We start from the raw sequence: 72089 nt of genomic DNA, 5'->3' as shown, positions 1-72089 counted from the left end.
TAGGCACCTGGGATGACTCTGTGCTGCAGCTCGACCTCGGAGTGGAGGCTGCCTGTCAAGAAAGGAGGGCAGAGGTCTGATTTTAGCAGTTCCAAGGTTACACCAAGAACGATTTTTACTACCATATGCAAGTAAGTGGAGTTTACTTTTATTGTATCAGAACATACAGGTGTTTCAAGCATATTCTCAGCAAGAGTCTTGTGTTGTGATAGATAAGCTTCTCTGGGAAGCTCCATGAGCAGCCAAGACTGCAAAGAACTTTTGTTTTGTCATAAAGGTCAGGCCACGGGAAGGAGGGAAATCTGGAATGAACACACGGTGCATGTTCTGCCCGGAGAAGGGTGGGAATACACTTGTTTACATCCTCTCTCCCCAGCTTCCTTTCTGAACAGTAAGCAGCATGCCTCGGAGGCCGTCTCTTGGACTTTTTCGTTAGGGATTTTGCTCTCTGGCAAGAGGGCAGTCATTTAAAAGCCATTTGTTTGTTTTTGTTTTTTTTTTATTTACGTGATTCAAATCTATCACTGGACTATGCACAAGAATTTAGGAAGCAGGAATCCCTGAAATGGGCTTGAAAACCAGAGAGAAATGGTATTAAATGGAATAGTTTTGTTTTTATTACAGAAGCAAAATTCTGCCATTCAGCAGCAATGCAAGTACTTTGCGTTGCAGATGTTGCTTGCACCCTCTACTCAGAATTCTGTCTTTCCCTCCCTCCAGCAATTCCCTTCCCTTGCAGTTTGTGTTATTTAAATATTTCTAGTGCAGTTTGTGTTATCTAAACATTGTAGCACTTTTAGAACAGACCAAAACAACACTCTAATGTTGTACCTGCCTTATTTTGGTTACATATCACTTCTACGTGGTATTTTGTGCATGGTACGTTTTCTATTGTTCTGTATTTGCTGTTCTATCGACTGCCTCGGCTTGCAGATATGCTTCACTACCCATTGATTGTATCTAATGTTTTCCCTGTCCTTTTCCAATGTTGCGATTTTTCCACTTCATACTCTTCTTCTCCATTTACTTGATTCTTGTCTTCAGACCTTACGTCCTTCCTGATATTATCAGATTACGTTTCTACTGAAGGATAGGAGCTGTCAGGGCCTTATAGATTATCTCACTACTTTAAAAAAAAAAAAAAAAGAAACAAAACAAAACTGGGATCTGCTTGTAGTTCTAGCTCAGTTCTTGTGCCTATATATCAGTCATGGATCAACAAAGTCACCTGTGAAGAGATAGTAATCTTTTTTTTTTTTTCCTTTAAATTCAAACCTTCCTGTCAAGTTCCTCCAGAGTTTCCATCTCTGACATTGTCTCTAGCTCCATTGCTTGCTATGACTCCTGACTCCTTCTGTACACATTTATAACAATTAAAACACAGCATTTTTTTCCTGAAACATAAATTTGCTTACATGCCAAGGTAAATAACCTTTAAGACTATATGTAACAATGCCATCTGGTGACTCCTGCCATAACAAGCTTTTTCCTCTGCCTTTGTGTCCCGCTGCTTCCTCCCTCCCTTTACCATCCATGTCATTGCTCATTTCCCTAACTCTTCTCCTTGCCTTTCCTCCTCCTCAATCCCAGCATTTATAAGAGTTGTAATATCTCCTTTACTGTAATGTCTCCTTTTTGCTCGTAGTATCTTTCTCTGTTGATGACCTTCCACCACCACAGTATAGGTTCAGTGCTAGGTCTTCCCTCTCATTTTAGTCTGGAGTGCTTTCTACATTTGAAACTTCCCCAAATTTTTGTACTCACTGTTCATCTCTAATGTAGACATGCTATGTATCACTTTTTCACCCTGTCTACCAACCAGACAAACCTGTATATTGTCTTTTATTTCTGTTTATAACAGAAACCACTTTCTACTGCTTCTACTTTTCTACCATTCATGTTCTCTGGAGTCCAATGCAGAAGATGCCTCGTTACTCCTTTCCCTCCTTCTTACTACAATTTAGGCACTATTCTGATTTTTTTTTTTTAATTTAAAAATTTAATGAGTAAATTTTCCTGCTCTAGTCTTTCCTTTGTCTTTGGCCCTTTCATATTAATGAAAGCTTTTTTCCCAGGAATGCTGATTACAGACAGTGTGTCATGGTTCTACAATGGGAGATGGAATCCTGGTGGGCAGCAAAGCTCAAAAGACCTTAGGAGCTGTAGCCATTGGATATGAACCCCTCAAGGTATGCCGACATTTTGGAATGTACTAATGAGAGGACTTAAAATAGGAACAAGGAAATGCTATTGGTGCAATACTGCAGACAGTGCTTCATCAACTTCTCAAAACTTATATTTAACCAGAAAGAGTTGAAAAGAGCGATATTTATATATATATACACATATGAAAGATGTTTACAATGGAGGATTTACATCTCTTGCTTCCCTAATTAAAAAAAAAAAAGTCGCTTCATTTTGTCTTATGAGGACCTACTATAGAAGAGATTTCTAGCAATAGATGACTGGAAAAAAATTGACGAGTTCAGACTACAAAAGTAAAACAAAGTTCTATTCATGAGGAAAAGCAGCCAATGGAATAACTTAAGTTGGGGACTTGAAGGCATTTATTATCACTTCTAAAAATATAGAACTGGGAATTCAGACCTGTTGTGCTGAGGGTGTATTCCTGCCTGAAGTCGTTTGATCTATATGGTCCACTCTAGCCCTGAACAGTTGTCCTTGAACTAAGGGCCATGATGTGGTCGTGGCATGTGTAGATAGAAGCTGCAACTCAGTGGAAATTCAATTGCAGAAATGGATCTTGCAAGCAGAAGTTTAAAAGAAATCTGAATGTGAGACTATGAGTGAAGTCTTTCATTTAAAAATTTTGGATGTGAGAGAACTCACTTCCCAGGATTTCTCTGTACTCTGTGGTGTTCTTTCTGCCTCAGTAACTGTTTTTCCCCAATGACATCCTGAGTGAATCTGCCTGTTGCTGTCTTCTAAAGACCGTGCCAGATAGTACTTCTGCCTCAGCACCTTTGTTCTTCTTTCCTATTCCCGTCTTTCCTATTCATGTGATTCAACTCTATAGTGCTTCTTTTGAAACAGGCTTCTCCAAGTCTTTGACATCTTCTGTTTTTCCTTTCATTCAAGCTCTTTACTCAATATACCATCCATTACTTCTGTCACCTTAACAAGGTGAAATGGGTGGGCACAAAACCTAGTTTCTCCCACCTTTCCTTCAAAAGCTTTCTGGATGAGATCCTCAGCTGGAGAAAGTCATTGTAGTTTGAAAGCTGTAATTGCAGAGCTGTAATAAATGTTAGCACTAAAGATGTAATGATTCCCTCACCCAGTCCTCCATTTCCCACCCCTTTGCCTCCATGCCTGAAAACACTGCCATCCTTTTCTGCTCAGTGCTGAACTTCCCTTTCCCTTGTTGGAAGAGAAATGCAGTGGAAGCAGTCTACAACAATATTAAAGAGGAGAAAGTGAAACTTTCAAAGAAAGGAAAAGGAAAAAAATGCAAATTAACTCAAAGGAGGTTTATAAAAAAGTGGACCTAGTCAACTACATATGAAAGAAGTGTGGAGAAGTCAGATGAATGGGCAGCAGCAAATATTGTAAGATGTAAACTTGCATTCTAAAAATCTCCCTCTCTTAAAAGAGTTTCCTCAAAGCTGTGATTTATTTCTAAAACGGGTCAGCACAATTATGACACTGGGGATAATACCAGTCCCCATGTTCCTGTGGAGAACACATATCTTTAGTTCTAGTTCCATATAGCACTCCTTAGTATGTATAGTCCTTTACTTAGTACCTACACAACTGTCTCAAAAGCTTGCAACTTCCTAGGAGCAAGTCTGTTCTCTCTCTGCGTAGAGTAGCTGAATGCCTTACATGGCAGCAGGTTGCCAACAAGATTAAATATTTTTATGATGTGCAGAGCAGACCAGCTTTTTTTCATTTTGCATGAAGATTCATTTTTATACTTTAGATGGTATCCTATGATCACAGCTCATTCATAATATGCAGCTCTGGTCATGCAAGCATCTTTTTTTTTTTTTCCCCCCACACTGTTCCAAATCATCACAATGGTGGTGAAATAGAACTCCTTGTGAAGGATGACCACCCACCCGCTTCGCAGAATGATAACAATTTGGTTGTGCTTGGCTTTGTTTTGCAATTTGACTCAACTGCTCTGCATCGTAACTGCTTAAAAAGCATAAAAGACAAGAGGATATTACAAGTATCTAATGTTATACATCACATTTGTATGCATACCAGGGTATAAATATGCGGGACATGTGCCTGGACTATTAATCAAATTCTTTATTAAGCTTTTGAAACAGTATGAATCTATGAATAATGCATTATTTCATAGCATACTGTTCACCTTATTTAAAAACACGGAGCTCCATGATTAAACATCTATGGTTTTTGTCCCCTATATGTAGAATTTTGGGGGTGGTTTTCACAGGAGATTTATTGGAGCATCTGAAACAATTCTAATAAGCAGCGAGCCATTGAATCTGCCACTTCATGAATAGAGCTGGTAGTAAAGCATCCACACAGCTGCAGGATCTATCTACAGCAATAATTTTAGATCAAGTGTTTTGTATTTGCTTACAAAGCACCCTCTGCTGTTTGAGCTGCTACATGCTTTGTAGATAAAGCTGCTTTTTTGGAAAGATCAAAAACCTTTTTGTGGGGCCATGTAAGAGGCACAAAAATATCCAGAGACAATCTTGCACCTATAATACATGTTGCGTGACTTGCATTTTGAAGTGTCATGGGGTTAGGACACATGTAGTCACATCAGTCGCTTGTTTTCTTATCAAGTAAGAACAAAGCTGAAATACAGCTAACAATAAGGGTAACAAATTCAGTACATGGGACAAAAGCTTCCATTGCTGGATGGAGCAGAGGAATGGAATGGAATCTCCCCCATTGCAAACATATTTTGCTCTCTTGAAACTTGTATTTCACATGAGAGGACAATATTGAGTGGGCATCAACTGCTTAATATAAGCATTATTTCATGGTTATGGCTTGAGGATTTAAGTTTTGGATGGATCTTTCATTGAATTAGGAGTATGGAGGAGGGCTAAAAGAAAGGTTTTTCTGTACCTTGTAAAGAGACATAAATGCTGGTATGCATGGCTTTTTCAAAGCCCCTGTGAAGCATTGTGCAGTGCACCGTGCTTCATTTGTGTACCTATTCCTGTGACTGCCATGAGAAGTCAGTGGGACCCTGCACTAGAGCACAGATGCCAAATGAGAACAATAAACAAGTCATTTTACACATAAGAGGTCATAGTTTGATTAGTCCGTTTACACTGGCTGAGAATGCAGTGCAAAGTCAAGCTGAGGGTTTTTCTGAAAATTGAAAGGATAAGTCTGAAGAAGCTGGGAGGGGGCCATCTCCTATGGCTGGGTAACATGTAGGGAAGGAATCAGATCTGCCCTGAAGACGGTGACTATCCAGTATGTATTGAATGTCACTGCAATGAAAGGAAAAAAACATTTACTTGATTTAAAAAATAACTTACTCTCTATGTTGACTTCAAGGGCACTTGTAATACATGTTGATATTCCTTGGTGTGATTGAGCATGTCTAATTAATAGAGCTGCTTGGGAATTTTGCTAAGAAAAATCACTTCAAAAGAAAAAGCAATTTCTGCAGAAATTGTAATTTTCCATGAGAGAAATGAAAGAATCAAAACAAAATACATTGTTGAAGGCTATTGAAAATCAAAGCACTTCAGTTCCTTGAACTGAACACAAATATAATTTCAGTTTATCTCAGATACTGGGAGGCACTACGGCAAATACTTTGCTAAGATTTTACTGTTTAAATTTGATTTGTGATTTTTGGTTACCAGAATTCTACTGAGACAGGTAATCTTAATGCTGAACAGCTATCTCAGAAAGAGGACCTTATTATGGTGCTTTATGTTGGACACCCAAAACCACAAATGATTCTTGACAATTTGGGCCAACGCATATTAAAGATTGGGTTGTTAGAAATACTCAGTACTGATCTAGCTCTGCTCCCATTGACGTCATTGGGAACAAGTCAATTTGACTTCAATCAGAACAAAGTCAAGCTGATGCTGAGTTGTTTTGAGATCTCCACCCTATATGTTCTGCATTGCATTAATTAATTATTGCTCAAGTTGCATCTTAATTTAATAATGTCTCCCAAAACATGATGAGCTTTGCTGTATTTCCTTCTTTACCCTGTCAGTTTACCAGCAATGTGGAAAGATAATGATGTCTCAGTAACATAATTTTCCATATTTTTCCCCTAGAATTCACTTTTGTGCAACACAGTTTCAGCTGTGTATGTGAGAAACCTTGAAATAACCTTTTGTATACCTACTTTAGTCTACAGGTGTCTCCCTGCAGGTCACTTTCTGTGTATTTTGAGCAACCTGAATAATCACATAATTTGGATGTTAACAGTACTGTGTTCCTAATTCAAGCAGTGTTCTATACATAGAATAAGTCAGCAAGGAGGAGCAAGATAAAGAAAAAGTTCCAGAGGACAATATCTACAGAGACTGTCTTAGCAATGCACATCTGTTTGCTTAAAAAAATTCAAATACAAAAACAACAACAAAAAAACCCAACAAACCACCACACACAACCAGTTACCAGGGATACCTGTATCAGTTTTGTGTGGTGGGTGCACTTTTTTTATACTTAGCATCGTTTTCAGTAGATGTCTCTCTCTTTCAAGTGGTAAAATGGACCCCTTATCCTCCTTTGCACACCAATCTGGAGAAGTCGAGTTTTTAAAACCTGTTCTGTTTATGGTACAGGTGCTGGGACTTGGTCATTTGTATTATTGTTAACTCGGGTCCTTGTACAGTTTTGGCCCAGGCCGACTTGCACTCAGCCAGACAACTCCCAGGCAGGACTCAGGAGCCAAAAACTGCCAAAGAGAAGTACGGGTGTCATCTGCCAATTCAGGAGGCTAAGAGAGCTGAAAGTCTGGCTGGGGACTGTGTGTGGCAGCTGGACTCAGGGACAGAGCACGGCCTGCAACTGCTGAGTTACCTAGTGCAGATGTAGACTAAGATATGCAAATTGTTGTAAGAATGGAAAGTGTAATGTAGTCTGCGTGGGAGACAGTGTTACACAGCCTTGTGAAAGGCTCTGGGTTGTAATAAATTTTTGTGGTGAAAAAGGAACACATCATCATTGCCACAAAAGAGAGCAATGTATGTGACAATCGCAGCATTGCATAGGTTGGAAGGGAGGGACCCTGGAGGGACCCCCAGTCCCACCTCCTGCTCGTACCAAATCCAGTACAGCAGGATGCTCAGGTATCAGAGCTCTGGCTCTGTCTTTCCTATGTGCTCCCAATAGACTGTTGCAGACAGCCACAAGATGCCTCTTGGCCATCTCTTCTTAAGCCCGAGCAAACCCAGTTCCCTCTGCTGCTCCTCATACTCTGTGTGCTCCAGCTTGGTGGTCTTTCACTGGCCTTGCTCCACCGTGGCAACACTTTCCTTTTGCTGAGGAGCTGCAAACAGGACACAACATCCAGATGTGGTCTCTCAAGTGCTAGAGGGGCAAGATAACTACCTGGCAGTTGTGGACTACGCTTGCTGATGCAGCCCAGGATGTAGATGGCTGCCTTTGCTGCAAGGGCGTCCTGCTGACTCCTGCTTAGCTTGCTGATGACCAGGACTCCCAGATCTTTTTCTGCAAAGCTGCTTTCTAGCTTTCCATGACTTTCCCAGGGACAAAAGTGAGGCTGATTTCAAACAAGAATAAAAAGGCCTGGGACATAAGAATCAGAGCTTGTACTGGTGACAGTAAAATCTACATTCCCTAGTGTCTGCAAAAGCCACTAGTTTCCCCCAGTCATTTGGGTGTCAGTGATCCTATTTCATTGGGATACCCAGTACACAGAAATACCATGCCTGTGAGCTGGCAAATTATAATACACAAAATCTCTCTGATATATGACCAACCATCTTACCATTCTTTCCCTTCACTCAAGCAGTCCTTGAATGAATGAGGTGAATCATCCCTGTGCTACAACATATGGAGCAATTCTCAGAGCAAGCGTTCATTGATGTGGTCCATCATTCATAAAGCTTCCCAGTAGAGAAGACGCTTGGTCAGTGAAATCAAAATTGATGATCTGTGTTCTGCAGCAGAGTTTAGATTGATCTCAGCCCCAGCATAATCAAATTACCATTGCAGTGGGTTTAAAATGGGTAGAATAGAGCCTAGTATAATATGGCTTTTCTTGTACGCTTCAGGCTATTGATCATGCTGGAGCAAAGTGAGGAGAAGATTGGTGTAAAATGGTAGTAAATCAGAATAGCAGCATTTTCCATGAGCTTTGTTCTGACATAAGTAATAGCACAGGATTCTCTACAACTAAAGCTGGATTCCCTACATTTTATTTATTAAGGTAGAAACATTGACAGAGGAACAGATCTTCCAGTTTCTCACAAAATTAAAGAATTAAATCCTTATAAAAAGGTTTTAAGAAAAAGATGATGATTGCGTGTGGGGAAAGTCTAATCTTGAAACTGCATGAATATTGATATATTGTGGCCTAAACATCAGCTTTTTTTCCTCTTCTCACAAAAAAGAAACCCAAACTTCCATCACAAAGTTTTTTATCCCCCCATCTTGAAGACGCTTTGTTTGCTTTGTATCTCCCTGGGAACAGCTGGTTTCTCTGGGACACCCAACTAAAAATAATGCTGAGAAGACTTTTTATTTCAGGGATAATAGTATGTAGGCTTCCTGAATTTTACATTGCTGTCTTATGAAAGGATGAATTAAATTCCTCAGGACTGTGGATGTTTGGACTATGGGAAAGCTTGGTAAGCCTAGCTAGAATATAGTAAACTCTAATCACAACCCACAGCCCTAACCACAACCCACAGAAAGCAGCTTCTCTGCCATAAGGCCAAATTTTGAGTACCTTATTTAGATCATAGTTGGACTAAATCCCATTTTCTTCACTAAATTTTACCAGCTTAAGGGCATCAGGATTTATACCCTTAATTTGAAGGAGACTTTGTCAATAAAATGGACAAGAAAATCCTCAAAAGTTTTTCCCTACGCTCTATGACCCTCAACTGACAAAATGAATCTTAAATTCACATCAGTATACCCTAAACATATAGTAAAATTTTTATCTGACTCTATAAGCAATCACATTTGATTCCCAAGATAAAGGGCTGGCTGTTGCATAGGTTGGATGCGAAGGACATCATTTTGCCTTTGCACAAGAACCAGAAATAACCTCAGGCTGGATCAGCAGGCGATAGGGTGGCAGCACAGTCACCAAACGAGGGCAGATATGCCTAAAATTGCTGACTGTTGATGCCACCATGAGAAAAGAGGCTTTAGATCTACAATGACACTTGTAAGGATCTTTAAAAGAGGGAAGATGCTGGAGGGACTGAAACGTCTTTTTGCAGTTCTCAGACACCTCAGAGAAGAGAAGACGGAGGGCCCTTCCCCAGGCAGGGTCATCACCAGCTGGCACAGCTGTTCAGAGATGGAGGGACAGCGTGGTGCTCCCATCCAAAAGGCGGTGTCCTGCCCAGCTGTCATGCTCTTGCTGTTAATTAGCTATGTAAAAAGAAGGTCATTCTGAGGTATTTCTACTTTCGTTTCCACTATTCGTTATCTAACAGCTGAGGGAGGGAGAGGGAGAGATTCTGGTCTTAAGCATGCTATGGTATAAAAAGCTGCCAAAAGACATCATGGTTACACTGAGTTTGATTGAGCAGTCCAAAATATTTGCAGTTCAGCATTGCCAATTAAAAATACTTGCCAATTATCAGCTGCTTGTAGTGGGGAAAATGTTCATTAGCTTACAAATCAAATTGTGTGTTATATCCAAATAAGTTTTTGTTAACAGCTTAGAAGCAAGGGATTATCTTCCCTACCTTTGAGATAGTTTGCTTAAAACACTATTAATGACAATAAGACACCATGATGATCTGCAAATAATGGATATGCAGCAAGTAGAAATCATGGTGTGCTTTCCTACTTTCTTACACTTGCCAAAACCTCCAGGGTGAGTGCTTACCAATAAACAATAACAAGATACATTTATAGACAAGGTGGAATGATTTAATTTCATTAGTTTAGACGCAGGGGGATTTGTTACAGTGATAAAATCTGCAACGAGATGATGTTTTCTTCCTGTTACTACGTATTTGCACAAACACCAAGAGTGAAATTTTGTTCACTGTTCTGTGATTTAAAATTAATTTTTAAAATCTATAGATTCCTGTTGAAATTGAAACAGGAAGGAATACAGCAAAACTATCAAACAGAACAACAAACCATTATCGCCGCAAATAGATCATTTTAGTTGCCATGGGTAACCAGTGCCAGTAAGGTATTCAGGCACTGCAACCGCCAGCACTGATACCCTGCTTGGAAAGTGCTGACTGTGCCTCACATTGCAAACTTCAATAATTATTATGTGTAGGAGGGTGGTGGCACCAACAGGATATATGCTTGTAATGAGTCATTCTTTAAATAGCTTAATTTATCATCCTCAAATAAAGGGGGAGGGATTTATCAAGTACGAGGCAGTTTGAAAAGCCTGAATTATTAATAAACTGAAGTAACAGCAAGGCAGGAGAGGCTGGACAAATACACAAACACACACATATATACATATAAAAAAGCTTAATGACAATAAGACTGAAGGAAAGTGCTTCTGCAAACGTATAAAGCATAAAACACAGAAGAGGTGTCACGAGTCTGCAGCCACACTCCATTTATTCATGCTAATGTGCCAATGTAAATAGCCAGCAGATAAGATGTCCGTAAATGTGACTCAAGGACAACCAGGCTTTCATAGACCACCGACACTGGATGTGCTTGGCACAGTAGTTTCAATTGGGCAGTGTTTTTTTTCTTTCATAGAAAGAAAGGCAAGATCACAAAGACTAAGGAGGGTCATAGCTTGAAGAGAAAGCATCCTGTGGAAACTTTTATCTTCTGGCAGGAAATATTGATAACTCAATACGTCACACTGTTTCTTCTGAGGCAAAATTGAATAATGCACTGTTCTCCCCGCCACACAAGCACACACAATAGCATAAAGATGGCTGTGTACTGCGGGACATGGTCAATCACTCAGTGAAGTGATCGCACAGTTCTTGTTAATTTGTTTTCAAAGCAAACTTATAACAAGAATCATAGAGATTCAGGCTGAAAGGCTCCTTCCAAACTGGGGACCCCAAGACATCAAGCAAGGACAGAAAGCAGGTGATCAACAGCCCCCCACCCTCTGCTCAGCTGCAGGGGGAGAGAAGCAGAGGCACAGAGAGAAAGGAACAGCAGAGACCTTGTTCCAGGTTCCCAGCTGAAGTGGTAAAGAACTGAAGGCCTTGGGGTGTAGTGTGCTTCACACGCACGTCTGTGATTAGATGCAGCTCAAAAAAAGCTGTGATCTACATCTAAAAAAAAAAAAAAAAGAAAAATCACCTAGTTCAATTTCCCACATTGAAGCAGGAGGACATAGGAGGACAAGAAAACACAAATAATTTTTGACAGATGTCTGTCTCCAGTGATGGAGAGTCTATAGACCCATTTGGTTACCAGGGCCTCTCTCTCAGATACCGAGAAGAGCATTTTTATCTCTTGGTATATTTCCTTTATCTTCTCTGCTGAAGATCTCTCGTCACCCCTCCCTCTAGGGCCATGCAAAATAAGGGATCGCTATCCCCTTGCCAGCCTCCTTTATGGCTGAAGCCTTTCCTGCCATGTTGCATCAGGCTTCTTTTGAGACTCAGCTGTCTCTCCCACCACCTTTCTTTGTGTGTCATGTTTTCTAAGCTTTTGTTTGCCGCTGCTTTTTCAGAGATCTCTATGTTGCACTTTCGTGCATTTATGAAAGTCCAATGCTGGATGTGCTATTTCAGCAGTTTCATCCCTGGGGTCACTGGCCACATCAAATAGAACAGCTCTCTCATATCTGACATTCAGCATTTCTCTTAACTCACTCAAGGAAGATAGATACTTTTTTTTTACCATGACATTGTGTTGACTTATGTTTAGTTTGTGGGTTATTACAAGCCTCAGATCTTTCTGCTACACTGCGAACAGTACAAAGTTGTAAGTACAAATTCTTTGTACTTGTCTTAACAGAATTTCAAATTGTGGATTTGTGGAGGTAATTTCAATTTTTTGTCTTCTGAATACTTTTGTTCTTTCACCTGTTGTTTTTCTTTTGGAAGGGGTGTCATACTTCAATTTTATATGTGAATTCTTTTTTTCCAAAATCTAGCTGACAGCATTTACTAGAACTGGTATATAATAGATTACCCAATGACCTACCTCCCCACCCCCAACACACACACCATCCCAAGCTATTTTATGATCAATTATAAATGCACCTGATACAGATTAAGTGTAGGAAATCATTCTTTAGCTTGCATATGGGGAAGACGCATAAGACAATGTCAAAAGCCTTCTTAAATTGAGATCTGTGCCTTCCATCATATCAGTTAGGCCAGTTAACTCATTGAAAAAAAGTTCTGCTTGTATGATCTATTCTTGCTATATCGACATTGGCTGCTTTAATCACTTTGCTACCTTCTAGGTCACTTGCCAATCATTTCCAACAATTTGTTCCAAAATTCTCTAGGGTTTTGAATTTCACCAGTCTGTAATTCCTGAGGCCTACCATGATAACTTTTTTAAAAACAGGCATATTGCTTGCTTTTCTCCTGTCTTCTGGGACTTCTCCTTACCTTATCCTCCCCTTGAAAGATAATGGTCAATGTCTCAGAGACTGCTCCAAGGCCTTGTTGAAGTGCTCTCCAGTGACCCATTAGGGCCTGCTGAGTTTAACACAACTATCTTACCTAAAATCTCTTAATTTTGGTTGTCTCTAGCCCATGGTATCAATCTCAAGGAAGTACTGTGCTGTGGCAACACAGTTATTTGTTCTCATTGGCCTCATTTTTATCTATGTTCAAAATTACCATGGATGAAATATATTGTAGTCAACAATTTTATCACAAGCCATGGGGTGGAAAGCAGTAAATTTTTGGGTCTTTTTGAACTCTTGATTGCATTCCTCTCTGAGCCGACAGTGTTTATTACTTATCTAATTAAGAATAAATCTGATTTTCAGTTTCTGTTCTTTTTCTTTAAATGATGCGTCACGCAGTGTTATAATTTTTGATGTGGGACTAGATAGTTACTTCCTTTTTGTTTTCCTCTTATTTCTGGTACAAAAAAATTCTTAATCAAAAAGATGAAAAGATTTTGTACTTTCTACTTTTCATCTTTCTGGTTTTTAACTTGATATGTTATCCCCATTTTTTGTTTGGCCTTCATTGGATTTGTTCCTACTTTTTAGGCGATGCTTTAAAAAACATTCAGTACACCACAAGTAACTAATGCAGCCATGTAAGTCTGCCTGTATGATTACTCCCTCTTATTTGTTTATTTTCGGGCAGTTCACCATTGTACAGCATGATGCGAGCCTGACCTCACATAGAATCATAGAACAGTTTGAGTTGTAAGGGATCTTAAAGATCGTCTAGTTGCAATCCCCCTGCCATGGCCAAGGACATAATCCATTAGATCGGGTTACTTAAAGCCCCATCCAGCCTGGCCTTGAACACCTCCAGGGCTGAAGCATTCACAACTTCTCTGGGCAACCTGTTCCAGTGTCTCACCACCCTCACAGTAAAGAATTTCTTCCTAATATCTAATATAAAGCTACCTTTTTCCAGTTTAAAACTGTTACCCTTCATCCTATCACAGCACTCCCTGATAAAGAGTCCCTCCCCATCCTTCCTGTAGGCCCCCTTGAAGTACTGGAAGGGGCTATAAGGTCTCCCTGGAGCCTTCTTTTCTCCAGGCTGAACAACCCCAAGTCTCTCAGCCTGTCTTCATAGGTGCTCCAGCCCTTGGATCATCTTTGTGGCCCTTCTCTGGACATGTTCCAACAGGTCCACGTCCTTGTTACGTTGGGGGCTCCAGTGCTGGACACAGTACTCCAGGTGGGGTCTCACGAGAGCAGAGTAGAGGGGGAGAATCACCTCCCTCAACCTGCTGGCCAAGTTCCTTTTTATGCAGCCCAGATGCAGATGGCTTTCTGGGCTGTGAGAGCACATTGCCGGCTCACGTTGAGCTTCTCATCCACCAACACCCCCAAAGCCATTCTCCTCAGGGCTTCTCTCTATCCATTCTCTGTCCAGCCTGTATTTTTGCTTGGGATTGCCCCAAGCCATTTGCAGGACCTTCCACTTGGCCTGGTTGAACTTCATGAGGTTTGCACGGCCCGCCTCTCAAGCCTGCCCAGGTCCCTCCGGATGGCATTCTTTCCCTCCAGCATGTTGACTGCACCACACAGCTTGGTGTCATCAGAAAACTTGCTGAGGGTGCACTGGATTGCACTGTCCATGTCGCTGACAAAGATGTTAAACAGCACTGGTCCCAATACCGGCCCCTGAAGAAGGCCATTTGTTACTGGTCTCCACTTGGACATTGAGCAGATTGTGCACTAATTTTCACATTACCTTATTAAGAAGCGCTACCTACAAGTCTTGATGTGGGTTTTTTTTCTGTTGTTTGTTTGTTTGTTTGTTTCTTTCTTTCTTTCTTTCTTTCTTTCTTTTTCTTTTTTCTTTCTTTTTCTTTTTAATATATCATTACTTTTCTGTTTTTCCAACACTTAATTTTCTTGACAATAATGGTTTTATTTCTCCATTGTCATTTTCAGCAAAACTATTTTTCCTCACTATTTCTGACCAATCATCTCATCACAATCCTGTATTTAGGCTTTTGCAGCAAAGTGAAGGAGAACTCTGCAGACTCATAAGTCTGAGGTGAACCATACAGGTGGCAGGATAATTTTAGAGTTAGGACCCAATCATTTAAAATAGTCACATTCTCCAGCCATCCTTTTCCCTGAACAAAATTCTTGAACTGAAATTATATATACACACGTATGTGTACACACATATACTTCCTTTCTCAGTGGGGACCACACAGAGTATAAAAATACCACAAAAGATTTCCTGTTTAAACACAGCAATTACTTTAATGAGGCTATTGATTGACTGTTGTCTGTTGCATTATTTACCTTTCATATCTACAGATGTTTTTGAGATGCAGCCTATACAGAGACAGACGTTGAAGTACATTTTCTTTTCAATGTAATTTGAGAACCATGCACTGTATGCACACATAAGCAAGAATAATGTAGCTTATTCCTACCTTGAGATATATATTAAATGGGAATGCAGCTTAACATGCACTGGGGCAGCTGTAAGTCTTGCTTGCCCTACTGGCCAGTATCTCCATTTTTTTTCTGCATAAGAAGGAGAGTATCAAAACCTTCCTCCCCATTTTTTAGGGTGTTACTGTGATTCTGATAAGATCTTACAGCTTTGAAGTAGAATTTATCTCTATTTTATTTGTTGTTTGGTTTTAGCTTTGTTTTTTTTTTTCCTAAGAGTTTGCAGGATGGTTTATCTAGTTCTATAATGCCTTTCCTATAGACCAGTGTTGACACAGCTTCCCATTACTTCCAGCTACTACCCTTAATATGCTTTCTCTAGCTGTTTAAAATAGAAAAACTTTTTGATTAGGTGATCCATGGTGGACATTTACCTAAATAACTCTCCTCTTTTAATGATTTGCCTTTACAAAGAGATTTTCAGCAAGTTTTCTTCTTGTATCTTCTTGAATTAGATGCCATAGTGTTCCCTCCCACTTATTCTATCTGTATTTATTAAGCAAGCCATGCTTTTCTGCAACAGTTCTAGTGTTCTCTATCACCAAGTCTTGGTGTCATGTATATCATAGCTTTATCATAGCTCTAAAGCTTGTAGTTCTTTCTGTTAGCTTTCATACTCCTGACATTTGTGCATAAACATACTTGTTTTCCCCATTATTCTTCCTCTTGTCTCAGTTATGTCTACTGTAGTTTCCTACTTCCTCCTTTTCCTACTCCATTTCTGTGTGTAGAAATATACCTTTTGGTTCTCCATGGATATTTATCCCCCATCCTCACCGAGTCGAATTTAAAGCTTTCTTCCATTTGATTAGAATTGCTGTCTAAATATCCTATCATCCATCTGTGCCAGGTGGACTCACCTCTCCTCTTTCCTTCTTCTGAGCCTTTGAACTTAAGTTACAGCATCATAAGATACATCCTTACTGTCTAGAGAACTCAGCAGTCTGAATCCCGAGCAGGCAGAGGTTCCTGCTGGGAAATCCTGAGCTTACTGTTACTTATTTTATAGGAGCTTTGAACTGACTCACAGAGACGCTAAGGCTTCTTGACTTCGAGACCTTCAAAAGTGAATAACTGTCTGCTGCTTTTATAAAAGATACTTTCCCTTTGAAGATTTTCAAAGGCATCCACCTCTACTAGTAAGCAGAAAGCTTAGAAAGATTGGTTCTGAGTTAACTAACATTTAAGCTCAGGCTAGGTGATCATTTGAAAGATCTGAGTCCCACCTCATCTTTCATAAGGCTGATACACACTTAAAAGCTCTCAAGAAGCAATGGTTTAGTTGCTTTGGGCTAAGTGCCCAGGAACTGTTGTTCTCTGTTGAACTTATACCTGTTTCTCTTTCTTTATGCCCACATCTTACTCTCTTTATGTCCATATTAAGTTCAAATCACTCTCAGTGTTTGCTTGATTGTCTTTATAATTAAGGAAGACTGTTTGGAAACTTGTTGTTGAGTCTGTGTGGGAAAGTAGACTTTAAAGGCCAAAGAAGAAAAGGATTTTAATACAGAATGGCAGTTATCATTTAACACATAACAGAACAAATGCACAATATCAAGGAAGAAAGAAATATATATCAGCTTCACAGCTGACAACTGAAACAAAAATAATTGTTTCAATGCATTTAACAAATGAAAAAATTGCAAGGCTCTGGACTGGTAAATTGTGGCAGCTAGCTATTGAGGTAAAATGGTAAATAGCTTCATAGACTCTTGGGAAATAATTTGTTTTAATTGTGTGCAGTCATATTCAAATCAATATCTGAAAAATCCATTGGGATGCAGAGAACTGGAATAAATCAGAATTTCAGAGCAACTCAGATAATAGATTATTTTTTAAGACTGACAGGAGATAAGACTTTTACATTTACATACCTTTTTGGTTCTTCTGTTATGAAAGTTGCTCATATTAAATCAGTTTGGTTTACTATAAGGATGAAAAGGCACTTAACATTTAAAACAGGTACAAGGAAAGACTACTATTGCTGATGCCTGTGCTTTGTCCAAGTAATCATGACTATTGCCATAGGTAATGGTCCATCAGAATATCATTATACCCCACTCTTTATACTTCAGTCATTGAAATTCACTACGAAACAGTATTGGCCAGGCAATTATGGGCCTAGGGTAGAATATCACTCACTCACACAGTCAGCCTGGGGAAGAGCAGTGAGGACACTGGAAAAATCTTGTACTTTGACAGTTGTACCAGTTAGAGATTTGGTAAACATACCCTGAATAATTTTTTGAAGAAGAAATGTATGTGCACCTCACTAGCAGCACCAGAAGGAAGAATTTTAGTAGCATGTTTACACTGAACGTCAAGAAAGCTCTGATTAAGCAACCTTAGCTTTGTACTGGTGTCCGTATGTGTGGTATACGTTTGATGTGTTTTATAAATAAGATATCTGAGGGAGAGATGGCTAAACTTTCCTTTCATGGCTAATCACCTTATAGAACGTATTAATGAAATATGCTAGTCAAGCTTCTTATTAAGGAGTTTATTCAGGTAATGGTACAATATTTTGCATGGGCCATTCAACTTATCAACTGAAAAGTTTTATAAAACTGAAAGTAATATTTGTGAAATATTTTCCGGAGGTTTATTTTTCAGTATTTTACCCACTCCATGTAGGCACGACTGAGAATCTAATTTGGCATGAAAGATGTGCTTGGCAATCACAATTATGTGCCCTGATTTCATGGACAATTTGCTTGTGGTATCTATACTTTAGATTCTTATCATCTCCCAGATAGGGACAAGGAAATATGTCCTGTTATGTAGGACTATTTCTAGGCTTAATTAAATGTTTACAAAGTAACCTATAACTAACAGGTATCATTAAAGCAAGACAGAAGATGGGAATGAAACTCAGTCCATTGGGTTTTCAACAAGGAGGAACAAAGTTCAGACTTGATAAAATGCCTCAATAAATATTATGAGAAAGAGGATCTGTTTGTAGATGGACTAATATTGTCAGACATTCTAGTTAATTTCAGTCACCATTATAATTTCATTCACACGTATTTGATTTAGTTATTCTTACACATACAACACCTACCTGGTTAGGACGCAAAAATAGTGGGGAGGTTCCAAGGACAAGTAAAGTGCTTTAATCCTGTTCTGTGAAGTTTCACCAACCAAAAGGCTGCTTTTGCCCTGGCAGACTAATGTAGAGGCAGCTTAGTGTAGTATTAGGAACTTGGTGAATAAAAATCAGCTGTGGACTACTTCAACGTGAATGCTTTGACTAGCAAGAGCAAGACTGAGAAGAGTTAGGTAGTTTGCTCCTGCTGTTTTCAGATTTGCTTGCTAGACCTTTCTGATATCACATCTGTGAAGAACTTCCCGTCATGTGAAATGTCACCCAGAACCCCTTGCCTACTTTGAATTTTAGGGGGTCACACTAACGAAAGCCTTTGCTAATGGCTGGCAGATAGATGGAAAAGACTGTGAATGCTAAACCATGTTCTGCTATTCTTAAATTATGGAAAATAAATCATGGTGGGGAGGCTGATGTACCTATTTATATTTTTTTAACTGATTTTTGTTGTGTCTGCCATTAGAATAAGTGAGTGTATAACTTAGCAAAACCATGCCCCAGCTTTCTGGCTGTTCTTTATCAGAGATGAGCTATTTTCTCAAGTTTCTATCAACCAAATCAGCATACTGTCAATTAAAAAAATACACAAAAAAAAATATATATGAATTCTAGGCACACATTTGCCATTCAGTTGGAACTGAAACAATGGCATGATAATAAAAAGACATTTCATTATAAACAGAGAAGCATCTGAATTCTCCCTAGGCTGTCAAGTGATGAGTGTAGCATCATGAACGCTGACGCTTTTCTGCTGCTGATTTCATTACTTGTCTTCACTGGGGTATTATCAGCCCAAATGAAGATCAGGCCCTAGATTCACAGAATCCCAAAAGCCCATTCAAAATATTTTCTCACTGTCTTACTGAAGTGAAACAACTTTTCACAGGACTGGTGCAAGTTGTTTAAGGGCAACTGCATGTCAAAATACCTTTTGAAATTCTGCCTTTCATTGCTTCCTAATTTTTAATGAATAATTACTCTTTAAGCTAATTTTGTCACACTCCTGGTTATGAATGTTGCTTTCTGAGGTCTTCTTTTTGTTTGGATTTTTTTTTTAATTCTATGTAGCAGTGGCAAATCATAACGAGAAATATGCGTCCAAGAGATAGCTGAACATCCTATTAGTCTCAAGAGACTAATTACAAAATCTTTATCCTAGTTGCCTGTTAATGAAAGTATGCTAATTTGCATATCAATACCTTTGTGTTTTCAGAGATATTTTTCTAAAGCTTTATTTTTTTCCTGATTATAACATGGCTCTATTTTCTCTCTTTGACATTTGGTTACTTTTAAGATTTTAATAAAATAAACATAGGTGTCACATTCCACTGTTTTCACTGTGAATCTCTCAACTGGCCAGGTATTATTCAGCATATACTGGAGTCACTAAATTTTATCATTATTCATTGAACAGATTGTTTGGAGAAGGGTCTTTTGACCTCCCTCCTTTGCACAATTCAAAATCAACTGCAAACACAGCCAGCTTTCCAGAAAACCCAAATGCATGCACTTTTCTTCATTAGCATTTCAAATGGCATAGTTCTCTCATTTTACACCTAGATGAATCATTTTTGACATGCACATTTAAAAAATGAGCTTACATTTATTGTTTAAAGTGTTCACATCACCACTGTGGCAACATGAAATTTTGGCTATCAACATTGTATATGTCACAGTAATTAATCCCTGGTCTTTCACAGCTTCTTGCACTGCTAGTTTTCTCAAACATTTATTTTGTCTTTGGGTTCCCCATTGTGAGTATTTACCTATCGGGGTATTTGCACCATGGCCATCATTATTACCGTATTCTCAGCACCTGCATCCCACATTGGGCTACAAGCCACAGGTCAAACATTGTAACTCATCCGTTAAAAAAGCATGAGGGAGTAATGTTTTCATATGAAAGCAAGAGCAAAACATACATTCCTTTTAAATTATTTTTATTTTTATTTTTGATGACAGAAACTGACCGGCAAGGAAAGAAGACAAAACACGTGGAATCTGATCTGTGAATAAATGAGTACCACCTGCCTCTTGCGCTGTAATTTCAGCACCTTTCAAGAACTCTAGATTCTATCTATGGCTCATGTTCCCTCCCCTTAATTTTGTTAACATGCAGTGCTTTTTCTCAGAGCTGTAGATGGGCTTTTTGGTCCACAGGTGCATTATTATAGTGTAAGAAAACCTTAGAAATCATAGGAGGTTTGAAAAGGTCACACTGGATTATATTTGGTGTCACCATTGTTGATTTTATCTTGGTAATTGAAAGTGCTGTAAAAAAAAAACTACTGGAAGAAAATTACCTGTGCAAGCAAAGTCCTTTAGTGCTGTTTTCAGGGACCTGTGCCATTTCCAGTGATTGTAATGCCGTTCCCCAGGTGACTGAGAGGGACTACCTGCTGCCTTGCGTTTCCTTACTGGCAACTCTCTGCGCTCTCTGTGCAGTATCAGGGCTTTTCTCATGCGCTTTTGCATCACTTGTCAGGTACAGGTGTCCCCTGGGTAGCATTGGCTGCTCTCTACGAGTAACACTGAATACAGCCGTGCAAAAATGGTTTGGGGGCGGTTATGTGCTAAAGGCTGGACTGATCACCCCTCTTGCATTCAAGGCAACGTTGCGCAAATGCGTAACCAGGTGGTTTCTGTGGCAGTCAAGAAAGTCTGAGAAGCGTAAATACAAGACAGAGAAGCACACCGAAGTACACTGAGGACTCTCAGAGCAATAAGCAAAGAAGGTGTACCCCTTTGGTCTGCCTGTGTTGAGAGGAGGAGAGCTTTTCACATCACTGATACCAGGCTTCACAACCTGTTTTTCTTTCTAAGGAAGAGAAGACTACTGACCCCAGATTCCCACTAATCAAGTGGTTCAAGCAAGGGTAGCAGTGTTTCAGGGGCTATTTAGAAAGCAGCGAGTTAGCGTGCTGTTGCCTCACTTCAATCTTTACATTATATCCATTGTGAAACCAAAACCAACATATAAATCCCTTTAGAATATGTTTGTTTGCTTTTTCCACAAAAAAAGAGTGGAGGCTCGGGAACAATGAGTTCCTTTATAGAGCTTTGACAAACAAAATTATTGAAGTTAAATGGGGAGAAAAACAGTTTCTGAAAAAGAATACTATATTATGCCTTCTTATTCACATAGGATCACTCATGCTTTTCCCAACTTGTCTAATAAATGCATAAAAATAAATAAGTCCTTTAGTGTTCAGGTTTACTAGAGATTTGTTCAAATGTTGCTTTCAAATCATGAGCAATTTCAAGGCTGTAATGGAAAAGCTGAATCAGCTGTGAAATGTAACTTTTGACTTAATTATATTAATTGACATACCTATGTATAATTTTTTTGAGTATTTGGTATAATTGCTTCAAATGACATTTAATTTGTCACTTGAAGTACAATAATTAGAAACAGTTCATGAAAGAAAGTCATTGCAACTTCAAATGAAGTATTTCAAAGGTATAATTATTTTGAATGTTATAATACTGAATAGCTACAGTCACGGGGCTGGGGAGCCGACGCTGCCAATGTTAAAGTCTGTGGACCGGCAGGTCTCCTTTGCTGTGCAGGCCACATAATCACTTGTTTTCAAGATTTGGGGGAATAGCGCTATGTGAAAAGGAGAAACCACACACTAGCTTCTCCTCCCCATAGGCTAGAGACAGGCTTTCTGTGCAGAAATGTTTGTCATCCAAGTCTCATTAGAAATCAATGGAAAACATTCCATCAAACTCAGTGGGAGCTGAATTGATCCACAAGTATATTTTTGGCTGCGCTGGAGATGTTTGAGAGACGTGTAGCTGGCTGATGGAGCAGCTGCCTGATGTGAATAGTCCCCACTGAAATACTCCGGCAGATCCCACGGCTCTGCACAGCACCAGCGCCTGCTCCTTGGGGAAAGCCTCCACCCCCACCTCACCTTGGAAAGAGGCAGGAATGCGTGACAGAGGGAAGAAATTAGCAGCAGCCTTAATAATGTTAACTGGCAAGAACAGTGACATAGCTAGGAAGGTATTGCCCAACGTTGCGCAATATCTCTCACATTAAAATAAATAAATCAAAACCACAGAAAATTAAAGCAAGAAAAAGGAAGGTGAATTTCCTGTACTGCTCCAGCCAAAAGGGCACGCAACCATTCAGAAGCCAGAGTCCCTGCTCCTTTGTGAGAAAAGTGACAGTAGCCCATGTCATACCAGTCGGGAACCGGTTCCCTGGGCGCTGGCAGGGAACTGCCTTCTTAAAACACTTGGGCCAGCTCTCTGAGTGGAGCCTGTCCCTTGGAAATCTGAGCAAGGGGTGGCTTTCTCAGCTTCTCAGCCTCTCAGCCTCAAGTGCCAAGAAGCTCAGGTGCTGAAACGTGATGGGGAGACCAAGGTGCGGTGCTGTGGGTCCTCATTCCTCCTGAGCTCTGCAAGCTCCTGAAGAACCTAACCCACGCCGACCACAGTGAATGTCAAGGGCATGACTGGATGAAAGGATTTCAGCATTGGGAGCAGACAAACAATTTCAAATTTATTTAATTGCAGAGCACAGTGTTTTTGTGAAGTTTATGCTTGAAACCCAGGTACTAGAGAGAGCTTTTTAAAAAAATATTAGGAATAGCTACATTTTAACATTATCAATTTGAATGTTGGCTGAAAAGCTTTAAAGAAACTCCTATCATTGAAATCATACCTAGGGACTTAAGTAACCTGAGTATACCTAGGATGGATTTTAAAACTGTATGCCCCCTTCAGAGAGGGATTTTCCTTTGGATGACAGATCAAGTCAAAAGCTGTGCTGCAGGCAGGAGAGTTAAATGTCAGGAGCCAGAAAACAGTTCTTGGGCTTCTCCTAGCAGTTCTATGTGAAGTTGCCCCTTTTCTTTGTCACTTAGCCATTGCCTTCTTCAGTTCTTTAAAATACGAGGTACTGGCACAGGGAAGGAGGAGTGAAGGGGTTGTCTGGAGCTCCTTTTACTAATGCTGCACTCTAGAGGAGTGTTTTGGTTCCCTCATCTCTTGTCAGCTCTGGCTATGGCCACTGATATCTCGTTAGGTCCATACCAGGTCCAGGCTGACATGTAAATATAGTTCTGTGACCACACTCACCTACAATATGTTTTGTTTCCTTCAGTGAATCTGTAAAAGAATCTAGGTTATGCTATATGCCACATGCAGTCTGCTACATACCTTTTGCATAGTAAATATTTGACAATAATATTTTGGTTTTGGCATCTTGATTTCAGAGGAGCCAGGCTCCTGCTGGGTGAGGAAGGGGTGACAGGAACAGGAAATTTGGGTAGGTTTTTTTTTTCTTCTGAATAGCCTAGTAATCTCTGAAAAGCCTACTAATCGAGGCTTCATCAGAAGTGCTTACATAAAAGCCAGCATTGGTCTGGAAATGCAAAGTGCAGTTCAGTTATAGCTAAGGGCCAAAGTAACCAGGCGAGCTCAGATTTACATCACTATGTTGCGCCAACAGCACAGCTGCATCAAATTACTGTCTTCAAAACAGGAAGGACTGGAAGCTTGATTACAAGTGCTACAGAGACGACGAAACACAATCTCATCTGTACATTGTGTATGAGATCTCTTTTTCCCCTCCAAGAAATGATTAGTAGAAGGAGCTAGTCCACATAGGAGAGGTCCTGGTCTCCTGCAAACAGGTCTGGCCGTTTGTCAATATGAATGTGCAAAACAAACCGTTTGTCAGAAAATGGGGAACTGAAGGCAAAACAGTTTTGGTTTTGTCCATGAAGGCTGAAGTGTGTCACTCAGCTTTCAGATAACAAACGGTAATAACCTATATGCAGTGTTTAAGGATTTTATCCCTCCAGCATCTGACCTGCCTGAGCTGATTCCTGTATTTGCATGTTGATGCAATAACTTTAATTGGTCCTTGTGCAGGTGGATGTCCTGGCCTGTAGGACAGCAGGTTCAGGGCCTTTGTGTTTTTCTTTTCTAATAAATTAAACCTCTACCTGATCCTTCACATACGATTAAATTTCCATTTTAAAAGTGTATCCCAAAGGACTTTCAAAGGTACCAAACTAATTATTACTTAGCTATATTAGCTTAAATCAAAAATATTACACTGGCATAACCAAACTGAATTTGGCCAGTTGAATCTGACTTCATTTTTATTAGCCATTGTTTGTTTGGGTTGTTACTATATTTTTGTTAGACTTTTGAGCAGTTGCCCAAGATTTCATTGTTTTTGCAGCATCCGACCTTGAATAAGAATGGAAGGCTAAAGATGAACTTTGGAAAATAAAAAAAATCATAGAAACACATTAAAATGGACAATCTCAGAAACGCTTTTTCCTTTGTATACTTACCAGATACCTGACCATTTCAAATGTGCCTGTTTGATCTCTTTTTTCCTTCCTCCCTTCCTTCCTCCCTCCCTTCCTTCCTCCCTTCCTTCCTCCCTTCCTTCCCTCCTTCCTTCCTTCCTTCCTTCCTCCCTTCCTCCCTTCCTCCCTTCCTCTCTTCCTTCCTCTCTTCCTTTCTCCCTTTCTTTCCTTGCTTGTCTTCCTTTCTCTGCAACTGAGCAATCAGTCTGTACCGCGCAGCTTATGCCCTATGGGGGCTGTGCGCTTCGAGTAACCGCCTCCATCTTTCCACTGAATCTACTTAAGTCTGCTGGTTTTCTCCCTGGGTTTCTACTTCTCTTTTAGCCTTGCATCCCTCATAACTTTGCAATGATACTATACCAGTAGGAATCATCGTCTGCTGCTGGTGTAGTTGTGCTTGTGAGTTACCTGTTTTACAAGATTAAGTGGGATGTACCAAGGATGAGACGTTAGCTGCAATCTATGGAGCTTTGCTGCCTGTCACAGTCACTACTGCAAAGCCTGCCAGAAAACGATGCGACATCATTATCAGAGGGGACCACAGGCTCATGACTAAACACAGAACCTGAGGCTAAGCCAGCTCAGATATTGCCAGTTTTGTTACTGGAGTGGGGAACGTAAGCAAAATGCCAAGCCTGAGCACCATGACTAGTGTCTCGTTTCGCTCAGTATTGATCTCAAAGGCTGTGATATTTGCTCTTATATGATTGCCTACATACAGAAAATGAATATTTAGATTAACTGACCTCTTAACACTTCAGCTTGCATCTATTTTGCTAGCATTCAGCACTCTCTCTCTCTTTTTTTTTATTTTTTTTTTATTCCAGTTCCTTTTACTAGGTCCTCCTGATAATATTTCTCCTACAAAGATGCAGAATTTGCCAAGGCAAAAGAGTTTATTGCTGTCAGCTGGCTATACTCGGCAAAGGTCTTGCACAGTGCACTACTGAACTTCATGTACTATAAGCCTTTTAGAGTGGAAATTTACTGCAGTGTCTCACCTTGAGGAGAGAACCAAAACAAACTTGCTAGAACAGTAATTTAAAGACTGAACTTTAAAGGGAGGGGAGTGAAATAAACCTCCTACCACTCCTTCTCCTAAATGGTCAGGATCATGTGAAAATCAATAGGCCAACCTCTTTCTTCCTTTTTTTCTTAACACTGTAAAAAGTCCAGCTGTAACTTTGTGCAACTGCATTTAACCAGAAACTGTTGCAGGGGGAGCGAGCACGTACGTGATGTGATGTGATGTGATGTGATGGGGGCTGTGGCCAGATCCCAGCCTGCCAGCGGACCCGCTCTGGACCGCACGGCTGCACTCCATGCAGGATTTCTGAGGCCACCAGCTCCATTCTTCTCTCTCAGCACACCTTATCCACTTCCACGCTCCTTGCTCACCTGAAACCTGGGCAGATGTAGCCGGAGCTCCCTCACTGGCTCCACGGAGCAACTCTGAGTGAGGGAAACGTGATCTGTGAGGTGGAATTTCCTGACTGCTGCACAGCCTCGCTTTATACAAAGGTGTTAATGCGATGCTGAATAAAGTTTCCTAAAGCCTTCATTTTATGATCTCTTCTTTAAAAATAGTACAGATAAGAAGAAATCCAAGATACGCAAGAAATCGAGCTCCAGGTTCTGGATCTCCTCTGTGTTAAAATAAGAATCAGTAGTCTCTCCAGAAAACATAATGTAGAGCTGCAAGCTTTACAAAGTCTGGAGGGCTTGTCAAAGAACAGATCGCCACCGTCCCAGCTACGGAGTTAAAGGAAATGTGTTGTCCTGACAAGAGATGTTGAAATGGGGGGTAAGAAGCAGAAGCTTAGGGTTTAGGTAAGGAAACTGCAGAACCCAGGAGCAGCCTGGCCAACTGAGGGGACCTAGAATCAGCTTGCCAGCTGGGAGAGGGACTGTGCTGCATCGGCATGTCCCTGGGTGGAAAAAATAGTTTTCCTGAGCTTGGATGATCTTGAACAGGGTTATTCATTCATGGCTGAGCGAGTACGACCGCACTGGTAGGTTTGCCAGCGACTTTTTTTAAACAAATTTTCTTAATAAATAATTCACTGACATTGAAACTCTCCTCAAGAACGTAGCAATAGTGGTGTAAGTCATCAGGAGATGTGTGCCAGGTTTGGGATAGTATTTCTGGATGAAATTTTAGGAAGTGAGACTCCTGAATACGATTAACCAGTGTAAAGAGTATTTCCTGAGATATATAAGAACAAGATTGCTGAATCCAAGGGGAAATTTGAAGTTGGGCTCCTATGTCCTAGCAAACACTTTACTCATTGGAATATTTGACAGCCTGGGAACACTTCCTCTGATGAAAAAATGCACAGAACTCTTTTTTGGTCCAGTCTAAACCAGGACAGTTTAAAAAAAAAAAAAAGATTTGAAAGTTTGGGATGGATAGGGATTTGTTTTTCTACCCAGTTCCACTGTATGTAGATGTCACTGCTATGCTCCCAGTGCATCCTATGGAGGCTGCATGTGAAAAGAATCCTTCTATCAGTCTTACTAAATAAAGAGAAGGAATTTTTGAGACTTTATGTTTTGGAAAAGGCATAAGGGCTGTTTCCTTATTCTGCTTTTCCACCTAGAAGTCATTAAAGTCTAAAGCCGTATATCTAGGCAGAGCACTGTGGCTCAGTCCAGCAAGTACTTTCTTGATATGCTCTGAACCCTATGCAAGGCTGGCAGAAGTACTTCTCGAATCATTCTGTAGCTTGTATAATACCCAAGTACTTTGTTTTTCATTGAAAGGCTGATAGGTTCTTTTGATCAAATAAAGGCTTGTGCAAGAAGGAAACTGGAAAGCTGCTATTTAAGAGGAAAATGACTGGTTTATAAAGTTTTCTGTTGGAATGTACATTACTGTTGCTCTCTGTGTTATTTTTTTAAAAGGAAAGGTAAAATAAAGTTTTACACCTATTTTTAGCTGCTCCCATGAATTAACCTCCAAGTGTAAGATCAAGGTGTTAACAGCCACAAAACAGACGAGCCGTTTGCACCGTTGGGAAGCTGATGTGTGCTATGGTACCTTCATAAGAACAATAACAAAGGTGTGGGTTTAGTTTTTTAAATACTTTCATTCAGAAACTGAAATGAGCAAACATTTGAAAGAAAACCATCGAGCAGAACAGCAAACTAACTTTCCTCCCAGGGCAACAGAAAAATGGCTACTTCAATAAGAAGCAAACATAAACCCCTTATTATGTTCATTCATGTCTGTATATTGTTTCTGAATGCCAAAAATTACTTTAAAACTGTTTCCTGAAGTAAAAAAAAAAAAATAATCGTAAGCATCATTCTCATTTCTGCTAAATGCAGCGGCTGCTGACATGCTATTGGCACTTACTTAAATTTATGTTGAGTTCTGTTGATAGCACTAAGGAAAAGGGTGTATTTTCAAATAGTAAGGGAGGAAATGTTAGTGCTACTGTTGTTTATGAGTCGGACCGCCAGTGGTTAGTGGAAGTAGTGTGTGTGCTGCCTTGGCTTGTTATTGCCACTGGGAGGCTGCGGTATAGCTGTGTGTTGGGAGGAGGATTACCCCAAACCATAATGGATCCCTGGTGGAAAGTCGGACATTGTGTAAGGAATGAGAATCTGGCTCCAAATATGTAACAGAGAGAGCTGAGATCATAAACAGCGGATAACCAATGCAAACATTAGAAGTGCAAGAATCTAAAAGAAAAAGATGATTCAGTTTGTATAAAGCTGAGCTCAATAATAACAGTAATAAAATGGTGTTCTTTATTAGAACATCTTATATATTGGTTATACAAAAAAATACTTGTTTGTTCTCTGGTTCTTTCCTTTGGAGATTTGGTTTGCTTAGGTTAGCTAGCTAGGACAGGGATTATGGGGATTATGAGGTTTACTGCCCCAGCGTCTGAATTCCCTGGAAGTGAAGGAAGAGGCGCACTGAAACTTCCCCGTCAGAGCTGAGGGAATTGATAATGTTGTTCACTGCTATTGGTACTGCTTCTGCCTTCGGAACAGGGGCTCCTCTAAGTCATGCCTTTGGATAAGGCAGCAAAAAAAGTGGGAGAAATAAAAGCGCTGTTTTGCAAAGGAGCTTTGGAGCTGGGAGTATCGCTGTGCTGTTGTGTTCCCCGGGGAGCTGTTGTGTTCCCCGGGGAGCCGCTGTGGACCAGAGTGATGCCGTGCAGCCACCAGCTTCCACCACTGCGCGAGGACTGCTCACTTCCAAACCATTAGGAACTGCTTTTTCCTCAGCTTATTTCCTTAGTAAATTAAATTGTAATTGTGGTTTAAAGATGGATAGCGTCACTTTTATTTGCTCGCTTACATTCATTACTATCTGTTGGTTCAACTATAAGGCTGTAGCCAGGCAGCAGTCAGGAAAGCTGCCTTCTTGCTGCGGCCTGGATGGTCATTCTGGGCCAGGTGAGACCTCTGCAACGGGGACTTGGTATCCCATTCAGCAGGGAGAAGCCTGCAGTGATGGGGAATGTCCCTGTCCTTGTACCTGCCTGCAGCACAAGGGGAGATTCCCGAGAAGGGCAGGGACCAATGTCTATGCTGCAGAGCTGACAGAGAGATTCCATTCCTATGGACCAGGATGGGACTTGGTAGTTTACTGCAACTTTGGAAACGACTGGAAATTGAGGGATGGAGTAAAGACTGGAGAGAAGGAGCGCTCCTTCAAGTAGCCAAAGATGACACTTGTTTTCGAGTCTTGTAATTTCTTTTGCTTCATGCAGATGACTTGATGACTTGGTGACTTTCCCACGTTTCAAGGGTTGTTTGTGGTCTCATAAAACATATCTGTAGTAACTGGATGTCCTTTTGGGTGCTTCCTTGAGGATAGACCTTCTCAAAGTCCAGCCGAAGTACCCACCACAGCATCACTAACATAGGGACCACTCGCTGGTCAACTCGCTAAAGCAAGGCATCATCTGTTAGCCAGATGTAGGATGCATAATGGAGGAGTATGCTTGCTTTTTTTTTTAGCATCAACAAACCTTCTCTGAAGTCCCTTTAAACATAGTTGTAGACCACGTCTGAGTAGATTAACACACAACCGCAAGGTCAGATGATCGTAAGAATCTGCTGTTCATCTGGAGAAAGCTCACAGGAAAAAGATCTGGGGAAAGGGAGCTATTAGATATGAGCTGATATTTCTCTTACTTAATAAAACTGTGCCTAGAAAAAGTGGGAAGTAACTACTAGAAACAGGAAGATCTGGTGAGGAAGGAAATCACCTGGCCCTCGGGAGGGATAGCAGTTGGTTTGTGCATTGTGTTTTATTTTGGACTCTGTTGATTCAACTGCTATGTAGTGTTTGGATGAAAGACCTTGAACGGATTTGAGCAGTGATGTTTAACCTTTGCAGAGAGATTTAGGGAAGCCAGCAATTTGCAGAGACAGTTCCTGCAGTAGCGGGAACTGTGATACCCTTCAGAAACTGAATTTATGCCCAGAAAGACCTGAAAATTGTGACCTGGTGGGATCAATAGAAAATAAGGTCACAGTTGAATAAAGTTCTCAAAAGTTTCCAGTTCTTACTTGCTCGAACCTCTCTCTTGCCTGAGGCCAACTCCATCAGCATTTTCTCGGGATGGTGAAGCTATAAGCAGCGTACTGTACGACAGCTCTGCTGTGATTAGATGTAAGGAAATACAGGGCTGTCGGTTGTCAAGGCGCTGCTGGTATTTTAATTTGAAGTGTCACTCAGTCTCCTTGAGTTGCTTTGCATTGATATTGAATAAAATAGGAGAGGAATGAGTTTTGAGAATAGAGAGGAATCGCTCAGTGGGCTGGAAGAGGGGAGATGTTGGAAGGAGGCACTGGATTTAGAGGACCCAGCCTGGCCTTGCTTCCCGGAGCAGATTTGCCCATGTGTGATGTCCCTCCACCCTCATGTCCCTAAAACTCTCCTTGTTGCACCAAAGCAATTGTCAGCGCAAGGGCGGGCACAGTTTGATTCCCAATGAATCACATAAAAACTGATTTAATGAAGTGTCCCTTGATCTTATGTGTATTACCGAGGCAGGGTTTTTTCCACTTGCCTGGGGCCTTCTGAAAAGGCTCAATGGCTTTTTCACCTGCGTTCTTTCCCAGCTTATTCTCCTAGTATTGGTTCCTAATGAACCTGTGACATTTATTCCCATATCTTTCCACCCTCCCATCCCTAAATTCCCCTGTTTCCTGAGGTGAAATTTTATCATTTTCTTTACTAGGTAAAAGAGAAAAGAAAAAATACAGAAAGACTTAACGCTTCCCAGAGCTAGCAGGTTCTTTTAATTCTTTCTGTTATGACAATATGACAGACTCTTGCACTTCCCTGGCTCCCAGTGGAAATACCAGGCTCTAAGGAGACAGAAAGAGGGATATAAAGACAGAAGGCATTTACTCTTAGCAATGATTTTTCTAATGAGAGTTTTTAGTGGTGACATTAACAAACTGTTCTTTTGAAGAATTTCCTGGGGGCTTCAGTGTCACTACATGCAGCATCAGCCAGGTGACAAGCTCTCACTGCCACCCCAGTCACTGCAGAAACAGCATCCTCAGCAGGAGCGGGTCTGCGCTCTCGTTTTTGGCAGAGTGCTGGTGAATGCTGAGCAAAGCAAGCAGCAGAGCAGCTTCCTTCTCAGTGTTTGTTCCTAAGAGTTTACTTCTTTTACTCATTATTTTCAGTACGGGGACATTACAAAAGCAAGAAAAAAAAAAATAGCAGCCTCGTATTGAAGGATTTAAACATTTTTGCGAAGCTTAATTAAACTTCTAAATCTGCACTCTAGACAGTTAAGCATTGCAGTAGGTAAGATGAAGCGTAGAGAAGTCAAGGGACTAATTCAAGGTCAGTGACAGAGTCACGAGTAGCCCCTAGGGGGTTCACTCCGCTCCTCTGCTGGTGTAAATCACTGACAGTAACTCCAGTCTGGCCAGCAGATTTCCCCCAGTCTGTGACCGGTGAGAGCAGAGAACTTGCTTTGAATCCAAGCCATCTTTGTCTGGCCAGCAGACAGCCTTTAGCTCCAGATGATAATTGTTTTATGTATTTAATTACGTTATCATAGCCCTTTGTTATCACAACAACTGGGATAGTGCCGATTTGGTTGAGAAAAGACAAAGACAAGCGAGAAAAGATAAAGACAAGCGAGAAAAGTAAATGCAGAAAAAGAATCCTCAGATGTGGAAGTGGGCCAAGAGGATGTCAGTCTATCTGTCTGAAACCTCTTTCTAGGAGCCGCATCAGGAAAACAAATGTTTAAATAAAAAGATGCCAGATTCAGATACTTGGAAAAACTGTTTGTAGAAATGAAGCTCCTAGTGAGTTTGTCAGAAATCCTCTCGCAACAGTCTGTTGTCAGTCCGTCAGCAAAATCAACAAAACAGTCTGCATCCTTACAGAGACACATAGATCTGGTGCAGATCCACCACACAAGCAACGTCCCAGCTAGCCCAGGGGACCGGGGCACAGGCACCCACTGGAGTCCTGCAGGAGACAGTATCATGGTTACCCCTTGGCTCTTGGATTTTGGGAGCTGCCTGTCATTTGAATTGTGGTATGGTTTTTTTGAAAGAACTTCCAAACTCTGTTTTGCTTCCTACCCCACTTGTAGAGTCGTGGAAGTATCAGACCTTCACAGTCTGAGAAACCTATTTTCCATCTAGCTTTACTCGTGATGCTTATCATGAGCCATAGATTAACAAGTGATTAAAATTGCACTACAGCAAGTATGTAAGTGTAAATCTGAATGATGCATGATTACTCCGAGCCAGCAGACATGTACAAATAATTGGCCTTTAAAGTTCATTAGTCAGTTTTATTACAAATAGTGCATTTGCATGATGTTTGTAAATTTATGCACCAGCGGGCATAAGTGATGACAGCATTCCACTGATTAGGCAAAGCAATTACAAAAAGCACATCCGCTGTTTGAAATGCCAACGCAAAACACTTGTTTTAATAATTGGTCATAGTGTTTTAGTCCTGGGAGCGAGAGCTGCTAAACTCTTTAGTTACAGCGAGTGGCATACGCAGGCAAAGTGTCCCAACACACTGAACAATTGCTTCCAAATTGTTTTCACCATTGATTCACCCCCACTCTCAGTATGTCTGAATTAGAGGTAGAAAGCTTTTGAATTAGGTGCTGTTAGATTGACCTTTTCCTTCAGATGCTGAAGAGCCTCTCTGTGACTATCACAGAGGATTTAGCTATAGAGTGCTATTCTCTATATGTGAATCCAATAAGAACTGAAAGATATTTGGGGAAAATGTAGAGGTTATAGTGTCATTAGTACTGATCTGTTTCCTTCTGGGCTTGATGAAAAGATTAGTAGTGGGGGTAAAGAGGAAAACACTCAGTTTGAAGAAGAACATGGAATAATCTGTTAGGTAGTGAGAGAAGCTAAACCTCATCGCCCAGCTATTTTCCTAGCTATTAATGGTATTTTTAATCTATGCACATCTACTTTTTCCCTTCTAGAAAATGACCAGAAATGTCTTGGTCAGTTAAAAATTATATAAAAGATAAGATCCATGTGTGACTACACTGAAGTTTTGCATGCCCATGCTGTCTCTAATGAGTCCTGCAGCATGTTTTCCATTTCCAGGTTATCCACGGTTCCCAGCTAAGAAGCCATATACTTTGGGATACCAGAACTGATACAGTACTGTCAACCTGAATCTGTTTCCTCATTGCTTGCTCATCTCAGCTCCAGTGTGAGATAATTAACATACCATATGTTGCGCTCTTCATTAGCCAATACATTTGACAGTGCTCCTAAAAGCTGTGCATGACATAGCTTTTTATGCGCTCACACACAGCTGCATTAATAAAATCTGAGGAGGCAGGTGTGTGTATGCGCATATAGATGGATGTACGCAGGCATGCATGGCAGTTCAGTTATAGGAATGGTAAACACTCACAGCAGGAACAAACCGATGACGGGTGAACCATAAAAGGTTCAGCTGAGAGAAACTTATAAAGACTTGAAGGGTTCTTTGAAAGCAGATTATATGCTCCTAAAATTTCCATTATTTCACTGTAATGGAAAAAAAATTCTTAAGTTAAAGATCTAGTAGCATTCTGCAGTGTGTAGAGAATATCTCACATCATCAAACCAAATACAGCCTGTTCCAGTTAAATTGCTTCATTGCTTATATTCATTAAAATTTGAACTTCAGTACAGAAAACTTCTAAAAACTGGAAACACATGAGCTTCAAGTGCAAATTCCTTAACTCATGATAACCTGGGTGCTACTAGCCTGTGTTAGATTTTGTTCCCTTCTTGCCATGTGCCCCACTGGCTTAATCGTCAGATAGACTGTAATAAGTAATAGTGGTGCAAGGCATAAACGCCACCTCACTGCACTGCAAAGCACCCGTCAAACCAAGTGGGTAAAGTGGTGTTAACCACATGACATCTAAAAAGCTTCCTTTGTCGCTTGAAGTGATCACCTTTAAGATGTTTTTTTGTCCACTGGTGCCTTGGCTAGTGAGGGCACTCTGCACTGCACGCTGCAGTGGCTCCCCCGGTACCCTGGGCACTTCTCTGTCCATGTCACCTTCTGAGTAGTGTTTAATGTTTCCATATGACCTATAAAGAACTAGTAGGAGTTTTCCTTTTCTGAACATGTTAAGAGTATCTGATGTCAGAGATGTTTTTAGCTTGTCAAAGTGATCCAAACTAAGCTCACTCGAGGTTGAGGATTGGGTATTTTTTTAAAACTAAGGGGAAACTCCCTTCAAGGATAAATCATGGGAAGTCACTATTCAGTACAAGGGTGAACTTTTTAGTCTAAGTGTCCTTCTCATCTTCTCAAGTCAAATCTGATCTTCTCAAGTCTTCTGGTCAAACTGATGCATAGTCTCATGTGCACCAAGTGACAAAAGGAGACTTGGTACCCCGAATATAGACGTGATGGAAATGTCCTGAGCTCAGTGGTGCAGTACTGACGGATCACAGTGTGGATGGCTACACAACGTTGCCTGCAGTGTTTTGGATAAGAAGAGTTGATAAATTGGTGCCTAAACTTGATGACGGTTCAATTTCAATAGCAAACTGGGGTATAGGAAATGAATGCTGTCTCTGTTACTAAAGGAAACGCTTTACTTGGGCATGAGCCATGACTGTTGTGGCTAAAGGATGACATTACATATTACTGTACATTTTGTGTTTTCACCACAAGGGAACAGATGAGTATCTGAACAGATACAAACACAGCTGAAAAATGCAGGCTCTCATTTCAGATGCTTGGAGTGTATTCACTGGGTAATCATCACGAGCAAGGAAAATCTTCTGCCTTTTTTACCTTACAAGGCTTTTCAGAAGCATGGACTTGTTTTAATTGCATGGAAGTGCTTATCATATGAAAAAATTGGTACAGATACAATGAATCATTTCAAGCTGATCTTGAAGTTTTCATCTCTTAAGTTATTAACAAAATCCCCCTTGCAAATTTCCTATTGCTGTTTGTGGTTTTGTCTTGCTTTTACAGTAGGCTGCTCTTCTCAGTTAATTCTCTCATGTAGTAGGTGTTTTCTAATCTTAGCTTTTCAGTAGGGGGAAAAGACTCTTTTCTCCTCTCCAGGTGAAGAATTTTGTCTTGTGAAAGCACAGCGAGCATCATAGACTCATTTGTTGCATAGATAAATTTTTATCAGAGTAGAATTGAATTTCTGCAGTGTAGATGATTATTCAGGCGTTCTTTGCTTTTCTTTGCTTTTCTTTCTTTCTCTCTCTCTTTCTCTCTCACTTTCTTTCTTTCCTTCTTTCTTTCTTTTTTATGAGGGGGGCGGGGGGAAATGTACTCTAAAAAGTATCTTCAAGGAAGACTGCAGCTATAGGAAATAAAAAAGATACTAAAGGGACGGGCTTTGACCATCCAAAGGCTAGAGTGCATTTAGGACAGTTTCTGAAGGCTGCATTTCATCGTGGAAACACTCTTTTATATACACTGATCTGTTTAAGAAGGTTTTTCATGAAACGAGTCATACACTGTGACTGTATACAGCTTTCCAGATTTTGGTAGGATGTCTGGAAGGCAAAGCCAATATTTGTTAATAGAAATATGAAAAATGAAGTAGCCTATTAAATCCTATTTTCTGTGAAATATTTTGACCACTGGTTGTAGCATTCCTGATAGATTTGGATAGTGCATTTGCTGTTCAGGAGAAAAGCTTTTCTCTTCATGCAGTCTGCAGCACAGTTTATTTCCTGCCACGTAACAATGACACCTTAAAATACCTTGTTAATCTGAACAGATACTTACAGTTCTCAGGGAACCGGCTCTTTTCCAGATAACTCTCTTAAAACAGGCAGTGCTAGCAAAGAAAAGAGCTTCATTTACTGCTATCATCCCAGTTTAAAGGAGTTTTTAATGTCTTCACAGTTGCCCTATGAAGACTGTCAGGAATTTTCAAAGCCTTAAGCTTCTTTACCTTTACCTGTCAAAATGAAAACAAACACACAAATCTTTTTTTAGTGACTTTACCGGCTCTTTCTTTTTCAAATAAATGGTACGTGCTACATTTCCAATTGCCTTAATCACAAGTATTGGACAGACGGTCACCGTGTGTCACTTGCCCTCCAGTCTTTTCAGAGCATCAGACTGTGTCAGTTCACTGTGCCCTGGCCAAGGCAGCTAGGGCAACTGATGGGACTGCCAGACCTAAAATAAAACAACCACCCTGCAACTTGGCTTTCTGAGAGAAAACCAAAACAAAGGCAACTGGTTTTCTTTTCCTTAAAGACTTAAATTTGCGGTTGGAGGATCAGGAGAGGAGGTAGGGATGGAAGGAGGAAGTGGGGACTTACATGTCCAGACCTAGTGCCTGGACCACACGTGCATCCTGCAGCAGGGAGAGCTTTCTCTTCTCAGCAGATCCACCCTCGATCTTGCTGCAGCCGCAGTCCTACAATGTTTCGAGCTCACATTGTGCTGCTTACTTCTAATGTTATGCAGACTCTTTTTTTTTTAAATTGTAAATGAACTTTATTTATAGCGATTGCACACACACAAAAAACTCAGTGTTGTTTCAGAAATTTTTTTTTAACTGCCTGTGTTGTTGTTCAGAAAACCCTGTAGGAATAGAATGAGAACCACTGGGCCTGGCTCCAGACTTCGGCGGCCTGGTTATTAAGGGGTGAAGGAAAGCGGTTTTACAAACGTCAACAAACAGTTACTTTAGTTAATACTCCAAGTCTTGATTATTCACCCCATTGTGACTTACACTGATTTCAGGGAAGGTTGTATTATATCCAGACTGAAGGCAGGAGGTTATGTTTCTGTTGAACTCAACAAAAGGCGGATTGTGCGCTTATAGTACAGTTGCTTTGAATAGAATCTGGACCCATATGTTGAAACTGTTCTGGTCTCTAATTAAAGACTAGTATCTCTGCACTGCACACTGAGTTATTTTGAGGCAGTGAGAATGCCACAGCAGGGAGTGTACTCGGAGAGTTGGTTCTGAAGGCCTTATTACACCCTGCATTAAAGATATGTGAGTAACTGTGAAAGCTTCAACTTCACCTGAAACTGTTCCTTTTTTTTTTTAAGGAAAATAAAAAAACCACACCAAAAAAACCCACCACCAAACCTTTTCAATAATTAAATCTTGTATTGGGTTGAATGGAATAGAGGAGGTTTTGAAGGCTATTTAACTCGTCTTTAAAAAAAAAAGCAAATAAACTGTAGAAACAGGGTAAGACTCTCAAGGACATTCAGGTGCTGCTAACAGAAAAGAAGACCAGCTAATTGTACTAATGCTTTTGCCTAGATCAGCAGGAGACATTGGTCCAGATTTTCTGTTCTTCCAGAAAAACTGTTACCTGTGCTGCTTTCTCTAGCCCTGCAATCACATGCACAGTTTTTCATATGAGTCATTTGTAAATGTCTTCTGTCTGTTCATAGAGCTGGTCAAGATCTTCTAGTCTGACTTCCTGACTGTAACGAGCTACTTCAAGATATTAGGACTCTACAGGGCCCAATAAAGCAAGACTTTCATAACTACACCCTCCAGAATACATTTACTTTGTAGCTAAAGCCCTCATGTGAAAATTCATCTTGTCTAGCTCAAGTCACTAAAAGGGAGTCCAGTCAAAGCTGCAGTCAAATGCAGAGACTGCAGAGAGTACTTCATAGAATCATGGAATCACAGAATGGTTCGGGTTGGAAGGGACCTTAAAGATCACCTAGTTCCAACCCCCCCCACCATGGGCAGGGACACCTCCCACTAGACCAGGCTGCTCAAAGCTCCATCCAGCCTGGTCCTGAAGACCTCCAGGGATGGGCCATCCACAGGTTCTCTGGGCAACCTGTTCCAGTGTCTCACCACCCTCACAGTAAAGAATTTCTTCAAAATATCTAATTGAAATCTTCCCACTTTCAGTTTAAATTCATTACCCCTCGTCCTATCACTACACTCCCTCATAAAGAGTCTCTCCCCATCAGTTACTCCCAATTACCCAAATTACCAAAGTTTGCAAATTCTCCTTGGGAGGCTACTAGAAGTCTCCTTCTGCTTAAGGACATCACACAATGAGAAAGCTACCATCTTTAGACAGCCCGAGTTACCTGCTTACATATAGACTAAAACCCATGTAAAGGATAAATTGCATTTAAAATTAAAATGCGCTGGTAACATTTTCCGTGTTCTTATTAACAGGATTAAATCATAACCATCAGTCTTTGTCAGGGTATTTTAACACGCTGATCCTAATACTGCCCTTGTGAAACAGAAATCTGATCTCTGCAGTGGTAAAAGTGCTGCATCCCTAATCTTCATCATTTCCTCTCTAGGCCTCCTAGCACTCCAATCTGCTAGGAATTAATTTGGTGGGTTTTTTTATTTATTATTGTTTTAGATTTTGTAGATTATATACTACTGTTCTGCACTTCAGTCTTTTGCCAGGTTTACTATGTGTGTATCAATCTACTGATGGCAAGAAATGAAGAAAATTCTACATCCAAGGATGCAAGGATATTTTGTTCCCTGCATTTTCACCAGAATAGTTCTCTTCTGAATGCTATGTTTCTTGGACAGTTGTAAGATTAATATAGATTGATAAAATGGAACTGAATCATAGAATCATAGGGTTGGAGGGACCTCTGGTGATCATCTAGTCCAACCCCCCTGCCAGAGCAGGGTCACCCAGAGCAGGTTGCACAGGAACGTGTCCAGGCGGGTTTTGAATGTCTCCAGAGTTGGAGACTCCACCACCTCTCTGGGCAGCCTGTTCCAGTGCTCTGCCACCCTCAAAGGAAAGAAGTTCCTCCTGATGTTGAGATGGAACTTCCTATGCTCAAGTTTGTGCCCATTGCCTCTTGTCCTGTCACTGGGCACCACTGAAAAGAGCCTGGCCCCATCCTCCTGACACCCACCCTTTAAGTATTTATAAGTGTTGATAAGGTCCCCCCTCAGTCGTCTTTTTTCCAGACTGAAGAGACCCAAATCCCTCAGCCTTTCTTCATAAGAGAGGTGTTCCAGTCCCCTCATCATCTTGGTAGCTCTCTGCTGCACCCTCTCCAGCAGTTCCCTGTCCTTCCTGAACCAGGGAGCCCAGAACTGGACACAGTACTCCAGGTGTGGCCTCACCAAGGCAGAGTAGAGGGGGAGGATGACCTCCCTCGACCTGCTGGCCACACTCTTCTTGATGTACGCCAGGATGCCATTGGCCTTCTTGGCCACAAGGGCACATTGCTGGCTCATGGTCATCCTGTTGTCCACCAGGACTCCCAAGTCTCTTTCCACTGAGCTGCTCTCCAGCAGGTCAGCCCCAACCTGTACTGGTGCAAGTGGTTATTCCTCCCCAGGTGCAGCACCCTACACTTGCCCTTATTGAATTTCATAAGGTTCCTCTTTGCCCAACTCTCCAGCCTGTCCAGGTCTCTCTGTATGGCAGCACAGCTTTCCTGTGTGTCGGCCACCCCACCCAGCTTTGTATCATCAGCAAACTTGCTGAGGGTGCACTCTATCCCCTCGTCCAGGTCATTGATGAATATGTTGAAGAGGACTGGACCCAGTACTGACCCCTGGGGAACACCACTCGTCACTGACCTCCAACTAGACCCTGTGCCCCTAATCACGACCCTCTGAGCTCTGTCTTTCAACCAGTTATCTACCCACCTTACTCTCCATTCATCAAGCCCACTCTTCCTAAGCTTCCCTATGAGGATGCTGTGGGAGACCGTGTCGAACGCCTTGCTTAAGTCAAGGTAGACCACATCTACCGCCCTCCCCTCATCTATCCATCCAGTCATGCCATCATAGAAGGCTATCAGATTAGTCAGACATGATTTCCCCTTGGTGAATCCATGTTGAGTACTTCTGATAGCTTTCTTTTCCTCCACACGCCTTGAGATGACACCCAGAATGAGCTGTTCCATCATCTTTCCAGGGATGGAGGTGAGGCTGACCAGCCTGTAGTTCCCCGGCTCCTCCTTCTTGCCTTTTTTGAAGACTGGAGTGACGTTGGCTTTCCTCCAGTCCTTAGGCACCTTGACTGTTCTCCAGGACCTTTCAAAGCTGATGGAGAATGACCCAGCAATGACTTCTGCCAGCTCCCTCAGCACTCTCAGGTGAATCCCATTGGGGCCCATGGACTTGTGAATATCTAATTGATCTAATTGATCCCTCACTCGATCCTCCTCAACCCAGGGGAAGTCTTCTTCTTTCCCCGTTACTTCCCCCAATGCCTGGAACTCCTGAGGGCTGGGCTGAGCAGTAAAGACTAAAGCAAAGAAGGCATTCAGTAACTCTGCCTTCTCTGCATCCTCCATGACCATGGCTCCTGTCTCATTCAACAGTGGGCCCACAACTTCTCTGGTGTTCCTTTTGCTTCCAATATACTTGTAGAAGCCCTTGCTGTTGAGCTTGACATCCCTAGCCAGGTTTAATTCCAAGGCGGCCTTGGCTTTCCTTGTTTCATCCCTGCATGCTCTGGCAGCATTCTTGTAATCCTCCCAAGGGGTCAGTCCCTTCTTCCACTTATTGTAGACTTCCTTCTTCCACTTGAGCTTTTTCAGAAGCTCCCTGCTCAACCATGCAGGTCTCCTGCATCCCTTGGCTGATTTCTTTCTCTTAGGGATGCACCAATCCTGGGCTTGGATGAAGTGGTCTTTGAATATCAACCAGCTTTCTTGAGCCCCTTTGCCTTCCGGAGCCCTAGCCCACAGGATCTCTCCAAGCAGTTTCTTAAAGAGGTAAAAGTTAGCCCTCCTGAAATCCAAGGTTGTAATTTTACTTCTTATTGTTTTGTGCGCAGTACCCATGATCCTGAACTCTATCATTTCATGGTCACTACAACCTAGGGTGTCCCCAACCTTAATGTCCTCTACCAGTCCCTCTGTGTTTGTCAGTACCAGGTCCAGGAGTGCTCCTCGCCTTGTTGGCTCCTGTACCACCTGTGTCAAAAAGTTGTCATCAATGCACTGGAGGAGTCTCCTGGACTGTGCATACCTGGCTGCGTGGTCTTCCCAGCAGATATCGGGGTGATTGAAGTCCCCCATGAGAACCAAGGCCTGCGATTGCGAGGCTACCTTCAGCTGTCTGTAGAAAGTCTCATCAGCTTCCCCATCCTGATCAGGTGGCCTGTAATAAGTCCATGATCTTTTCTTTTTTTTTGCTTTATCCTTCTCTCTCATTATTTGAATCGAAACGCCTGGAAATAGTTGATCTGGAAAACTTATCTAAGTTTGAGTTTGGGTTTCCTTTTTCATAGAAGTCTTCTGGTTTTCCATGATCTTACAGCAGCAACTGGAAGTGATACTGAATCATCTCTGCCCCAGCCTGTAATAGGGGAACGGTTTTTAATTACAGGCAGTCATTCATAGATACATGGCTCCTTAACTGTGTGCTTTCCCACAACAACAAGTTGTGTCTTTCTTGATCATATATTCTCCTATATGGTTCTGTATTCACTTGGCTTGAAAATATTACTTGTGTACACAAAGGGTACCATGGTCCTATTCCAGCAAGCTGCTTGTACTAGGTATGTGGTAGTTATCAAAGAAATTGATGGTATTTCACTGAACAAGGCTGCATGCTGATGCATACTTAAATGTGTTGCTGAATTAGGGCCTCAGGACACGAGGTCATGCTTAAAGGATTTTCCGTTGTAACCTAAATAGTTGATAAACACAATGGTGAGAGAGGAATGTGACTCAGTGAACAGCCATTTGGGCAGATAACTTGAATTCTTCAAAAGGGGAAGCATGGAAATAATAAACTAATTTGCTTAAAGCTCTTCTTTATGTCTCTTCTGTTTATGATTCATGTGATGGGATCTAAGCTTTGAAAAGATAAATCAGAGGAGATGGTAGACTTGGTATATACCATGATGAACTCCCTGGACATGAGTAAAATCCCTTCTGTGGCTTCCTCTAGGTTGTAGGTCTGTGCGTGAAGAGCATGGCTAAGCAGCAGACCAACAATTCTTGTAACAAGGTTTGAGGAAGGAATAGAGCTGTCTTACAGAGAGAAGGGAGGAAAAGGAGGGCCAAGATCAAAAAATAAAAAATATTGAACCACAGGAACTGAATGTTGAATGACATAAACCAGAAGGCAACACCAAGCAGCACACCCTTCAGGCATCCCAGGAGCCAGCAGATACTACCCAGCAGGGCTCAACCCAGGCAGAACATGGCAAGGCAACAGAAATGAGCCATGCTGTGGCTCAGATTCCATCCTTCTGATGGATTCCTCCAGCTCGGCTGCAGCCAGGGGCAGGTCAACCAGGAGCCTCCACCACCCGGGACCAAGTGCTGAGCTAGAGCACACTTTGGTCTGAGCCAGTGGCGTCCCTCTTTTCGTACCCTGCACAGCCCTGCAAAAGCACCGCCCGAGATGCCAAGGGCACAGGGTGCAGTGCATAGGCAGCTGTGTTCAAAGACCCTCCACAAAATAAGCTATGTTCTCCCTAGTGCTATTAAGGACGACACTACAACGTATAACTTTGTAGGACCCAGAGGGTTATTTTCACTAATTCAATATATACCTTGAGTAGAAGAGTAAAGTCTTTGCTTTGTGCTGCAGAAGCATGAGTTTGCACTTCATTCATGTGCTAAAAAGCTAATCCAGCCACACATGGAGTACCTGCACGCGAGGCGACAAAATGAAGTCATTGGACATGAGATCTATATAATACCCTTTTGTGTGCTGTTAGGCACAGACATCGCTTTGCTAGCCCCAAGAAACGGAGTTGCCTAAGTCAAAATTTACTGAAGGCATCTGAACTTTGTGGGGAAGAAGTAAATTGACACTACAGTTAGTAGCGATGGTAGAGATCTCTTTATAATATTGAAAAAATTGAAATATAATCATATAAAAATACTTTGGCCTTTTTTTTCTCTACCCTGTCACATCTAATCTGCACCAAAGTTTGACTATCCAAAAGGAAAGCTAAAAATGGGAGAATTTTTGCAAGCATTAGCAATCCAGAACAACATAGCTTTTAGGGTTGACCAGTTCCAGCAACGCTCCCTTGAAGGCACAGTACTAGAAGCTCAGCAGCTCGGTTTTTTGTTTGTTTTCATTTGGGTTTTTTTAATGTTTTGTTTTGTTTTCTTCAATTACGCTAGCAAAATCATGATTCAGATGTATTTTTATATATATGTAAATTTTTATGTAGGTAAACTACATAGACCTCTACTGGAAAAAATTGCAAATGAGATTCTACATGTTAGGTAGGAGAGGAAAAGCTGAAATCCAGCTTGCCTCTATTATCTTTTGTTGGAAGTAGCTGGGACCTCCCAGAGTGAAACAGTTAGTTAAACATTAGCCATTCAGGTACTAAGGACAGTTTAAAAATATCCTGACTGTAATAACTGATGAAGCAAGAGCACGTTTCATCTCTATTAGTTCACATGTTGCATAACATATGTTAAAGCTGAGCATAAAGCCAGTACTTCGTTTTCACAGGCAACTGGAATCACCACTTTTTAATTAAAGGCTTATCTGTTAAACTACTTACTCTGAATACTTTTCTCAGTTTCGGGGTATTTTGGTTCTCACATGGTAAATGCATTATACATAATTTTCCTCTTTTTTTCTATACCAGTTCTATTTGAAAACATCATTTTAAATTCTTGTCAAAAAACTAGACTCTTCCCCTTAAAGAGCTATCGATTCTCCTCCTGTCCTGTTCTGTCAAGTGTGCTGAAAATCTTGGAAGTTTATAATGCTTTACCTGTAAAAGTTAGTTCAATCTATGCAGACAATTAAATACATTCATTGTCATAATCTCCTCCTCCCTCTCTTTAAGTACAGCAGATTCCAGTGTATGACTAGGTTAAAAAAAGAAGGGAAGATAAAAGAGAGAGCAAAATTTTACTGGTATCTTTCATGTCTCCCCTTGCAGAACATTACTCAACTTTATTCTTTTTTTGTGCAAGAAATCACCTTCCACCCAGACAAAGAAGAATAGTAATTTCTGAAAATTTGTCAGTTTCTAGAAGAGGAACTGAAATTTAGTCTTATGTGAATTATCTTCATAAAAAGATCAACAAGGGGCAAATGGGTGGGCAGGGGGCACATTGGTTCAAGGAGGTGAAATTTATGTCCCTGAAAACTTACACTGCCTTTAAGGACTCCAGCCATTTTTAGCTTCTTTGTCATTTTCTTTCCAGGGAAAATGTCCATGAAGAGAACTTATGCTATATACCATGAGGATTTGAATGAGCTACTCCTAATAAACACTTCTACGGGACTTCATTTGCTGTTTCACCTGAGTTGCAGCATTTCTCATCAGAAGGAGGTGGAAAAAGTGGCTTCATAATGTAAGACCCCTGGGAAAATACCTGTTGTACCTGGATCAAATGTGTGTAATTTTGGATTCTGTATGAATAGCACTAGAACTCCTCTACCATGTGAATTATTTAAAATAAAAAATAAAGAAAAGAGAAAAAAGTTTCAGAATTCAGGGTTTTCAGAGGACTGACAGTATAAATAAGGAGTAATTTACTTTTTATGTGTTTAACCCAATTTTATGCTTGAAGTCTACTTCTTTCTTTGTAATACTACAAAGACCCAGTTGAAATCATTGTAGAAGCCTCCATTTCAGGGTTGTTTTTAAGTGGGTTGGGTTTCAGTTTTTTTCAGAGCAAATGCTTCCAAGCATGCTGCTTCTCTCTCTGAGCTGATGCTAGTTCCACACAAATAACTTACTGTGTTTCTGCTTTACTTTTGATCTGAAGAGTAGTTTTACGCTGAAAGATGGTGACTTCCTTTCTCCGTAATCACGGTGGAGCAGGTGTTTCTTCTTCCCACAGATTGCAGGTGTTCTCCTGGGTAACTTTCTAAAATCATTTTGATGTGTCCCTGACTGAGATTCAGACAGTCAAAGTGAGTAATTTTGCAGTAGACGCTGTTTTAACTGGGCTGGACTATACTGTTCCTTGGTTAAGCTTGTGTGGATAAAATCATCAGTACTGTTACCAGCCTTAATATTTTTTTTAATATTGCCAAAGGCCCTTACTTAAGATATTGTCCCCAAATGATGTCAGTTTGTGCTTTCCCAATGGCTTCAATGTGGCAGTGATTTTTACCCTCTCTACCTCTACAGAGAAAATTAAAGGAGTTTAAATGCATTAGTCCAGATTTAGTACTTTCTATTGAAGGCCCAACAAGTGTGAAGGTGGAGCCGAGCAGAAAAAAGCCCTTTGACTTGGATTATGAAGAAACATTATGAGGACAGTAATTTTATTTCTCATTTCTCAACTTCTTTACAGTTACACATATCTATAAGAGGATATATATTTACTGTGCACTGATTATTGTTTCACAGGGTACAGTATTAAGCATACTTCTAAACACACAAGAAAAAAATTAAAGATCTTACAAAAGAGCAATTTAACATCATTTACCCTGTGTAGATCTTCCCTGGGTTGTAAATCTTTATGAGAACAGATGTACATCCATTCTGTTAATAAAGAAGAGGTATTTACCTGGCAACATACATTAAAGAAACAATATGTGACAGTATAAGATGCAATGGGGAATGTTTGTGTTCTTTTGGGGTGGCATGTATTGTTGTATTTGGATTATCTAATAAAATGGAATAATTTCCTTGTACATGTGGTATTTATAATTTCAAATACCTCGTACAAGGATTAGAAGTTTTAGAAGGAAAAGCAAAATGCAATTCATCCTTCAGCAAACGTGACCAAATACTAAAAACTCATCAGGACAGAAATATATAGGTAAAGTTAATACTGCTGGTTTTTGACTTCAGACCATTGCATGTGAGAAGTTTGTGGTTGCGTAAAAAGGTTGTGTTACATCCTCTGGTCAGCTGACTTCTCCATTTCTCTTCCCTCATCTCCCTAGCAATCCAAGATGCAGAAGATCTAGTCTCAACTCTTCTCAATTTTAACCTGTTTCTCACTTCCCCCAAAATTCTAACACCTTTGAGGCTAACTGCAGCTGAGGCCTCCTGGAGATCCACAAACTAGGGTGCTTGTAGCTTATTTTGCATCCTGACCTAGTTGGGTAGGTGTTCTCTGATCGTACATACCAAGCTAGTCTCTACGAATGCACACGGAAGAGGAAGTGGTGTTAGCTTCTCTTTAAGTATAAGGTGAGAAAAAAGTAGGGCAATCGTCTGAGATGCTGGACATATAGAATAAATTGCAGTGGCTTTCTACAGATGATCTTGTGGTCTGAGATTGTGTTATATACAGCAAAGTGTAAAGAGCTCTGCAGCTGATAGGCGTCTGTTTCAGGGTGACTGAATTTCTCTCTAGACATTGATTATATAGGAAGCTTAGAAACCTGTTCATGTGTAGCATCTGGGCCACCAGAATTTGGAATTGAATTACCCTCCCAGCATTTGCATGTTTTATAGGCTCCAAAGCAGAGCTGAGTGTCAGCCTTTGTCCTGCCATGGCTGTCCTAACAAGGTAACTTTTGAGTCCTCTTTGTTACTATCCACTCTCTTTTGCTGCAGCGAATATTTAGCTCTTCAACTCAAGGTGAAAAAACTTCAAAATGACCTACTGGGAGACACGTCCCTTCACCCAGCTTCCCTATTCTTCTTGAACAAAAATGCAGTCTTCCATGAGAGCCTTGCACAGACAGAAACTTAACCTAGACACCTCGCATAATAGAGATAAAAAAGAGAATCATCTTTCCTTTGGGACATGTTCTACTTGAAGTCTAATCTAGTTGGCATTATCTAAACCCGCTTGTTGGGCTGGACCCAGCAGGAAGAATATGTAGAGAGTAGGTGATATACTGCTAAGGACTTGATCAATCCCAGACACAGAAACAGATTTGAAGGTATCTTGGATGCAGCAGCACAAATGTGCCTCCTACCCTTCATTTTTTCAACTGCAAAAGTCATCATTTGGGCAGATTGGCAGGGAGGAGGAAGAAGAGTTAGATTTTTTGTTGGTTTTGTGGACTTTTTATTTTAAATTTTGTAGCTAGTACAGTGGAGTTCCTGTGATTTCTTTGGGGTTTTTTTGACAAGAGGTGTCTGTTTTCTACATTACTCAAAGAAAGTTTAATGTCATCAACAGCTGCCAAACTACATACAACTATTACAATGGATGAATCTATTATCAATTTAGATAATGTTTTTCACAGTGCACTGAGCAGAAGCAGAGTGGATACACATGAGAAACATGCAGAATTTCCTTTTTCTTGTGAAGTTAAATCCATCTTTCCAGTGCTGAGCTTCTTCACAGCACGCTGGCTTAAGGTCAATGGTAATGCCACTCACTCTGTTCTGTGTCTGCCACGTGTTGGAACACATTTTTCTCGTCAGACCGTCAGGTTCTGTTAATAGCAATTTTCCATCACTGGTTTTCTTAAATTAAGCCAACATACCTATAAAGCTTGTGTCTGGCTATTTATATTCAACTAATCAATGAGTCTTCAGTAGAAAGAATAAAGACTTTTTTTTTAATTGATCTTTTCTATGCAAATGCTATCTGGAGGCAGAGATCAAGACATACGCATGGATTCTGCCATCGACATCTTTACCTCCATTGCCCTCCCCATTGAGACTGGGCGCAGTGTGGGAAGTCATAAGTTTCCTCCAGAGTTTGTAAGAAACATGCATTAGTAATAGAGAAGTACAGAAAACCCAGCCTGTGACACTTGAACTGCTAGTCCTGTCACAGCTGAAGTACCAGAGTCATTTTTATCTTTCTGTACTCCATAGGGTTATTTCGGGTTTCCACCGATGTAGAGAGAATCTGGGTCACAGCTCAGCCATCTGTCTGTAGATGACTTTTCCTCAGAAATGCTTTCTGTCTCATTTTAGTCTGTACCTATGATCTGAAAAGCAGCTAGAGCTGGGTAGGATATTTCCACAAAGCATGTTTTCATTCGAAAATGCTGAGGAGTTGAAACTGAAACTTTTTGTGGCCATTTGTTTTGACAAATGTTTGTTGAGATTCTTTCTTTGCTTTAAGGCGAGGTTTCTTGAGGTTTCTTTTCAAACCTGGCTAGTCCACAGTTGCGTAGTGGTTACAGTGCTTCCCTGAGGCCAGGGACACTTAATGTCAGATCCCTGCTTGATGTGATTTGAAGCACAGATGTGAGCTCAGGTTAGATGAGGAGACTTTCAAACCCTTGAAAGAGTTACAGCTTGATGGAAAGGGTTATGTTCCATGAGTGTGTCATTTTGTGCAACCAGTCCCCAAAGTAGCCTTGTAGCGTGCTGATAAATTCCCACTGTTGAGAACCTAACGGTGAGAAGATGGAGCAAACTCAAAGAAATCTAGGTACTTCTGCTCTGTCCCTAGGACGGAGCAGTCTGTGGGTGTTGCTTCATGATTACTGCAAGTTAAGGCTAAAGGTTACATATCTTGATTTCTTCTACTAAGATAAAGATCAAACAACATGTTACAGAATTTGGAAACTGGTTTACAGACTAAAATCAATAGACTCATAGCTCCATTCCAAGCTGTTGGTTCAGGAGCTCTCTCAGGAGTGTTGATCACAATTGAAGCTGAGGTTGTCTGTGTTGGTTTGGCAATTATTCTCCCCAGCTGGACAGGGCTTCTCAGAGATGAATTTTGCTTTGGTTTGAGGCTCCAAGTTATGCTTCTGCTTTGGCAGCACAATCTTAGATGGTAAACAGGGGGTCTCTGTGAGGGCTTTATGTCTGCCATGGAGGTTCTCTAGAAGTGTGTTGAAATTTCCCTACTAACAAAGAGAACTTCTATTTGAATGGATGTGACTTTGGCCATTTGACATCTATGATTGCTACTGGAATTTTCATAAGTTTATTCAAGAAGGGGTCTTTGAGTCCAGAAGTACTCTGAAGTATTGCTTCCACATTTCTGCTAACTCCTTTTCCTAGAAGTAGATTCAAATATAGTCTTAAACCTTCTCAGTATCATTTTGCATACCAAATGCCCTAAAGAGTTCTTTTGTTTTCCTGCAGCAGTTTATATTTTGGTTCAGCCCTCCAAGACTGCGTGATTTGTAACTTGAACCTCTTCATACTTTCATAATAACATGTAATTTGCCATATAATAGAAACCATTCTCTGCAGAGCATCTCCAACCTGTTTCACAATTGAAGTTATGTTAAAGACTTTCTGCAGGGCTCCGGATAGGCTGTTAAGGTGACATACATGACTCATTTGACACTTAGAATGCCTCTATTTTCGCTTTTTCATAGAAATAATATCAGCACTAACATTCAGTTAGCCTCAGTAATGGACAGACATTCCTACAATATTTCCTTAGGCTTGTCTGCCGAAGGTGAGTTCGTGCTCTTCTCCAAGCCAGTCTGAAGGCCGTGATTGCCTGACATTTTGCAAAAACAGTATTGACTTTGCATTGCCTGCCTTAAAATTATATCTCATTTTATATAGTAGGATTTTATCTTCTATTTCAGTCTCTTGAGACACTTGTCAAGCTTATCTTTTAATCCTTGGAAAAGCAGGATTTTGCAATATTTCCTTTCTGATGTTAATTCCTGATGCTTTGGAAGGAAGTGTCAGAATCCCTGCAAAGGGACAATTATATTGTAACTTGCCCAAAGGAAGGTCTCTTTATAACATCAGGCAGTAATTGCTTGTCATGTGTCCCAAAACATGAGCATTATATCTCTTACAAGCATGGCATTATCTAAAATCACCACAGATATAAGTTTTGGGTCATATGAACGTGTAATCCTCTATATAAGACTTTAGTTTTGGATAAGGCCATAGGAAGAAGACTGTGATGGCCTGAAAACAGGCTTTTACACTGATTATAAACTAAAATACACACCAAAGAACCTAAAATAAGAGTGTTATATACTGTGAGGGCAGTTACAGTTCCCTTAGAGCTGCTGCTGTCTACTGGCAAAAGAATGGCCATGAATGGACCATGGGTCCACTCAGACCATTTCCCTTGACCTTGACCAGGTCATGGAGATAGATAGCGAAACATATAAGAACAAGGCAAGAATGTACTGATACTCCCCTACTTCACTCTTTCCCCTTTGTAGAGACTGGGGATTGAAACTGTGTAAACCATGACACAATATTCTGTGCCAAGGAATTTCCACAACATAACCATGTGTTTTACGGGAGAAAAAGGCCTCCATTTGCCTGGGGATTTGTGAACCTTTACCTGAGAACGCTATCTGAAATATGAAATTTTAAAGGAAACTTTAGGACTCTGTGTGTGTGTTTTGAGATGGCAGTTGTTTTGCCTGGTGGATGCCTGTGGAATCCTGATGGCAGGATAAATATTTTCTCTTATTTTTATTTGACAGACCTGTGAGGTTGTTGGCTGTTAATGGAAACCCCTGGTATATCACACATTTGGAGAAATAGCCAGAGCTTAAATTTGGCTTAGCGTGACATTTTGTTCTATATTTGAATTCAGCCTACACGTATTAATGGCACTCTGGAGGAGCTGCAGCAGGTAATGGAAGAAAAGGCAGCCAGATTTTGGTCTTTCTTTCTTCTCACCATTCCTGTTTAAAAATATTCTGGTTTCAACCAATGACAGAAAGTGTAATAACTTTGTCAGGGAGTATAAACATCCTTAAGAAATATTAGATACTGAGTATGCATCATTTTTTTCTGGTAGAAGATTTTTGTGATGCAGAGAATGATGAGGTTCTTGCTTTTTTTTATTTTGAGATTTATGCAGTTTTGCTTGTAAGTTTTGGAGTATATGAACATTGCAGTCATGTCTGAAAATATCCATAGCAAATAAAATAACCAGCAAGGGTTAAAACTGTATTACCTTCACAATTTTGCCTGAAAAGCAGAGCTTGAAGTAGGATAAACACCTGTTTAGCTAACAGGGATTTTTTTATTTCTGCTTTGTGATCTGTGTTATTGCCACAAATATTCACGCTAGCTGGAAATACCCTGTGCCACTACCCTACGGTGCTGGGCTAAGGTTGTGACTGCCAATATATACGTGGCTCTGCCTGTATTATATCCCATATGTTCCTATAGAGGATTCAGCACTATCAACTTCCCCCTGTAGTCTTGCCTGGTGTTCAAGTTTTGTGACATGAGTATTAAAAACAAGCAAAGAAACAAACAAACAAAACCCCGCAAACACCCAAACAATTTAAAAAAAAGAAAAAAAAAAGACATCATTTATTTGCACTTTCAGGATAAACCTGTTTTCACGATTTAGAGCAGTCTCTAGTTTGGGCAAATCTGAAAAGATTACAGACAGGACCACGAACTGGTACTGCAAATCTGTAAGACTCAGCAGAGGGTGGGGAAGGCTCTCTGTGTCACACCGCTGATAGGATTTTTGCTTGACTGTTTCCCCACCGCTGCGATTTGAGGGTTAGGGTGTTACGTGGTGCCCGCGCTGCCGTCAGCTCCGGGCGCAGCACCCCGCAAGCAGGCGGTCTCACGCTGAGGGCTATCCGGATGAGCGCAGCCATAACCTCATCCAAGAGGAAGGGGCGTAGTCCGATGTATGCGTCCCATTGCCTGCAAATGGCTCTGCCACCCCATTGTTTCGAGTGTCTCAGTGGAAGTGGATCAGGAAGCTTATCTAAGGCCATCCCCACCCTTTCATTGGCAGCAGTTGTTTAAACGCACCACATTTCCCTCCCTTTTCCCTCCTCCCCTCCACTCTGATTTAGAGCTAGCAACCTCAGTTTTTCCTACAGCTTTCAGCGTCTGACATTTGGTGTAAAGAAATCTCATTTTAATTCCTCAAGCACTATCTGTTTCCTCCGCTTGGGGCCCATGACAGGTGCCCCTTTGTTCTTTGATTTGATATTATCTCAAATAGCCTTGGAGCTCCAGCCAGGCTAAAAAACTTGCACTAGCAGCAAACTGCCCAAATTAGCATTTTTGCTAATTCCAGAGAAACGCAAAGTTGCTGAAGCCCTGCCAGGAACCTGTCAAACTAATTTGCAGTGGGAGAAGTGGATCTGGGGTGAGGAAAAGGTTCAATTGAATATGGCACAGAAAACGGCCTGTGTAGACTTTCCTATTCCTCCTTTTAAAGAAAGAATCATGAATTTGAAAGTCAAGTGAAGTAATATAAGATATGGGGTTTTTTCTAACATGACTGAAAATCTTGCATTTTTCTGAGATCACTTTTAAGTGTCATTTCCCTTCTGTAAGTTATTAAACCATTAATATTTTGTCTGTAAAGCACTTAAAATGCTCAATATTGGGCTTTTTTATCTCAGTAATTTCATGATTTTTCCTACAGCTTTATAGTTTCTCACTTTTCAGCAACGTGGCTCTCCTATATTAACTTGTCTGTGCTCTGAAGCTCAGAGTTGCTGGGCTTTTTTTCTGTCTGCCTTGTTAAATATATAGTTAAATATCATTTGTTCTGCCTCTCCTTCTGTTTGATTTCAGTTTCATTTCTTGCCTTGTCTGAAAAATATATGCCCAGCTCTTATTTGGGTAACTGCCTGGCTATTGTTCTAGGCAAGGGGAGGTAAGTGGAGTCCTCTGTTTTACTTTCCTGTCCTCTGCCTTTGCAACATAACTGGAAAACACAGATGAAGCAAAGGGTTATATAAACAGTAGATGAGCCATTGCAGGGTGGGTCATATTTTATGAGTGGAGTAGCGCGCTCAGGAGTGAAGTACTATGTGCCAGGAGCAAGCAGGAATTGAGGAAAGAACTGTACATCTGAGTCACAGAGTCACTCCCAGGGCAGTGTGCTTCATGCCCCACCTTTGCTGGAGGCATAAAGTTTCAACCCAATCCCTTATAATTTTCGTCAGCAATATCGGTGCATGTTCATTACTCATTTTGAGTAATGAACTATATTATGCAAGTTTTTGGTTACCAATACCTTGCCATGGTATTCAAGCAGAAGCAAAGACTAAACATTTTTAGTGAGGGAAAAATCAAGGAAGGGGATAAAATTTCTTTTAATAAAAGTGCTTCCTTTTTGTACATTTCCAGTCTTCTGCATTCCTGTTACACTGTATGTCTTATTGCGGTGTGTGTGTAGGATAAGCTGGCAAATCACCGTATTATAGGTAGAGAAAAGGTTTAAAATACAGGGCCAGGAGCAGGGAAGTAGTAGAACTGCAAACTGTCATGCTTTCCAAATTTATGTTCTGGCTAGGGCTTGTTTCTAGTTGCAGTGGACTCCTAGGACCATTCAGTAAACAGTGGTAAAAGCAGGTCTGGGCTCAGGTCTCCAGTTCCCAGTCTTCCTCTGGCTTCATTCATTACCTACACCGCCAGAAAAAAGGTTGCAGAAACAAAGGATGAAGCTACAGACGATGATATGCTGTGTGTCACAGGGAGAACTTCTCTCACGCTTTGCAAACCAGTTTTGAAATGAAAAAGAAAAAATAAGAACGTAAGATTCAGTTATGGAGTTTAACTGAATATGTGTTACTATTACCTGCTATTTCTATTATTTTGTAGCATAAAGGCTGGGCAGTCTTTGATGTAACTGTATTAAGCAACCTGATCTAACTCTGAAGGTAGCTCTGCTTTGAGCAGGAGGTTGGGCTAGATGACCCTCAGAAGTCCCTTCCAACCAACTTTTTTTTGTATGAATTTATCATCCCTTCCAGCAACTCTATCATCTGACTCCCTGACATACTAATGCGGACATCCCTCTGTCCTCCCATCCTCACCTCTCAGCAGAAAACCAGCTCTCTTTTTCTCAGTCAGACCTCTGTTCTGGCTGGAGTCCGGGTGATGCAGGTACTTGGCAATCAGAACTGCAGAGACTGGTGTGGTCTCCCAGTATCCTGTGCCTGGTACCTGCACTGAATCCACAGTGCAGGGTGGCTTATGCCTCTTATGCCTCTCCCTGGCAAAGTTCTCAGCAGCATGGCATTTGCAGCACTCCCTGCGTCTTCAAAAATCTGTGCATCAGTGCTTTGTTGAACTGAGACTTGGCATAGCGGGTAGATAATGTATGTCCTTCTTTGCTAGTGCATTGGTGAAGATGACACTGGTATAAGAGCGAACAGGATGAAACTCGGGTCATGGGCATGCTGAAATCTTTGATAGGCATTAGGGCATAATTTTTAAACAGAATAAATAGGCCATGTTTTAGAGACAACACTGTTAACTGATGCTAAACCTAAATCTGAGATCAAATTTTAGCAGATTAGTATTTTTGTTTTTTCCCCAGAGCCCTGACACATTCTTCTGCTTGTTTCCTACAAGTCCCACGCTTCTGTGAGCTGACTTCCCAAATCTGGCAACTGGCATCACTAGCACCTACACTGGCTGGTTTGCCCCAAGACACGTTTTGGGACATAAACGCTCTGTGGTGCCTATACTCCCTCCTTGACTTATTGGAGACATACCTAGGTTGAGACAGTGAGTTATCCCAGTTATCCCAGAGTGATAACGTGAGTTATCCCAGAAAAACTTTTAGAAAAGATGAAAGGATAAAAAAGACACTTAGCTTTGACAAGACTTAAGACCGGTTAAGAAAGAGTAGCTAAAACCTAAAGTGTAATTCTGTCCTTCGGTATTTGTCAGCTAGAATTTATCTGCTGTATTCTGGATACAAAGCTGGGCTTCAGCGTTCCTCGAATGACCCTGCCCGGCCGAGTGAATTCCTCGGGGCCAGGTCTGATGCTGGCCTGGGGGGCAGGCAGCCCAGGCTTTGCTGTTCCTGTCAGCCATTGCCTTCAGCCAGCTGCTGCTGAGCGTTCTGCCTCCTTGTGAGGGCTTGGGCTCGCTTCTGCCCTTCATTCACTCATTTACCTGCCCTTATCTTAAAGCTGATTTCCTGCTTCTCACCCGGTATCAGTGCAGTTAGGAGGAGTCTCAGGTCCCGTATCCTGTGCCCTATCTTTTAGATATAAATGCCGATGTAGTTTGTAGGATCGCTCATTTTTAAATGTTGATTTCCTGCTTGTTTTTCTTTTTCCTCTCCTAGGGTAAATAACTTTCATAATATTTATCATCGAGTATAACACATATGAACTTTTGCAAAGTTCGCGGGAATGAGGGTTGCAATAGCAGTGATTAGTAATACTCTGTGCATTTACACTCCTGCGCTTTTAGTGTGTTCTTGGCATTTGTCAGCAACTGCATGTGATGTCTTTAGCCTCATTGTTAGTCCAGGTGACAAGCTCGTGGAGGAAAAACATACTCTGCTTGAATGGCCTCTGAAGATGCAATGTTTTCACTTCTCTAAGCAGCTGTTGCCTTTTGTGGGTTCTTTTGTCATGGGGATGTTATGAATTTTAAGCCAGCCTCTTCCCACCTCCCCCATGCTCCCAGCTGAAAAAAGAATAAATAAAATCAGTTGGAGAAGAGGCAATTAGCTAGCACTCAATCTGCTTCCATGCCATAATAGTACTAATAATGGTGTTTGGTCTGGATGCCCATAGGGACACAAGAAATTCCTTATCTTGTGCAGTTACAGGAGTTTTAATTTTATTGTTTTTCTCTTCATTTGCTTTTGCATGAAAAGGAAAACCAGAAAACCGAAGCACGTTTGGGCATTCTTGCAGTCTAATAAGAAATGTGTGCCATTGTGGTGAAGTTTTGTTTGGAATTCTGTAGAATGAAAAATATTTATAACCTTTGTACCTCAAAAACAACAGTAAAACTGTTAATAAGAATTCTTTCCAGAATTTTATTAGCAGAATTTAATTAGCATAAGTTACTGGTAAGGCAATTGCCCCTCTCATCCTCTGCTCCCAAAGGAACCAAACGTTATGATCTGGACAGAGAGAAGATGATCAGACTAGCTGCTATGGATTGGCTCATTCGGGTCACAGTGGAGAAAACATTAGTTTAAGACTCCTAAAATTAATAAGATTTTTCATTAACTGCTTGACAATGAGAAAAAAAGAGTTGATTCACTTGAGTACCAGCACAGTGTTCAAACTCAAAATAATCAAAAATACTGATTGGATTAGTAGTTGGAAAAATACCTTGAGATGATCTGGGTTTTCTTTTCAAAAGTGCACCTATGGTGGCAAAGTTACTGAACTGGCAAAACTAAACCAAGTGACAATTTCTACTTCATCAACAACTTGAAACGTAGCCTACTTTAAAAAGCATGAAGTTTAAAAGTAAAAAGTGACTTGTGTTTGTAACAAGTCCCTGCTATGATGCCACTTCTGCTTTTGTTTTCAGCGTAGTTAGCTTCTGTAGCTTGGAGTTCTTTTGCCTTTGTACAGTACAGTTAATTTCTTTCTTAGAACATGCATAGCAGAAACCAGAGATTTAAATCTCCTCTTTCCTGCTGTGCCTAAACCACTCAAGCAAATCGAAATGGGAGTACCATGTGTAAATAAAGAGAATAAAATCCTATAATGAATTATTAACCTAACTGGGTCATCACCTGTTGGGGTGATCCAGGGGTGTGGGTTTCTTTTCATGGACATTAATCTAGATCTTGTAGAACATCTCATTTCGTTTCCTGCTCTGTCCAGTCTCTATTAAGAACATGACTATGCCTGGAAAGATTGAGAAAAATGACGCTTTTTTAAAGAATCACAATAGCTTACAGAGGGAGTCTATTATCCTCGGACAGGCACCATTCAAATTCCCAGTAGTACTAGAAGTGCCAAGAAAACCCCAGAAAGTTCAGCGGCTTTATTTGGCTTGGAAAAACACTCAGAAATTTGGCTTTTCATTTATCCCTGGTCCCTACAGCATGCCTCTTCCTAGCTGGAGCCTGACTGAAGTCACATTATGTTTCCTTGATCAAGTATACCATTGGAGCCATATCCAGGCACGGGACTTGTAAATGCATTTCAGGCCTGGGCTTCAGGCACAGGGAGCTTTTCTACTGACTTCAGGGTTTTAGACTGGGCTCTGCTTGGGCTATGATTGTCTGCCAAGTTTAAGTGCAGTTCTCATAAGATTTCCAGATCATCCTGTTACTAGGTGGGCAAAAAAACCCCCTAAAGAATAGTCTCTTGTAATTTGATTGGTCTTCTGGACTGGAGGTAGAAGCAATCAAAGAGAAAGAAAGGCTTGGAGAGAAAACAGTATATACGTTTCAAGGCTGTGAACAGAGCCAGTTTCAGCTGACTACTGGCACAATTCCACGCGTCCTTCTTTTCTATAGACAGGTTTATCTGTTCCCATATGTTAGGCTCTGCCTTAGTTCCAGATTCATCCGCTTTCATTCTTTTGAATGCATCTGTCCTGTTAGTGCTCTGCCTTGGGAATTAAGCGTCATTAATTCCTGCAGCCAGTTATTTCCGTGATTTCTCACTCTTAGAATGCGACAAACTCACAACAAAGCTTTTTTCTGTGCCTTGCATGTGCAGATCAAATGTGCGGAAGCCAAAGCAAAGAGGCAGCGCATGTCCAAAAAGGACTTCTTGGCTTCCACAAGTGCTTATGACTTTTCAGAATGAAAGATTATTGAACGTTTCCCAAAGCAGCAGCTGTACAAATGGCTCCCACGCTGGGAGGAGGAAATATATGTACTAATCCTCGAACTGGCAGTCCATGCCTAAATATCTTAGGGACAAATTGAAAACCCAGAGGCAAGTACATGTTAGCTTTTAGAACTATTGAAATGCTAAAATCTCCTCAGGGTTTTCAAAGTTTCGCTATTTTCCTACCAGTTTGGTTTGCGAAGTCCGTTTTTTGCCCTGAGGCGTGTATGCACCTAACACTTTACTGACCTCTGGTAGGCATAAATTGACCCTTGATTTCAGCAGTACTTTACAAAATTGATGGATCAGCAAACCCTGAAGGTTAAAATACTTTTCTGTGTTAAGATTCTTGGTCTTCTGCCCCCACCTTGTAATGTTAAACTATTCTTGAAAATTCACAGCCTTGGATAAGTATATAATAAAACTTGTGGAGAAACGGGGAAGGAGAGAAATTACCCACAGTTTCTTCCTTGTCAGCATTATGTCATCTGACATTTCAGCACTGTCAGCTCAGGTTTGGAGCTCTTCTCGAATGTCTGCCAATGTTTTTTCATCCCTGGCTCAAGGGAATGCCAGGAGGAGAGCACTTTCTTAGACTTGCCGGAGCATCACCTGCGTGACCTTTTAACTATTTCCATGGGGTAACAAGTGCAGCTATCTCATCCCCTTCCATTAATGTTGGAGTAATACAGCATCTGATAACAAGGCCTTTAGGTCTATATCCTGCCATCCAAAATAGAGTCTATAAATATAGACTGCATCCCTCCTTCCTATAGTGGGTTCTGTTGAAGTGTAGAACTGCTATTAGATGTGCATAGTTGATTTACCATCAGGTGGTTTGACATATTTGTACTCTTGAATTATGAATGATACTTAATTTCTCAGAACTTAAATATATCATTAGAAAATTACTAAGAGTAATTTTCTCCCCTTCACATCTGCATAATGAAATTCACCTCAGTGTTGTACTCTCCCTATATATATAGATCCCATAGCAAGGTCAGAAGGTGTCGAAAGCTATGAAAAGGGAATATGGTGCACATGCAGATTTACAGGAGGGGGACAGAGCAGCTGCACTTTTCCCTCCAGATTAGCACTTTTGTGTTTTGAGTGTGCATTCCACCTTTCAAATACCTGTGTAAAAACCCAGATGACTCTCTAGAAGACATTGTCCTGAAGGAGCTGATATGATTCTTATTTGAAATCCATATAAATTATCCATGAACATCATCAAAAATTGAACTGAACTATAAACACAAGGTCTTGTGTTTGTGTTCCCCTTTGAAATACTCATTTGAGTGAAGACTCTCAAAAACAATAGCATGACATTAATTTCTGTAATCTGCAGAAATTGTTTGTCCATTAACTTTTTACTTCCACCCTGGTTTGGGCATTGTTGTGACTGCAAGGAAGCAACACTAATGTGTAAATAGAGCTAATACAAGATCCTAAACTGTTAGTACTAAGGCCTTGCTTTTGCAACTTAATTCCTTTTAATAAAGGTATGTGCCTCCCATGTTCTCTCTGTTCTCCGTATACTACATTTTTTGTGTTCCTCAGTCATAGGCAAACCTCTGCTACCCTTTCCACCTCCATCTCTAGGCTCTCTGAGTCTTTTTCTTCCCTTTCTCCCCACTCTGAATATCTGGAATAGAATACCTGGGTGGCTGGGACATCTCCCTCAATGACAATAAAGAAGCATCTCTGAGGGATCATGTAGGAGCAGATGATCTTGAACTAGGTGAACAGCTGAGGTCCCTTCTAGTCCTATTTCTCTGGATTTCATTGGAGCTTAGCGTATTCAATGACTGCTCAAAGGATCAAGGTGATTTATATAACTTCTTTTTATGAAAGGAAGATGAACACATTTGTTAAATGTGGTCAAATATGCCAGCTGTAAAATATGAAGTGTCATTTTTGACTGGTAAGTTTGTTAATGCAGCAGAAAAGCTGTAACATACAAATCAAAGCTGTAGCAGTTATTCCTTCCTATTTACATTTAGTAATGGGGATTCTATAAGTAGTACCAGTATTGGTTGGGATGTGTTGTGGTCGTTGTCCTCTATAATTTGATCTATAAATTATTATGCAACTGTAATAGTCATAAGTAAATCCTGTGATTTGCAGGATTTTCAGTTAGGTTGCTATTCAGATGTGGACTGAATGCTTTAAATACAAGTACTGTACCTATGTCACTTAAAAAATTGTTTTATGATTTTTGTGAAAGAACTATAATGGCAACATTTGATATAATTTGATATTATCATTATAAACAAACTTTGAAATCAGATGGAGAGTGCAAAATATTTCTGTTGCAAATATAGCCAACTATTTCTCTTTGTTCTGTCATTCTAATTGCTCTTTATGTCTCCAAAAATGAACTGTGGTGGGTTAACCTTGGCTGGTTTTTCTCCCACTCCCCCTCCTCACCAGGACAGGGGGAGAAATTAAGATGAAAAAAGCTCGTGGGTTGAGATAAGGGCAGGGCAATCATTCACCAATTACCATTACGGGAAAACAGACTTGACATGGGGAAGATTAATTTAATTTATTTCCAATTAGAAATAGACTAGCAAGGTGATTAACAAAAACAAAACTAAAAACACCTTCCCCCTTTCTTTCCAGGCTCAACTTCATTCCTTTGCTCCTGACTCTTCTATCTCCTCCTCCACTGCCCCAAGGGCCGCAGGTGGATGAAGATGGCAGATTTTGGTCAGCTCATAACACTTCATTTCTGTCACTGCCATGGGGTCCCTCCCACAGTAGACAGTCCTTCATGAACTGCTGCAGTGTAGGTCCTTCCCATGGGCTGCAGTTCTTCACAAACTGCTCTTGTGTGGGTCCTCCCCATGTGGTGCAGTCCTTCAGGAACAAAATGCTCCAGTGTAGGTCCCCTGCAGGGTCACCAGTCCTGCCAGAAGGTTTGCTCCTCTCCACAGACTGCAGCTCCTGCCAGGAGCCTGTTCCAGTGTAGTATCTCCATGAGTTGCAGCTTCCTACTGCTCTGGCATGTAGTTGTCTGTGGGCTGCAAGTGGATATCTGCTTCACTGTGGTCGTCCACCAGCTGCAGGAGGACAACCTGCCTCACCATGGTCTTCACCTCAGGCTGCAGGGGAATCTCTGCTCCTGCACCTGGAGCACCTCCTCGTCCTCCTTCAATGACCTTGGTGTCAGCAGGGTTGCTTCTTTTGCATTTTTTCTCACTCCTCTCTCTGACAGCATTTTTACCCTTTCTTGAATATGTTATCACAGAGGTGCTACGAAATTTGCCCAGTAATGGGTCTGTACTGGAGCTGTCTGTAATGGACTCTGCTCAACATGGGGGCAGCTCCTGGTGTCTTCTCACAGAAGCCACTCCTGTAGCCCCCCTGTTACCAAAACCTTGCCATGTAAACTTAATACATAGACATATGTGAAAGTTATGTTTCTTTTCTCTCATTACTCTCTGTAGATTCATCAAGAAAATATGAAAGTTTAAATACCTTTATCTGTTTCCAGGCAACTTACTGTTCTATAAGTGTTTTTCATTACTGGTGTTGGCATTCCTTTTATTTCTGTGGTGAAAATGGGCTGCAGAGCATTTGTCTTGTATGTTATATGATACTTTGTACGTTGCCTACTTAGAGTATTTTTCGTGTTTTGAAAATGAAAAGACATTATAAGTTTTAGTCCTCTTGTCTTCAAAAATCCATGTTGTCCTTGAGTGCATCTGTGGTTACTATAGGTTACAGCATGATTGTATTGCTAGTCTGGTTTTGCAGTGGTCAGAAAGGATTTGTCAAACAAAAGATCATAGAAAATTTTAGGCTTTAATAATTCCCATCTTTTCTGACCACTGAAATAAAGGGTGAGCCGTGTAACTGTTAGGGTCGAGTGTAAGAAAGACCCAGTGGATGAATGGACTTCAAGGACCTAGTGGTAATGAATCTGAGTCATGTCCTTTTTTGCTGTGTCTGGATTTCTTTGATCCCATTCTCTCTTAAAGAGAAAAGACTAGGGTGTGCTCTCGTTCTCTCTCTTTTTTCCCCTCAAAATTGTATATGTTAACACTGATGACAACGATGCTAGAAGATTGAGTTCTTTTGGAGGAAGCCCAGCATCCTCCAAATTTCCTCCTGCCTTGCAGCCTGAATAGGGAATAAAAACATGATGTTCTGCCCATTTTCTTCAGCACAACCAGCAGAGAAATTTCCTCCTGCTGCGGCAGAAGATCAGACTAATATTTGCTAGCATGGCAGGAAGTTCTGATAACTGCTGGCCACAGCAAAAAAAAAATTTTGAGTTCACAGTTTTATTCGAAGACATGTATTTCTACTTCAAGGGGTCTGCTTCATTACGTACCTTGTAGTCTCAGAAAGAAATACCGTGGGGCTTCTGGGGTTTCTTTCTGTGGGGTTTCTTTCTCTCTTTATCAAACTTGATAAGCAACAATCACTGGAGCTGCCAGTTCTTAAGTTTGAAATTTAATTAAAAGACACAACTGCAAGATTATTGTAATGAAATAACATATATTCATATATACTTATTGGTATGGAAGATGCTTTAATCAAAATGCAATATTTGGTAACTGATGTAAAACAAATATTGTGGACTCACAACTATCACCAGATCTTATGTGAACAGTACATTCACAAGAGATTTTCTCTTTTTCAGTTGGTTAGTACTACACAGCGCCCTGAGGATAATATGCACTCGTCCTGTAGAATGAAATATAGGGACAGATTCTTCCATTAGTTTCGTATCTGATTAAATTGCACTGAGGAAGCTGATACTTTGCATGCCAATAAAGTAAGGAGTTTTAGCTGAACAAGATTACAGGACTTCCAGGACAGAGCTCTATCTTGTGTAAAGTTCCTCTCTTCAGCCCCTCTGCTTTCTTCCTGGGTCCTGAGGTCCCTTACAAGGATCCATTCATAGCCCACTCTTGGCTCTTTCCCTCCTGGCTCTGGCTTCTGGGAATGAACAACATAGAAGCAGATAAAGCAACAGCAAAACCAGCCAACCAACCCACCCAAACCCCATTAATATGTCTCCATATTGTTTTTCACCTCATTATCTGCTTCTTACTATTTCTGTAGACTTTTTTGAATCATGAAGAGGTAAATGGTCGATCAAGGATAAGTGTACTGAATATCGGGAAAGGGATAGTCCTGAGGAGAAGGAATGAATCAATGCCGGGTAGACAGGAGGGCAGAGATGAACATGCACTCACTCCTGATGGAGAGGGGAAAGAGGAGCTGAAGAAAAGAAGTTGTAAAAGTTGGAGATGGGAGGAGACCAAGAACACTTTATAGAGATCTATTGCATGATATACCCAGTTTGCCCGTCCCCTCGTTTGTTTCCTTCACCTCTACCTCTTAAAAGAAAAAACGGACACAGTTGCTTGATTTGAAAGGCTGCTCTGATTGTTAACCATGATTCTATTATTTTTGAATCAGTATATGCCTGTAACTTTATCCTTACTGACAAGTGTCTAATTTTGGAAATAACTCCATTGATATCAGTGGCATCTTCCAGGAAGTAAAGTGCCATTTGAGATAAGTAATTATATTACTATCTTTTACCTCTCTTGCATTTTTTCATGGGCCTCATTTCACGAGACTGCCTGCTCTGCCTCTTACAAGCTTGTTTGTACTACATAGCTCTATTAGACTCTCCTCGTGTCTCCCTATTTATAACGATCTAAGTTTAGAAATATTGGATCGCATATTAGCAGTTGTATAATGTGAGAAGCTGTTTGTATTTCTGTATCAGCAGATTAGGCATCAGCTATTTTCTCTCATACATGGCACAGTAAGCTGCTGTGCCGCAGGAATTTGTCAGGAAGTAGAGGAGATATATTGGGTGTGCAACTGTAACTGCATCCAATGAAGAGATAACAGAGCTGGTTTAGGCTGTTGTAGGTGTCCCTTTATGTTCCAGCAGAATTTATAAATTATTTTACAAGTTCTCTTCTTTATAAGAAGTACTATGTAATTTGAAGAAGGATCATATAAAACTTTTATTATATTTATTTATTATAATTAGCATAAGATAACAAGTAACGGTTGTAGTATTTAAGGATCGCTCCTCTAAACAAAGGTATCTGAGCAAAATTCTCAATTTATCTTCCAAATTCTTTACTTTCACAGTATTATGAGAAGAATATAGTTTGTAAGATGTAAGGGGAGGAAAGCTTTCGGGCTTGCATGTATAGCTATTGCTCTCCTTCAGTTTCAATGTGGAATCACTGGGCTTTGTTTGGCTGAATACTTCTGACATTTTCCCTCTCATTTGAATGGAGATATGGTCAGACTTCAGTGATTACCTACATTGCAGTAGAGGCAAAATAATTCAGTCTTCGATCTGCAGATTTCCGGAGGCAGCAAGGCAAGTAGAAACATTTTTCTTTCCTATTCTTGATCAAACTTTTTATCAGCCATGTGGAACCACTTTTGTTTGCTCAGCCACAGTTAGACTGAGGTACAGTTTAATAAGATCCATGTGTTAGGAGGATTTTTAAGCCAAGTACTGGAGACTCTTCTCATTCCTTGCTGGAACACAGTATAAATCCTGCACATATACATGTGCATGTGTATACATGTGTGTGCATGCATGCATGTCTATAGATACGCATGTATTTTTCAGTTGTTTAGAGATTGTTCCTCACAAACTTCAACACTTTAAAATTTCAGAACTATTAGAGCTAAATACTATTACAATTTCTTTCTCTTCTTGAAAGTATCGAGGTTAGATACTTAATCTAAACTATGCGGTATGGGTAGAGTTGAAACTTTTTCTGTTAATGAGCAGACAACCAAGGACATATCATTACTGTATTTAGAGATGGATTGGATACAGCAGTATTGTGAAAGTGTGAGGGAATGGGTGTTTCAAGACTGGATGTGGCTTCAAAATGTGAAACATGAATCCACTTTGCTGAATTTGTCCTAGGGAATAGAAGTCAAGACCTGTAACTATTTTTCCAAGTCTCTGCAGTTCAGACAACAAGACGAAATATGATAAGAACAAAATCCTAAAAAGAATTAAATGGATTTTTTTCACAAAGAAGAATCCTCTTAGTATTATTTCCAGGATTTTCCAGGACTGCTTCTATGTATAGGACTAGTTTTGTGGTGGTGTAACAGCCTCTCAGTGGCGTCAGCCCAGCAAAGGACTGGACAATGAAGAGAAGAATGAGGCCCATTGTTCTTAACAGAAAGACAGTTTTCTGAGTTATATGAACAGAATAACTGAGTGATTGCCTTGTTTCTTCTCTGCAAGAGAAGACACAGCTGGAGATAGAGGTGCGCATTCACAGCTTGGCTACCTTGGGACCAAGGCTAAGAACAGTTTTACTAACAAGACTAGCATAAACAATATCCCTAAATAATGCCAGTTGCTGTGAAAACATTGCAAGTCAATCCACGGTGAGGAAGTTCATCAGTGCTCACTGCGTCACCACCAAATGTGAAAAACAGTAGCTTTGAAAGCTAAGCCAATCTGTAATTTTCTGAACAAGGAACTAGTTCATAGCTGAAAGAAGAATAAGTACCAAAGAAAACTGAATGGAAGTGGAGACAATTTACTGCTGTTGGCGTAAAGCTAGTGGAATTGCTATTTGTCAAGAATTGACCTTTTCCTCTTCAGTGGATCTACTTCCATATTGACCTATCTTAAAATCAAAGTAATTGCTATCCACTGTGTGCTGCCTTGAGATTAGAACTTATTCTGTCTGACTTATACGTATTTCAACTGCTGTTCACAGGCTGGCAAGTAAACAAATTCAGTTTTAGACTAGTTGACTCAGCTATTTCACTGAAAGGAGCCGAGGGATAAGAGTTTTTCCTTGATTCTACTCTTCTTTTTTTACTTACTGCAGAGTCTTTCTTGGTCAGTTCTCTGGAAATGATATCAGCAACCAAATTATAATTTAATAGCATTTTTCAATTAAAGTTTGAGGGGGTTGCTTCTGGGAGGTCAAAGGGAGTGGTGTTTCTCTTCTGTGGGACTGAAGGAACTTGATTTCTAGATAAATTTTATTTTTCAAAATTTCATTCTTTCTATAGCCGTGGGCAAGATTGTACATTTATGTTGTGTGTTCCCTGGACTGATTCCTACAATACAAAAGAGTTTCAAATGACACCTCATGCAGAGTAACGCAAATCCTACTGAATAGGGTCCTTAATATGCTTGAAAGCAGCCAATTTACATACACAATGGAGTGAGCCTGTTTTGGCTGATATTTGAGAGTTGAAAATAAGGTCTTCACAAATATTTTGTTTGCAACACAATATCTCCCTGCACTGAACTTCCATGGTGACTGAAGTGGGTTGCATTCCTGTTTCTGTCTACCAGAATATTTAGCAATCTCAAAGTCCATGATCTGCAGTTCAAGGCCATCCTGTGTTATGTGTCAGGAAACTTTGGGTAGCACTTGCACGACTAAATTTGAATCTTCTTAAATTATCTGAGACTTTCAATTTTAACTTTCCCGGTCCTCCTACCATGCAGTTGGAAATGTTACAGGGCCCTGCTGGTGTCGAGGGATTCTGGACTTTCTTCTCAACACATTGAATGTTTCAGGCTATCTTTGATTTTCTGAGATTGCATGATCTCATGGTCCCCAATTTCCAGGGGCCACCCAGGTTGTTGCTCAGAATCAATCTCCAACAGTTCATTCTTCTTGAAGCAATTTTTACCCCCTGGAATCTCCCTCTACACAGAGTTCAGAAAATGATTAGTTTTCAGTTTTGATTGGAGCTTGCCTTTTTCCCCCCCTCCCCAAATGTCAGCATTTCCTGTGGAAATAAAATTTTGAGTTTCAACCAGGTTTTAACAAAGAATCTAGCTGCCACAAAACTTGGTCATAGTAAACTGCCAGCCAAACTGTGGAAACTCTTCATGCCAGTGCTCAAAGCAACCCAAACCACAGTCATCCTGCCTAGAAATTAATCAAAACAGCAAAGACAACACTGAATATGGTTTTCAGCTAGATTTTTACCCGCCTTCTGGAAATGAAACACACATTGGAACCAAATGTTGTTTAAATCAAATGAGTGATTATAGCAGGCGGTAAGACATGAGACATGTTCACTCATTAGTGATCTACTGGAATGTATTTGTGGCTTGGACATCCTCTTGACTCCTGAGAATCCTTCTCCTGTTGCATTTCCCACTAGCTTTTCTTTTTTCCTTCTTGGCAGAAGGGCCACAGCCATTTTAGGTAGCTATCTTTAAATGGGTTAAAATGATTTTCTGTGGCCCAAATGGATAAATTGCTAAAGCAAATTAATTACAAAGAATTTTGTCTATCTATTGCTCCTCACCAAGAAGAAGTGTTTTAATCACATTAAGAGAGTCTATTTTAGGAAATTATTTCTACTGGTTACTTTACATGGGGGAAAAGCCTGTTAGAAATAAAGTCCTCCCAAATACTCGGAAAGCTGCCTTCTTTTGCACGTATTTCATCTTGTACATAAGGTTTCCTTCTTGGGAAGTTCTGCTGCTATCTCACAAGTTCTAGCTAATTTTAATTTGCATTTCACAGAGGAATATATTCTTTGTGATCAGCTGAGACAAAATCTCATTCCTGTGGTCTGGAATTCTCCTTATAGGATAATGGGCAGCCCCATCTCTTGCAACAAGAATCCTACTGCAAACTAGGCAAAATTGGATAGTGCTTGCATATAACAATAATTAAGCAAACCAGCAGTGGATATAGCACTACTCTGGAAGAGTTTTATGGTCCTCCAGTTGGGAATGATACCTCTTATTTCTAATTACCACCTTGTAGTCTTACGTAATCTATGGAATATGTTCTCAATTTGGGAAACTCAGTGTCCACTCACAATGTATTAGGGAAGTTTCCTAGGGTATCTGTACCCTTTTGTTGCTCTCTGGGTATTTTCATACCGTCAGATCAGTTAAGAATATGTCTTACTGTCAAAAAACTTAAATCTCCACCTTGCCTTGAAACAGAAATTGGATAGCCCGGAAATGCTTTGCTGAAAGGTGAATTCATTAAAAAACCTCCAAATCTCAAAAATGTCGATGTTTTCCATATGAAATTAAGAGCTTTTTTTTCCCATCAGAATTTCAAGAAACAAGTGAAATCATACAGCCAATCTGAGGTAAAATCTTTTCATTACAGGTTGAAATGAATTTGCACACGTGTAAAAACATTTATTATAACCATCTGCTGACAGAACAACCGTTTGATGTTTCTCTACTCAGAAGTCATTGAGAGCAACTGAGAAGTGAGTCCTGTGAATCTTTGGTGATCAGCAGCTTAACACTCCTTCAGTAAAAGAGTCTTCACTGGTGTTATCTCACTTTCTATATTTCTTTATAAATGAAATACAGAAGAGCTCTGTTCTTTGCCATGCATTTTCTCTACATGATTCAAATATGGATTTCCGTTTCCATAAATCCATATATATACATAGGAATATAATTCACATATGAATTCATTTTACCACTGTCCCAAATCCAAGCTCAAAATCTTAATATAAATAAATGTTCAATGTGAAACTCTTTCAGAGATATCTTTTGTCATTTGTTTCTCATTAAAGCCAGTAGCGTAAATTCAACATTCATAAATTATATAAAGTTCTTTTTATCAAGAATGTTTTGCAGAAAATTAATAAAATAAAAGAGACTGCCTGGCCTTGAAAATACAAAGGTTTTTTTTGTTTTTCATCAAAATTTTGAAAGTTAAGGAACAGCATGCAGTCTGTACATTTTCCCATCCATTCTCCGACATGGGAGAAATTTTGAAACTTCATAAATGGAAAAAGCTGGGAAAAGAATAAGCAGTTCTTAATACCTTTCTGTCCATAGCGTGAATGGTTGAAGGAAAGAAAGAATCACAAAATCCTGAAATTTCAAACAAAATAAAATTTAAAAAAACCCTTGCATTTGGCTTCTTTTAAATCTCAGTTGCAATTTGTGTAATTAAAAAATCACAATTAGTTTAATATTTTGTTAAAAATAAATAAGGCTTTCTAAACAAATAACAGCTTGTGGTATTTTTAGTTTTTCAGTTGTAATTTCATAAAGACACTCCAGTAAGGTCTTTTGGTGTCCTTATCTCTTGAGAAAAGATACAGGACATTTCATTATATCTGATGTCCTCAACTACTGAATGCTTAGGAAGAGAAAATTAATATGGAATATGCAACAACAAAATAAGAACACCATGTTCTTCAATCCCTCCTGGAGATCTCTAATGTCTTATTGACGCTCCAGATCCAGACAAATTAAGGAAACTCTATTAATCACCCACCAAACACAGAAATGTGCTCTGTAGGTCCAAAAGGTTCTAGGAAAGAGAACAGCTGTTCCTGTTCTACTGTTCTACAGCTGAAATGTGTACTTGAAAAATAATTCTATGCCCTTCATCAGTAATTCTTGTCAGTGCTACTACTGAAGTGAAGGCTCCTTTACCAATGAGTTACCTCAAAATGTTCTTGATCCATCTATTTCTTCCAGAATTGAACTTGTGTGCTGAAAGTTGCTCCGTGAGTCTTTTTTTAGAGCACAGGGCTTCTCCTTGCATGTATTTCAACACACCTTAGAAGACCAGTGCCCTTAGTAACTAATTAAGCTGAACTCATATTCCACGTGGCAGGAGTTACACAGGTAAAAGCAAATTTTGTCAAGATCAAATTATGTACAGCTGGTTTTGATGTGAACACCAGCACCCTCTCTTTCTCCCTTTGTGCGGCTGACCTTGGGACTGATTGTCGTTGACGTGGTCACTTAGCAGGAACTTGGAGGAGGTGGAATGAAAATGCTTACTGACAAGAGTGTTAAGGTAACTTAATAACATAACGGTTTTAATGAAGCAAAAGAAAAAATTGTTTAATGATTGCAGAATGTATACTCTTCATTCTAAGTTATGAATATCTGTATCTTTTGATATTCAGTATTTGAAAGGCAAATACTATCAGTACCCTAGTTAATAACAGCAGCTGATTGAAATCATTATAGTCATTCCATAAAACTTCATTCAAGTTCTTCTGTCTCAGCCAGTTGTCAGATACGCTTTTCATATTTTGGGGTATAATTTGATGAATGCGGAAAACAGAACTTTAAAAAATGAACAAAATTACGTATAAGGCCAGAAACAAGGTAGAAAATTACGTAAACAATGTTCTAACCCTTTTGAGAGGGCACAGCATTAGGTTTTCTGTTTTAACTTTTTAATGTGAATTATGCTGTCGCAAGTGACTACTCAAAATTTAGGACAGGGCCAGTTGTAGCTAGGATGAAAAACTGATAAGGAATGCTCTCCAGTTTATTTGGAAAAGCCATACAAAATTCCATTTCCCTTCTATCAAGGATCCAACAGCAGACAGATAATTTGCTTATGGCTTCAAGTCCCTTTCACAGAACCAGAGAAAAGTATATCCATAGCTGTCTCCTGGATTTTCTTATGGCTATGCTCCCAGTCCTTAATCTGGTGGTGTATTTGGCATTCTGCTCCTCTTCTCCAGCTTCCCTCATCTTTCATCTCTTCACATAAACATACAAACCTCCATTAAAAGAATAAAAAGGCTATAATGCTCTTTCATTCAGATATAAATTGTACAAGATTTATTTTTTTTTTACACTGAATGGCAATGTATTTCAATGTTTGGGATATGTGTCTAGGACAATTTGAAGAACTCCTAATTCTTTTTTCTTGTTACTCATTACACTCATCAAGCTTTCTGTGATTTGATATCAAGCATAGCAGATGTGCCATGTGGTTCTTCTTAACTAGCTATATGCAAACACAAGTGCACACTGCTTCTGAATGCTCATGGGGTAGTCTCGGTATAGTCTTACTTGCCACTAGCAATGAACAGCAACTAAACTGAGGTAGAAATACTTTATCAAAACTTGTGATCAGGACAAAATATCAAAACTTGTGATAAGGACAACAGCTGTCTCTTTTATCTGATGCACAAAGATACCTATTTCCCTCCATTTAGTTCTGCATCTTTGCCCCTAATGTGCTGAATTTGCTGCCAACTCAGCTGAACTGGTTTATCAGTTGGAAAAAAATCCTTACTCAGCAGATGCCTCTTCTGGTTTTGATTTGCAAATTTACAGTTGGCCTGAAAGAAGATAAATAAACTGAGGAAATAAACTTCCTGGGCAAGAGCATCTAGCTTGGACAACATCTAGCTATACTGAATAGGGAACTTAAGGGTTTATGACTTTGCACCAAGATACGAGACAGCCTTTTTTCCTTTTGGGGTAGGAGGAGCCTGTGTGGGTTAGCCAAGGACTTGAAATAGCTTTATTTTGACTGACATGTTGATTTGGTTTGATGCTGTTTTTTTAAAAAAAACCAAAACAATTAATTATGAGCATTTCGTAAGATTTTATAACCATCGTTGGATGTGTTTATGTACACATAGAAGAAATAGTATATTAATTCTGTTGGCTTATCGTGTCCAGTTCTGATTTAAAGGATGCAGACTTAAAGCCAACCAGTGATGCTATTTTCTCATTGTCAAAAGCGATCTCTTTGCTTTTACATCTCTACATGTCTAAGTTTTAACTCAACACAGTGTATCACTTTTAAATGCCTTCTTTGGTAGCAATGTAATTTTTAACCTTAAATATATAGTTTTTATATCTATCTATACAGAAACATACGAACATCGAGCACAATTGCATGTGTGTGTATATATATGTACATTTCAACATATGTTTTATAGTCAAAGGCGCACAGCACAGAGAACACTTTAATTATTAGTATCCACTTTTAGCACCTAAATTGAGCTGTAAATGAAAGAAAGTAGGCATAATTCTCTTTCACTGGCAGTTTATGTTCACATATGTACCAGAGTCTCTGTGTAAGGTCACTGTCATTGGTCCCATAATAATTTTCCACTGCTCTGAGTCCCTTTGAGGCCATCAAGTACAACCTCCTGCTCAGAGCACGTCCCATTAGATCACTAAAGAAGTAGTAAAAGAAAAAATAAGATTTCCAAGACTTGAAACTGATTAAAGTCTTTAAAACTCTGAGCTATGTGTTCTCTTGGTAGAAACTGCTACCACAGGAACTGTTCTTTTAACAGGAATTAAAACTTAATCTCTTTAGTACTCTAAAACACGAAGTAAAAAAGCCAGTGACCAATGTAAATACTTCAGTCAGATTATTCTAATCGAGAAATACTTATTGCTGTTTTATTACAAGCTACATTTAAAAATCCGTGTTAATAGCAACTCTAGGGCACTTTTAAAAACCTTAATTTATTCAACTACTTCAAAGGAAAATAAATAACATTTTCTGCTTTAAATTTCTCTCATTTAGCAAGTAATAATGGAGGGATGCATGAGATTCTAACAACTGATTAAAGAAATCAAGGGATAAAATATTCAGAATAAATTGCTCTGCTGTAACTTGCTATTTATATTCTTCTAGAACAATCCGGCTTATTCTTTTATTTGTGCAGAAGGCAACTTTGGAAATATCCACTGTGTAAAATATTCCAGCTCAGCCAGATGTTAATGCACACACAGGCTGTGTTCACCTGCAGTGTTACCTGTGTCTTCATGCTGCTGCTATCTTGATCACTTATGTTGTTTCCAAAGGGCACATCTATTTCCAAGGACTAAATACAGTAAACATTTCAGACCACACCAAGATTAAGGAAAAGAAAAAAGAAAAAGAAAAAAAAAGAAAAAGAAGAGA

The 72089-nt window shown here is 40.3% G+C and overlaps 1 long non-coding RNA gene across 1 annotated transcript; it reads right to left on the bottom strand.

Annotated features, from left to right (window-relative positions):
• Positions 1–61991: 61991 nt before the first annotated feature.
• Positions 61992–68914, bottom strand: LOC141740178 (uncharacterized). Its single transcript, XR_012585902.1, has 3 exons — positions 68854–68914; positions 68223–68272; positions 61992–62367 (listed from the first exon to the last, which is right to left on the bottom strand). It is a non-coding gene; the product is annotated as an uncharacterized LOC141740178 (long non-coding RNA).
• Between the last annotated feature and the right edge of the window lie 3175 nt (positions 68915–72089).

The sequence above is a fragment of the Larus michahellis genome, chromosome 3 (genome assembly GCF_964199755.1).
Source record: "Larus michahellis chromosome 3, bLarMic1.1, whole genome shotgun sequence".
In the NCBI taxonomy this organism is placed as follows: domain Eukaryota; kingdom Metazoa; phylum Chordata; class Aves; order Charadriiformes; family Laridae; genus Larus; species Larus michahellis.
This window is presented reverse-complemented; position numbering and strand designations above follow the sequence as displayed.